The sequence below is a fragment of the Macadamia integrifolia genome, chromosome 8 (genome assembly GCF_013358625.1).
Source record: "Macadamia integrifolia cultivar HAES 741 chromosome 8, SCU_Mint_v3, whole genome shotgun sequence".
In the NCBI taxonomy this organism is placed as follows: Eukaryota; Viridiplantae; Streptophyta; class Magnoliopsida; order Proteales; family Proteaceae; genus Macadamia; species Macadamia integrifolia.
The window spans coordinates 5,359,672-5,413,856 of NC_056564.1; the positions used below are offsets into that span (position 1 = coordinate 5,359,672).

Sequence of the window (54,185 nt, forward strand, 5' to 3'; positions counted from 1 at the left end):
AAAAAAAAAAAAAAAAAAGAAGACAAAAAACAAAACAAAACAAATACCAAAGGAATTGATATAAAAAACAAAACTCAATCCTGTACCTTGAGAAAGACGAAAACATAAAAGGCACTATTCTCGCCTAGTCTGCCTTGCTAACTATAATTCTTATTTTTGACAATGACAAGATACTTAGCAAAACTCATTTCCCACACATCTCGCGTTTTCTCCCTTAAAAAACCATTCGATTTGAATGATTGGATCTTGGATGTGTTGTGTGCTAACAAATTTATGTCTTGCTCTGGAATTTTATATTGATAAACAGAATTATACTTATTGATTAGTAGTTTTTTATTCAACCCTTGATTGATATTAGGTATTAACTAACTCAATTTCTCGTATTAATTAATTCCACATTAAAAGACAAGAAGAATGGTTTGGTCCAGGCTGGTTCTCTTTTTTGTAATGGACCGGCTGGTTCTCAAGTCCAATTGCAAAAAAAACGAGTCACTCGATCGTACGATGCGCACACCATTAAATCGCCCAAGTCTGAGACTTCCAGCGGCCGCAGAGAGATGTAGGAATAGGTAATTGCCTCCTCTTAGGAATGGTGGTTTAGGGTTTGCAGGGAAGAAAAAAGGTAGGATTCCTTCCTTTGTTCTTCGTTACCTTTCATTTCTCTTTTACATGGTCACCTCTGCCCATCTGCCTGCGTAAATGGTGCTTTTAACAGATTTGATTTTGTGTTTTTTTGTTTATGTTTGAAGCTTAAGTTGTGTTATTGTTTTTCCCATCTTCTTTATTAATAAAGTGGTGGGATGGGGTGGGGTGGGGTGAGGTGATTTTAGCAATTGCTGTTTAGGAGAAAACTTCAATAGTTCTGCACATACTCAGAAATCAAAACTATCCATGCCCCTGCATCTTGCTGCATCCTTAAATTGATTCTTTACATCTACATGTCTAGGAACTCTTTTTGTCGGAAAAATAACCACAACATTGTTTAAAAGCTCAGAATGAACTAAGTTCTTGGATCTGCTGCTTTCTTACCAGAACTCATCTTATATGTATTTTTTCTCCTGATAATTGACCTCTTATATGTGACTTACTGTATCAATTTTGTTTAATTATCAATTGCATTGAATAATATGTAATTACTTCATAAGATCCCCGTAATATTTTTTCTTCTGATTAAATGAGTAATAGCTCCCTATTTATCTTTTTCTTTTATTCAATACTTCATTGGTTACTACTCTGAGACTGATTCTGCTCGCATTGTTGGCTTTGAGGTTGCTCCAATCCAATGCTGTACTTCTGTTTGGTGAGACTTCAGGTTCAAGTAGTCCCAAATTATTTTTCTCTTTATCTTTTTCTATAGAATTATTGATGTTCAAAATAGTTATCTGGTCAGAATTTTAATCATCATCTTCCTTGACTAATTTCACTTTGGAAAATTGTGATGAATACTTTCAATGTTGATTTGGGTAGAAGTCTTACAGCTGAAATGTGCTTAGAATTTGGTTTTGGGGTGTAAATACTTTTGAGAAATGAAACAGAAGTTGCAGAGTCTACCCAGTCATTTATTCATTTGTCAAATTACTGGTCCTTTTCTTTTCTCACAGGAAACATATTCTTTTAGTTCATGACATTAGATACCCCATAGGGATGGGAACCGAGGCAAGAATACATGGCAGGAATCCATGGGGTTGATAAAGCCCTCGGTTTTTTTCAAGCACCAACCTGATCTTAAACTAATAAGGGTGACCTTGAACAAGTAAGTTAATACCATACCCTTATGATTAGGGATAGTTGAACAAGTAAGTTCATACCATACCCTTATGATTAGGGATAGGAGGCTATGCATTGGTTTGACCCATTCAATTGCTAGAACTGCATATCCCTTCCTGTCATTGCTGATGCAGTTTCTTTTGTGGTGGTGATGTGGGGAGGAACCTCTGTATGTATAATTTTATGCTTAATGAAGAAGCATATTTTTTTTTTCCTTATTTGGTTTCTCTATAATTCTAATGATGGAAAGCATACCGAATATATTAAAAAGGTGTGGTACCGGTGCTTGCTTCAAGTGTAAGTTTGATCTTTGGTACTGCCTGACATATATATACATACACAAGTGGATCTACTTTTCTCAAGAGATGTCAATAAATTTTACCGAATGCAAATTTTCCATTCAACTTAAATCCTATCTATGTTCAATGATGTCATATAAAAGAAAGGAGATATTCTTGTGGTTCTATTTGTTTATTGAATGTCTTGTTTGCTTTGACATTAACGTACACCAATTTTCTGATTTGTTTACCTTTTGAAGAGGGACCTTATTAATAGAGTTAAATTCATATGTTTTAGTGAACATGTTGTTTAACAGTTTGACGTCTTAAATCTTCATTGCATTGCATGCCATAGTTCTCATGTGTTGACGTCGGCTCCCTCTTATCATTGTTGATGTCGTTGAAAAATGCACAGTTAAGAAAGACGAGAAGCAGAGGAAAAGAGGAGTTAACTGACCCAAGTTAAGATTGTTTTGGAGACACAAGAGACTGCTTAAGTGGTGATATGCCAATTAGTTGTAACATTGTTCAAAACTGAAGGTCTCCTAGATTACTGCAGCTTTTTTTTTTTTTTGGTACATTTTTGTAGAAATATTACTGCAGCTTCAATTGCTTGAATAGTAGGACAGTATGACATAATTGTTAACCTATTAATATAAAAGTTTGTGTGCAGAAACGCCTACAGTTATAGACCAAAATTAATTTTTTGTAATATTCTAAGAGGTCACTAGATTTGGAGATTCAATTAGAAACCTTATGATTTGTGAGTGAGGAACACGGGATTGGCCAAGTTAAAATGGGTTCAAATGTATTAAATGTGGGAACCATAAGACAGTGGTGGGTTAGGTTCACACCCCTTGTAGATACTGGTTGGAATATTCATTAAACCGACAGCTTGATAAGTGGGTTCGAGTAAATGGAGATGGATCTAGTTGGTTACAACTTAAAAGTTAGTAAAGTGGATTGGATTACAGATCTTAAAATTTCACATCATTTTACATCCAATTAAATAACTCTACTAAATTAATTTCACTTCACTTGCCTCCAACTAAACAACTCAAAAGTTACACATGCATGAATGGGCAACAGAGGATAAGGATTACACACTAATACTATGTTACACAGTTAATACATGAAGAATACTCCCAACAAGACAACCATCAAGCAAAGAAAAACTTTACCCCAAAAAAAAAAAATAAAGGAAGTTCTGAAGTTGACTAGTCCCAAATCATGACAACTGCTATAACTCCCACCCCAAGAAGAACAGCAAAAAATTTGAAGAAAGGGGTGTCAAAGGAGCTGGGCTTCTCTGGTTTGAACCCTTTGGCGATAAGGTGGTTGATGGCAACATAGACGAAAACACCAGTAGCGATACCCATGGAGATAGCATAGATCCAGTCTGCCACTGCTCCTTGTGATGTGGCATCAATGGCGATGCCAATTCCAACTCCAATAGGGCTTGAAATGGCGAAGGCGAAAGAATAAGCAGCAGTAGCTACAAATGGCCTCTTTGGCATCATACGCAGCAATGCGATTCCCATGGCAATGGCTGCAAATATTTTGTGCAACGATATTGTCCACAAGTTTCTCCATGCATCTGCTTTGGTGTCTGCAATAGTAATGTTCGACCCAAGTCCCATCAGAACGTTCAAAGTTCAGAATAGCCTCTTAACAGATGAAAGACCAGGAACTAACTACAGTGTAGGTTCAATTTGAAATATAATTTAGTAGAAATTATGGAAACCCAGAAGAACCCAATTTGATTCCAGGAAGCAACCAAGCAGAGTCTTAAGGAACTGCCAAAATCCTGAATAGAATATAATAGAATAAATTTAGAAGAAAAACAAGGGAATTCGAAAGCTTACCTGCAACTCCAACGGCTATGCCTTCAAAAACAGAGTGAAAACAAAGGGCGAGGATGAGCAACAAGGTATCCCCAAATGAAGAAGTCTTGACAAAAACCGGGTTGATGTCCACGGCGGCTCTCTCATTTGCTGCAACTCCTCCACGTCCTTCTTCCACCTCTACGACCTCCACTTTATCCATTCTTGCAGCAGCTCCGTTGACGACGAAGGTTATAACGCAGTCACCAAACATGGTGAGGAGATAACCGGCGGCAGCCAGCATAAAGGCAAAAGGGTATGTCTTGGTGGTAAGATCTCCGAAAGTTGAGCTGGAATCGCTCAAGAAATGCATAAGCGAGGTCCCCAAGAAAACACCGCCGGCGAACTGAGTGCCCATCAGAAGAAAACTTTCATTCCATCGGAAGAAGTAAGGGGAGACTCCACCGGCAAAAGTGCTCACCAATAGAATTATGAGACACCATATTTTGGTTAGAATCAGAGCTTTAGAGTGCAGATCTATGCTTGGGCTATCGCCGCCACCATCGTCACTGCCTCCATGGGCCTTGATTAGGGAGAAATGCAGAGATAAGAGAAGAAATAGGCACAGCGCAGTCGTTGACTTGAGAGATTTCATGGAGGAAGCCATGCCCATTGCCCAATTTCCCAGGGAATGAATCAATGAATGAGCTCTGTCTTCTCTAGTTTGTCCTTTCTGCTTTCTGTTCTGTAATTTGTACTTCCTCTTACGTAGGATTAGTAGAAATAAAATATCAAGTCGGGTCTATGATTATATGGCAATGATACTGAAATAATATGTATAAAAATGTTGAGGAAGAATTGTACTACACCAAACACTGTTTCATTCCATCGAACATCCAACACGGTTTTGTTAATACATAGTGAATGAGGAAGCGATCAAAGGTTTAATGACCATTTGTTTCTCTTTTTTCGTAGTACAATCTTGACTTTAGGAGGATTGTACTACACAAAAAATCGCATTCTTGTTAATAAGAGTTAGTTTTTCCCCCTTATTTATTTATGGGTAAAGTGTGGATGCGTGGATGGGTATGGGTGAAAAATTCAATAGAGCGCACAAGAAGAATCTGTTCACTTTTGGGGTCCACTTTTTGTTTGGTAAGGGAAAAAAATATCAGTGTCGTTGTATGAGAAGACTTGAAAAGAAACCACACTTTGGCGTTATGCGTATCTAAGTTTGGGATGATTTTTTTTCTATTTGGGAGTATTGGCATTCATTAAAGGGTTCAACATTTTGTCTGAGAAGAGAAAAAATATCACGCTATGTTTGGAAGCAAAAAAAAAATTTCAGAAAAATTTTGAATATGAGAAAAGATTTACATTCATAAAAAAAAATTTATTGTGTAATTATTATTTTCTGTCTTATTTGTTTTTTTTTTTTCTTGATTACCGAACAAATCCAGTTTCATTATCAGAGAAGATTTGTAAAGGAAACCACATTCTAGCATCATGGATATTTTTTTCCCTTTACTATTGTCTGCATTTGAGGGTAATTAAAATTTGGGACGATGTCCTATTCGGGAGAGTTAGCTTATGGGAATTCTCCCTGGGTATTGGGATAGAAGAATACTAAGGTAAGCATACTTCCAAATAGAAAATATTTTCCCTTAAAATATTTAAATTTTATTTTTAAAAATAGGTTGGGTGATGAATTATTTCGGTGGTGGATGTAATGCATGTAGAATGTTTTGGCTTCACCAATCTATATGGTACATCAGGTAACCGATTCCTTATTATAGTTTGCATTATAAGTCTGTGGCTGATTTATAATGATGCGTCAGGTTATCAACCGACAGTTATTATAATTAATCATAACCTGTCAATCTTTTGGCATAGATCCTCCCACTTGTTCTTGTTTGAAATCTTCGCATAGGTGACTCCATTAGGTTAGGATAAGGTTTTGAATATTATTGTATGGTGTGGTACAATTTTTGTGTACATATTTCATAACAAAATAAACAAATGGTAAAAAAGGAACAAAAGAAAAGGAAATTTTATCTTTAGAAAGGAAGACGAGGGAAGCCCAAAGGCGGTGAAAAATGGAACATAATCCTCTCTCTTGAGAAAGAAATAATCATGTACAACAGATACCAATACAAACTTCTTTTTTCTTTTTTTTTTTATACAAGACACAACCCTAGTAAGGATCAGGCAAAGCCATGGCACGTATGTGCAACTGACTGCATTTACATCCCAAGTAGTAAGGGTAAGTCAAAGAGAAGTGTTGAGTTGGAAACCCATGGCCTCCTGACAGCATCTAGTTAGATGATTGCTGAAATCTTCTCATCAGAACTTCCAAGGTCACAACTTTTTTCGGATCAAAATCCTCTGTTTTTCCCATCCATGTTTTTCCTTGTTTTGCTACCTGTAGAACGAGACGCATGGACAATAAGGAGACCAACGGTTAAGATTGGGTGAGGATTATTACATCCGGTGCGTTGGTCTTAAAGTTGTCCACGTGTCGCGTTCTGTAGGTAGCAAAACAAGGAAAAACAGGGATGAGAAAAACAGAGGATTATTTTCCACTTTTTTCTGGGTCTGTAGTATGGTATCCCATCATTTTCTTCATGTCTTTTAGATCACGCCATTTCTAGAGAAATACACATTAAATATAACAGTGTGTGAGTCCTTCAAACCATGTAGGAAGCATCTATTCCACTCTCACCACCTTCCTGCCATCCAGACCCTGCTCTAAACTTACACACTGGGCATGTGCCTTGCTGCCGCAGCCATGGGTTGATGCAGTTCGCATGAAACTGCAAAATAAAAAAGTAACATATTTGGACCAAATAACAGAAAACCAACGACACCAACTTATTCAATAAAAAATTGTCAAGTTAAATGTTTAAGTGAATAAGATGAATCACAAAGAAAACAGAATAGGAAAAATTAATTTTAATAAAAAAAAAAAAAAAGGGAACCTGATGCAGGCATGGTCAGCTGCGGTGATTTCTCCAGCATTAACTTGTTCCAGGCAAACACTGCATGTCAGTTCATCTTCTGGAGCTTTAATGTTTCCATCTGCCTTGCAAGAGTCTGCCTTTTTCTGCAGACTAACAGTTAATTTACCTCATTACAAGTGCTAGATTGTTATAGAAAAAATATATTTTCCATAACCATTGTATTTTGAGCCTTTACTAGCTTGGGTGGGCCCATAGTGACCCCAACCTTACGGTTTTGACCCAGGGATCGCACCAGTTTGTCTACAACAAATGTTTCCTTGGTAAAATATAGTCCAAAAGAGAAGGATAAAAATACCACGGCTGAGGCTGAAGATGATATAACATTCATGGCAAATCATTTCAGAAGTTACAGAATCCTTAGATCTTCTACCAAGTATATATGACATTTTAGGGTCTAGGCAACTTTTGCCTTAGTGCAAGGTGCTTAATTTGAAGCCTGACTCAAAATGGTATATAATTAAGTTTGGCATTTATTTACGTCAAACATTATTTAAGTATATTCTCTTCATTTACTTAAGATGTCATTCATAAATAAACATCCACTCCCTAAATGAATCAAATAGAAATAGTAAAAAATTCAAATTTCAAAAACATAAAAAGTCAACTCCCCAGTTCAAGGATAAAAAATTGAATTTTGGCCGCATTAGTAATTTTTAACATTCAAATGTCAGGTTTTTTCTCAAATCTAAAAATTTCATAAATCTTAAAGTGATAGAACATTACTAAAAGCCAAAGAGTGGCAAATTGTTTTGATGTCTAAAAATTTGTTTCCATTCAAGGCGATTTTATACAGCATTCGAGCACACTAAATAAGGTTAGACCGGAACATAACTCTAATATAGATTAAATTTAAGTAACCTTGGATTCATTGGAAATATGTTCTACCTAATGCAAAAAGTCTCATTTAAAAATAAAATCATTTGACTAGTCAAATTTATTAGAGAACAAGAACATATCTTTAAATGTTGATTTTTTATGACTTAATGTTAAATTTTTATGACTTGACTTGATGTGGCTTAGTATTGATTTTCAATGATATAAGGTATATACTGAAGCATAATAAATAATGTTAGAAAAGAGTGGAAATAAAAAATAACAACTAGTCGCCTAGGCGAGTACCTTGTCACCTAAGCACTTTAGCACCCCTCCATCATCTTGGATAGCCTTGACAACTATGCAATTTCTATACCAAATCAAAATGCAAACTAGTCTGCTGAGAAGTAAAAGTGAAATATCTAACTCTGTAATTTCTTTTACAGTTTTTAAGTATAAAACAGTGTCCCCAGCTAAATAACTTGGTCTTTTATGTTCACTTCCAAAGAGAGAAATTGTATGATTAAAAGTTTTATATTCTTATTTTACTTTCGCCCATTTATGTTGAAACAAGCATAGCCTTAAGGGCAGAAAAAACTTATTGTTTTTGTACAAGAAGGCAGTGAAGCATGTGGGTTTTATTTAAGTAAGCTTACCATGACAAGAATCACCCAACTAGAAGACAATGGAGAAAAAATTTCTAACTTGCCTTTGTGGACCAGTGACCTTGCATTTGTGAACAGGAAGTGCATTTATCTCATCCTCACTCATTGAAGTAGCTGCGGGAACATTTCCCTAGGAAAGAGTATCAGATAGTCCAGGTACAGATAGCCCGAGTCCCCACAAAATCCTCTAGATCCACATTAGCCTGCAAAAGTTGAATGAATAAAAATTCAGGCATCGCCTAAATCTAAGAAGGTAATGTTCACATACATACCTACTATCACGCATCAGCCAAAGACTAAGTCTTAAGGCTTAACAAGAAGGCAAGAGGTGCAAGGGTATCAGAGGTGGGCACCATTAACAACACTAATCAGGATGAACCATTGACAAGAATGTGAAGCAAGAGCACTTCTTTGGAACAGGCCAAACTTGTTTGAGATCCCAAACTGAGAACCAAGCCCGAATTAGGGTTTGGGTCTAGTAGGATAAGATTTATTATTTTGGTACGAAGTTGGATACGTTAAGAGTGGTAGTTTCCTAGTCTAATATTACTTCTACTATTATTTTAGATTTGTAGGAGTCTTGTCTTATTTATATGCTGCTTGTAAAGATTTTAAATTTGAATAAGATTGAGTTTGCGTGGTGTGCACCTATGTGGCTTGGCAGCCACTGCTTGCAAGTACTAGGCCAATGGAAATTTGAAGGAGAACATCCCAAAAAAGAACTTAAATAAGATGTGATTAATAGATAGAAGAAGAGAAACAGTAATTTTACCAAGAGAATAGCAGAAAAAAGAACAAGCAAAATCCAAACCACTAATGGAAGGCACTAGGCCGCTCCCTGGGAGTATGGAAACAAAGAAGAAGAAAACCACCATAGTTGTCAGTTGTCGCCATTCCAACTATTGAAGTGATGATGATACTGTATGAATGTAATTGTCCACGAAACCTTTCACCTATATATTATAAAAGGAATTTTATTGGATATTTCAACCTGGAGTTAGGAAATTATTAATGTATGAGGGAAATCTAATATAGGTGAATCCGGATGTTTCTCTATTCCTTTTTATGTTAGGTTTGTTCTACTCACATTTTTGAAACCCGGATGGTTGAACCAGCCCGACGACCATCAAATAGTTCTAACTCATGATCTTAATCATATTTCTTAGGGAATCAATACGGAATAAAAATGCAAGAGAGAAATCGTTCAAAGAATTATTGGAACTTGAATTATCGTGAACCCTTCAGATATGTAAAACATCATTGAAAGCCAGAATGCACAATAGATTCCCCAAATATTATCTACCCTTATAGCGGATTATGGGGTGATTTTCATAGGCCCCACAAGCACCTACTTCGCTCTCCATAATGAATATTGTAAATCTAAACCAATCTCTTATGTCTTGATGATTCAACATCTGTTAAAAATAAAAAATAAAAAATAAAAAAGAATTTAATATCATATTTTTCAAATGTCATCACACGTGAAGGATGTAAATTTTGGTGACAAGACAGCATTGAAATCTTTACTCAAGTTTGGAAAACACAATTAAAATGTTAATCAATCTTTGCCCTAATCACACTTGAGATTATACCATAAAATTTGAATAAATACTTATCATTTTGTCACATCATAAGGAAAGGAATATAAAAAAAAACAACAACAACAAACAAAAGAAGATATCTTAGAATTTTAAAAGCAAGAAATGAGTTGACCAAACGAACTAATAAAAAAACAAAAACTCAATCCTCTCCCTTGAGAAAGACAAAAACATAAAAGGCATAATCCTATAATTTTAAAAGCAAGTAGTGGGTTGACCAAAGGAGCTGATAAAAAAAAACCAAAAACTCAATCCTCTCCCTTGAGAAAGACAAAAACATAAAAGGCATTATCCTCGCCTAGTTCCTTGTTCTAACTTAGTAAAACCCATTTCCCACATCTCGCATTTTTTCCCTTCAAAAATCATTCGATTTGAATGATTGGATTTTGCTTACCAAAAAAAAAAAAAAAAAATGCTTAGTGCCAACAAGTTTATTTCTTGCTTTGAAATTTTATTTTGATAAACAGAATTATAATTATTGATTAGTAGTTTTTTATTCAATTTCTCGTATTAATTAATTCCACATTAAAAGACAAGGAGAATGGTTTGGTCCAGGTTGGTTCTCTTTTTTGTAATGGACCGGCTGGTTCTCAAGTCCAATTGCCAAAAAAGCGAATCACTCGATCGTACGATGCGCTCACCATGAAATCGCCCAAGTCTGAGACTTCCAGCGGCCGCTGAGAGATGTAGGAATAGGTAATTGCCTCCTCTTAGGAATGTTGGTTTAGGGTTTGCAGGGAAGGAAAAAGGTAGGATTCCTTCCTTTGTTCTTCGTTACCTTTCATTTCTCTTTTACATGGTCACCTCTGCCCATCTGCCTGCGTAAATGGTGCTTTTAACAGATTTGATTTTGTGTTTATTTGTTTATGTTTGAAGCTTAAGTTGTGTTATTGTTTTTCCCATCTTCTTTATTAATAAAGTGGTGGGGTGGGGTGGGGTGAGGTGATTTTAGCAATTGCTGTTTAGGAGAAAACTTCAATAGTTCTGCACATACTCAGAAATCAAAACTATCCATTCCCCTGCATCTTGCTGCATCCTTAAATTGATTCTTTACATCTACATGTCTAGGAACTCCTTCGATTTTGGGTAGAAGTCTTACAGCTGAAATGTGCTCAGAATTTGGTTTTGGGGTTTAAGTCTGGATTCCTTCGATGATGCCATTATAATTCCATTATAATATTTTGGGTAGAAGTCTTACAGCTGAAATGTGCTCAGAATTTGGTTTTGGGGTGTAAATACTTTTGAGAAATGAGGCAGAAGCTGCAGAGTCTACCCAGTCATTTATTCATTTGTCAAATTACTGGTCGTTTTCTTTTCTCACTGGAAACATATTCTTTTGGTTTAAGGCATTAGATATCCAATAGGGATGGGAACCGAGGCAAGAATACATGGCAGGAATCCACGGGGTTGGTAAAGCCCTCAGTTTTTTCCAAGCACCAACCTGATCTTAAACTAATAAGGGTGACCTTAAACAGGTAAGTTCATACCATACCCTTATGATTAGGGATAGGAGGCTATGCATTGGTTTGATCCATTCTATTGCTAGAACTGCATTGTTGATGCAGTTTCTTTTGTGGTGGTGATGTGGGGATGAACCTCTGTATGTATAATTTTTGCTTGATGAAGAAGCATATTTTTTTTTTTTTGGTCTTCTTTGGTTTCTCTATGCTTCTAATGATGGAAAGCATACCTAATGTATTAAAAAGGTTTGTTACCGGTGTTTGCTTCTAGTGTAAGTTTGATCTTTGGTGCTGCCGGACATATATATGCATACAAAAGTGGATCCACTTTTGTTAGAGATTTCAATAAATTTAACCAAATGCAAATTTTCCCTTCCAACTTAAATCCTTTCTATGGTCAATGATGTCATATGAAAGAAAGGGGATGTTCTTGTGGTTTTATTTGTTTATTGAATGTCTTGTTTGCTTTGACATTAACATACACCAATCGTCTGATTTGTTTACCTTTGGAAGAGGACCTTACTAGTAGAGTTAAATTCAAATGTTTTAGTGAACATGTTGTTTAACTGTATGATTGTTTAAATCTTCATTTCATTGCATGCCATAGTTGTCATGAGTTGACGTCGGCTCCCTCCTATCATTGTTGATGGAGTTGAAAAATGCAGTTAAAAAAGGCGAGAATCAGAGGAAATGAGTTTACTGTCCTAAGTTAAGATTGTTTTGGAGACACAAGAGACTGCATAAGTGATGATATGCCAATTAGTTGTGACATGGTTCAAAACTGAAGGTCTCTTAGATTACCGTAGCTTTTTTTGGGTACATTTTGTAGAAATATTACTGCAGCTTCAAGTGCTTGAATAGTTGGACAGTAGGACATTATTGTTAACATACTCGTATACATTATTGTTAACATTGCTCATGTACTTTTGATGCTTTGTTTATTGTTTTGGCTTTTACTATTTATTGCTTGGTTACTTTCTTTCCCCTTCACCATGGACGGGTGCTTCAAATTGTTACACTGGAATGTGCGAGGGTTACATAGTAATATGACAAAAAATTGTCTTCTCTCCCTTTGTAATCACCCGAAACCTGATATCATATTTTTATGTGAAACAAAAATCAAGGATCATTCCAATTTCAGACTTCCGGGCTTTTTAAACTCTCTTGATTCTTCTACCCATTGTAATAGCCAGGGTACGAGAGGTTGTAACAGTGGTTTGTGGCTTCTCATCTCTAGAAAATTACACTTCTTTACTCTGCTTGTGGACAATGATTTCATTGCACACGTGGGGAATGGATTCTTATTTCTGTTTACGCACCCCACCTTCCTATTTGCTGTGCAAGGACTGCCGGAATAGGCTTACCACTTTTCTCTTGTCGATGCCCCTTCCTTTTTTTGATCATTGGTGGTTTCAATGAAATTTTGCCCCCTTCAAATAAATTTGGGGGCTCTCCTTTTAACCATTCTAAAACCACTATAGCCTTGGATGATCTGATTCATTCCGTTCATCTGGATGACATAAAGATCTCGGGCAATTCCTTTACCTGGTCCAATCGACAAAAACCACCTAACCTTATTAAGGAAGCCCTTGACAAATGCTTTGCAAACATGGATTGGTGTGCATTGTTTCCCTCCACCTCACTCTCTAAACTTGCATTTACTAGTTCGGACCACAATCTAATATTCCTTTCGGAAGTTAAACCATTACCCAGCTTTCGAAAACTCATTCACTTTCAAGATGCCTGGTCTGCTCATCCTGAATTCAGTGCTTTCTGTGAATCTAATTGGTCTGCCTTAACTGATATGGACCTATCTGCGAAGCTTGCATGCTTCAGTAGCCTGCTAGCCTGTTGGAACTACCATTTTTGACAACATCCACAATCTCAAAAATTCTCTCTCTACCAATTACCTATCTGCAGAGGACTTGAACTCTCCATCCACGGAGTACCTTCATATTCTTAATTTACAGCTTGCATGGGTTCTTGATGCAGAGGAAAGATTCTGACTCCAAAAATCTAGACCCTCATACCTCTCTGATGGCGACAGAAACGCTAGACACTTTCATACTGTGGCTAAGTCTAATTTCCATAGACGGAAAATCACTAAGAGTATATCTTGTGATGGTCAGATCCTTTGTGAACCAGTTGATATTGCTTTGGCCTTCTCAGATTTCTTCAAAATATTTTTACTACCTCAAATCCCAAGGATCCAACCCCCTTTATGTGTCTGTTTCCATCCATATTGTCCCTGAATGATCTTCCCTCCCTGGTGGACTTCCCTTCCATGGATGAAATCAAATTTGTTGTTTTCTCCATTGGAGCTTTCAAAGCACCGGGACCTGATGGTTACCAGGCCACTTTTTTCCACAGATTTTGGTACCCTATCCAATGGGATGTATTTCAATTTGTCACCTCTTTCTTTCAATCCTTAACTTTACGCCTGGTACTAATCACATTCTTCTTTGTCTTATCCCAAAGAAAGAGATCTCTATTGGGATTGGGGATTTTTGACCTATTAGTCTGTGCAATGTGACCTACAAGTTTATCTCAAAACTACTTGCTTGCCGTTAGAAGCCATTCCTTGAAAAGATTATTTCACCCTTCCAGGCTGCTTTTGTCCCTAGCCGTCAGATTTCCGATAATATCATTTTGGCACAGGAGATTTTCCACTACCTTAAGACCTCCAAAGGTAAGCAAGGGTGGGTTGTACTCACACTCAATATGGCTAAAGCCTATGGCAAGCTTGAGTGGGGCTTCTTAAGAGGTATCTTTGACTCCCTTGGTTTTGGAAATAAATGGAGGGACATGATCAATTACATCATTGGTTCGATCTCTTTCTCTATTAAGTTGAATGGGACGGCTTTCAATTTTTTTGAACCCTCTAGAGGCCTCTGGCAAGGTTGTCCCCTTAGCCCTTTCTTCTTTATTATTGTTATGGGAGGTCTCTCGCACCTACTTCTTGGTTATCGCCAACTTAATTTCTTTAAAGGCATTAAGGTATCTAAGAGGGCGCCAGAGATCTCCCATTTACTGTTTGCAGATGATACCTTTATCTTCTGCAGGGCTAATGTGACTGATGTGACCAATATTAAGGGCATTCTAGGAATATTTTCTTATTTATCCGTCCTTACTATTAATCTGGATAAAAGCTCCCTTGCTTTTAGCTCGAATGTGTCATCTGCTGATAGGGCCCACATTTGCAATATTTTGGGTATTAAAGCTATGGACTCCTCAGCAATTTATTTGGGCACTAATCTTTTTCACCCTAGAGCTAGAAGTAAGACTTTCAAGCATGTTCTTTACAAGGTACAAGGTAAGTTAATTGCATGGAAAGCTAACTCCTTGTCTTTTGCAGGATGGACGGTTCTTCTACAATCTGTTTTGGCCTCCATACCTTCTTGTTTAATGTCTTCATTCCTTATTCCCAAATGCATCACAAATAAACTAGACTCTATTCACTTACGTTTTTGGAATGGTGACTCTGCGGTAAAGCACAAATTACACCTTATTGGCCGGCACAAAGTTTGCACACCCAAACCTTTGGGAGGGTTCGGTATTAGGAAGGCGAAAATACAAAATTGTGCCCTTCTTTTAAAACTTGGATGGAGACTGTTGACTGAACCCCAATCACTTTGGGCCAAAGTACTTTAGTCCAAGTATTTTCCCAATCGATCTATCTTCCTTCCATCAACTTTTAAAAAACGAAGGGTTCGTTCTCGTGGAACAGTATTGCGTAGCTATTACCTACCCTCTCAAAAATGGTTTTCAAAAAAATAGGTAATGACAACCAAACGGACTTTTGGTGGGACCATGGATTCCATCCTTAAAAAGCCCTTTAGCCTCGAATTTTAATTCTGAAATCCATCAAAGACAAATGGTTTCAGAATTTTTATATGGACAAAGATGGGATGAATCTCTATTATTATCTACTCTACCTTTGTCTCTCACATCTTCAATTTTGCATATTTCTACTTCAAATCACTGTGACCGCTGGAGGTGCCATGTATCCAAATCTAGTATCCTCACTATTAAGGTAGCAGCAAAATTTTTAAATTCTATTACACCAACTAATTTGAATGGAATATCAAACAGGTTTACTTACTCCTCACCATGCTCACACTGGTGGCAATTCTTATGGAAACTCAACATCCATCCCAAGTTTAAGTTTTTCTTTTGGAGACTAATGCACGAGGGGCTCCCGACAAGGGATGTGATTGGATGGTGGACTACTGTGGACACATCTTGTGCATTATGCGAGAATCATCGTGAATCTATATGGCATCTTTTCCTCTCTTACGAGATTTCTAAATGTATTTGGGCTGCAAGCCCATTTGGACTGCATACTTCTTCCCTCTCTGCATCTTCCTTTCAGTCTTTGGTAATGTACTTTTTTAAGACCCTGCATCGCTCGGGGGATGACCTTAAACTATTTTTCTCTACCTTTATTATTTTTTCATATTTTATTTGGTATTATAGAAATAGGATAATATTCAAAGGACACAAACTCAATCCATACCAAATTGCAAACCATGCTTCCTAGTGGGTTTCGCAGTATAATCTTCCTATTCACTTCGATGAAGTGGATAATTCAATGACCCCACCAATACAAAATCAAATAGGTAAAATTCCCCTTCTCAAAACATCTTTAATGACCTGTGCTATTGCAAACACACAAAAGATGACTAGGTGGGTTGTTTGCTTTATCTCTCATGGTAAATGTCCATTACTAATGGCTGACTATATAATGATAGGAGTCATTTATGAGGAATGCACGAGGGTTTTACTATCAGGACTCAAGGAGGCCTCATAAAGGAAGTGAAATGTAGTAGAAGTATGGAATAACAACCATTTTTTGACAAACCTAACTTTTGGCTTTTCCTCAACATTGTGGCATTTTAAGTGTGGCCCCTATTTTTTTGGATGTTTACAAACATTGGCAGCACTTAGTTTTTTGCTTTAAATCATCTCATGACATAGTTATTTTGTTAAATCAATGGGCTAACCAAGCACTGACTAAGAAGGATGTATATAAATGGATCGGATGTATGGAACTTCCTTTTTCTTTAAGAAAAAAGTTTCTTTCTTCTAAAAAAAAAAAGAAAGAAGGGTGGATTGAATTATAATTTTAAAATTTTACATCCAATTGAACAACTCTACTAAATTAATTCACTTCAGTTTCCTTGCAACCAAACAACTCAAAAGACGAAAAATAATCTCCATTGATTTCCCTTCAGTCTTCTCCCCTTTCACTACCAAAGTCAATGCATGAATAGGCAGCAAAGGATAAGGATTACACACTAATACTATGTTACACAGCTATTTCGTGAAAAGTACTCCCAATCATCAAGCAAAGAAAAATTTTACCAAAAGAAAAATACTATGGAAGTTCTAAAGTTGACTAGTCCCAAATCATGACAACTGCTATTACTCCCATCCCAAGAAGAACAGCAAAAAATTTGAAGAAAGGGGTGTCAAAGTAGCTGGGCTTTTCTGGTTTGAACCCTTTGGCGATAAGGATGTTTATGGCAACATAGATGAAAACACCAGTGGCGATACCCATGGAGATAGCATAAATCCAGTCTGCCACTGCTCCTTGTGTTGTGGCATCAATGGCGATGCCAATTCCAACTCCAATAGGGCTTGAAACGGCGAAGGCAAAAGAATAAGCAGCAGTAGTTACAAATGGCCTCTTTGGCATCATACGCAGCAATGCGATTCCCATGGCAATGGCTGCAAATATTTTGTGCAACGATATTGTCCACAAGTTTCTCCATGCATCTGCTTTGGTGCCTGCAATAATAGAAATTATGGAAAACCAGAAGAACCCAATTTGATTCCAGGAAGCAACCAAGGCGCAGTCTTATGGACCTCCCAAAATCCTGAATAGAATAGAAGAAATTTAGAAGAAAAACAAGGGAATTCAAAAGCTTACCTGCAACTCCAATGGCTATGCCTTCAAAAACAGAGTGAAAACAAAGGGCGAGGATGAGCAACAAGGTATCACCAAATGAAGATGTCTTGACAAAAACCGGGCTGATGTCCACGGCAGCTTTCTCTTTTCCTGCAACTCCTCCACGTCCTTCTTCCACCTCTACGACCTCCACTTTATCCATTTTTGCAGCAGCAGCTCCGTTGACGACGAAGGTTATAACGCAGTCACCAAACATGGTGAGGAGATAACCGGCGGCAGCCAGCATAAAGGCAAAAGGGTATGTCTTGGTGGTAAGATCTCCGAAAGTGGAGCTGGAATCGCTCAAGAAATGCATAAGCGAGGTCCCCAAGAAAACACCGCCGGCGAACTGAGTGCCAATTAGAAGGAAGCTTTCATTCCATCGGAAGAAGTAAGGGGAGACTCCACCGGCAAAAGTACTCACCAATACAATTATGAGACACCATATTTTGGTTAGAATCAGAGCTTTAGAGTGCAGATCTATGCTTGGGCTATTGCCGTCACCATCGTCACTGCCTCCATGGGCCTTGATTGGGGAGAAATGCAGAGATAAGAGAAGAAATAGGCACAGTGCAGTCGTTGTTGACTTGAGAGATTTCATGGAGGAAGCCATGCCCATTGCCCAATTTCCCAGGGAATCAATCAATGAATGAGCTTTGTGTTCTCTAGTTTGCCCTTCTGCTTTCTGTTGTGTAATTTGTACTTCCTCTTACGTAGGAGTACTAGAAATAAAATATCAAGTCGGCTCTATGATTATATTGCAACGATACTGTAACGATATATATATATATATATATATATATGTCGAAGAAGAATTACACGTTAATAAGAGTTAGTTTTTCTCCCTCATTTATGGGCAGAGTGTGATGCCTGGATGGGTATGGGTGGAAAATTCAGAGGGTTAGTTTTTCTGTGAATGGATTAGGTTCACGTACGAGAATGTTCTCGTACACTCGTGATCTGTGGATATAAAATCTATTAAATGAAGAGAGAAAATTGATTCTATATCCATGGACCAAGAATGTTCTCATACATTCTCGTACGTGTACTTGATCTGCTCTCAGTTTTTCTCCCTTATTTATTGATAGAGTGTGATGCCTGGATGGGTATGGGTGGAAAATTCAACATAAGGCAGAAGAAGAATTCGTTCAGTAAGGGATCCACATTTTGTTTGGTAGGGGAAAAAAATATTAGTGCCGTTGTATGAGAAGACTTGGAAAAGGAACCACACTCTGGCATTATGTGTATCTAAGTTTGTGATGATTTTTTTTTCTATTTGGGAGTATTGGCATTCATTAAAGGGTTCAACATTTTGTCTGAGAAGAGAAAAAATATCAGGCTATGTTTGGAAGCAAGAGAAAAGAAGGAAAAAAATAAAGACAAAAAATCGGACTAAATTCCCCTATGGCGTAATAGGGCGTCTAGCGTGCATCCAACGGCCAAAAAAGTTTAGATACAGAGCCCAAAGTGGTCACACGCAGCTTAAGGCGTTCTTGAGCATTAAATGCGCACCAAACGCCCTGTTGTGCCACAAATGATCCAAGTTCAAATCGAACCGAATTCCTCTATGTAATCATGCTTTTCTTTCTTATGTTATGTCTTTTGTATTTTTGCTCTTTTCTTTTCTTGGTTATCAAACATAGCCAGTGTCATTATGTGAGAAGATTTGTAAAGGAAACCACACTCGAGCCTCATGAATATTTGTTTCCTTTTACCAATGTCTGCATTTGAGGGTAATTAAGTTTGGGATGATGTCTTGTTCGGGAGAGTTAACCTCCGTCAGTTCTTTTTTGGGGCTCTCTCTCCTCCCTTAATAAGGGGTAGAGATGTTATTTCATAAAAGGAGAGATTGGGACAAAAGAAAACTAAGGTAGGCCACCCTCTCAAACAAAAAACTTTTTCTCTTAAAAATTTTAGACTTCTTTTTTAAGAAAAAAGTTGGGTATGCCACTAGCATACCATAAGATAGCACCTGTCTTGCCCTTTTTAAAATGACCCCATACTTCATGTGTTTTACCCCCATTGATGTTATCCTCTAGCTTACGTTGGCCCATACCTAATTACAATATAAACAAAGGGTAAAAAGAAAGAAACAAACAAAAGGAAATCTTACCTTTAAGAAGAAAGACGTGGGAATCCCAAATGCGGTGAAAAATAGAAGCCAATCCTCCCTTGAGAAAGAAACAATCATGTACAACAGAGACCAATACAAACTTTTGGATGTTGAGAAAAGCCGGAGGCATGAAAAGGATTGAAGGTGTAACTTATAAAAAGATCAAAAGGTAAAAAGAATGAAAATGGTTAAAGATGTACATGACCCAAAGACGAAGTTTTTTACATTAAGTTCAATTGCAGAACTTGGACAACCCTATTCTCTTCTTTTTTTTTTTTTATACAGTACAAAACCCTAGTAAGGATAAGGCAAAGCCATGGCACCGTATGTGCAACTGCATTAACATCCCAAGTAGTAAGGGCAAGTCAAAGAGAAGTGTTGAGTCGGAAACCCATGGCCTCCTGACAGCATCTAGTTACATGAATGCTGAAATCTTTCTCATCAGAACTTCCAAGGTCACAACTTTTTTCTGGGTCTGTAGTATAGTATCCCATCATTTTCTTCATGTCTTTTATAGATCACGCCATTTCTAGAGAATTACATACTAAATATAACAGTGTGAGAGTGCTTCAAACCATGAAGGAAGCATCTATTTCACTCTCACCACCTTCCTGCCATCCAGACCCTGCTCTAAACTTGCACACTGGGCATGTGCCTTGCTGCCGCAGCCATGGGTCGATGCAGTTTGCATGAAACTGCAAAATAAAAAAGTAACATATTTGGACCAAATAACAGAAAACCAAGGACACCAACTTATTCAATAAAAATTTGTCAAGGTAAATGTTAAAGTGAATAAGATGAATCACAAAGAAAACAGAAGAGGAAAAATTAATTGTAAAAAAAAAAAAAAAGAGGGAACCTGATGCAGGCATGGTAAGCTGCGGATGATTTCTCCAGCATTAACTTGTTCTAGGCAAACACTGCATGTCAGTTCATCTTCTGGAGCTTTAATGTTTCCATCTGCCTTGCAAGAGTCTGACTTTTTCTGCTTGAGGAAATAATGACATCAAATTTGATCACTCATTCTTAAATGCAAGAATAATTGTAAGTAGAGAAACATTTGTCGCTGAGCTGAACTGATAACGCAAGAACTATAGTGCAAGTTAGTGGTGGGGATTGTATTGCCGTTGTAGTGTAAGTTCAGAGCTGTATAAAGCTATCTTCAGTTTGCTAAAATAGAAAGCCAAGTAACCATTTCCAGTCACTCTGAACATCAAAGAGGAGAGACAACCTAGGAGAAGATATAATTTATGAGAGATGATTAGGGAGAGGAAGGGGAAACTCTACCCTAAAGTAGCAGGCCGAACAGGGAGAGAAAAAGAATGAGTTGAGTGTGAAGGGAGAAATCAGGGTCAGAGAAAGAACATGAACAGAAGGCCAAAAGGGCAACCAATAATGCAGCTTGTGTAATTACAATAGTTCCATGAAAGGATTGGAAATTTTCAAGTCAAGTAGTGAACTAAAAACTGACGTACTAGAACAAAGTGTGGAGAAAAACAGAATGCAGATATAAGAAATGGGTAAACAAAACAACAGTAATAAAAATGGAAAAACAAGAAGAAGAAATCACCAAATTATTTACTGTTAATTTGGCGTGTCGGTCTCTGTTTTCCAACAGCAATTTTATCACCTCATCTCACAATACAGTAGTGCGCGAGTTTGGATAAGTAATGGGAGGGCACACTAATGATACGTAATGCTTTTATTATTCTTTTACTAACAGTTTTAGAGTTCCCAAAATTACAGCATTGCCACTAATAGTTAATTTACCTCATTAAAAGTGCTAGATTGTTATAAAAAAAATATATTTTCCATTACCTTTGTATTTTGAGCCTTTACTAGCTTGGGTGGGCCCTTAGTGACCCCAACCTTAGGGTTTTGACCAGTTTATTTACAACAAATGTTTCCTTGGTAAAATATAGTCCAAAAGAGAGAGATAAAAATACCTCGGCTGAGGCTGAAGATGATGCCTGCCGCATTGATGAGCCATCACTGTTAAAAAAATCACATTCATGTCAAATCATTTCAGAAGTTACAGAATCCTTAGGTCTTCTACCAAGTATATATGACATTTTGGGGTCTAGGCAACCGTTGCCTTAGTGCAAGGTGTTGTTAATTTGAAGCCTGGCTCAAAATGGTATAGAACCAAGTTTGGCACTGATTTACACCAAACATCATTTAAGTATATTCTCTCCGTTTACTTAAGATGTCATTCATAAATAAACACCCACTCCCCAAATGAATCTAATAGAAATAGTTAAAAATTCAAATTTCAAAAGCATAAGAAGTCAACTCCCCAATTCAAGAACAAAAAATTGAATTTTGGTTGCATTAGTAATTTTTAACATTCAAATGTCAGGTTTTTTCTCAAATCATAAAATTTCATAAATCTTATAGTGATAGAACATTACTAAAAACCAAAAGAGTTGCAAACTGTTTTGATGTCTAAAAGTTTGTTTTCATTCAGGGCGATTTTAAACATCATTCGAGCACACTTAACAAGGTTTGACCAGAACATAACTCCAATAAAGATCAAATTTAAGCAATCTTGGATTTGTTGGAAATATGCTCTACCTAATACAAAAAGCTTCATGTAAAAATAAAATCATTTGACCAGTCAAACTTATCAAAGAACAAGAATATATCTCTAAATGTTGATTTTTATGACTTGATATGACTTAATGTTAATTTTTTATGACTTGACTTGATGTGGCTTAGTGTTGATTTTCAATGATATAAGGTATATATTGAAGCATACTAAATAATGTTAGAAAGGAGGGGAAATAAAAAATAACAGCTGGTCGCCTAGGCGGGCGCCTTGTCACCTAAGCACTTTGGCACCCCTCCACCACCTTGGGTCCCCTTGACAACTATGCAATTTCCTATGCCAAATCAAATAACAAACTAGCATTCCTCTGATTTGTCATAGATAGAACTCACAATTTAAAAAGCATTAAAGCTCATAGATATTAATGCATATTTCACCAGGAAAATTTCTTAGGCTCTACGAAATATGCTGAGAAGTAAAAGTGAAATATCTAACTCTGTTATTTCTTTTACAGTTTTTTAAGTGTAACATAGTGGCCCCAGCTAAATAACTTGGTCTTTTATGTTCACTTCCAAAGAGATAAATTGTATGATTAAAAGTTTTACATTCTTATTTTACTTTCGCCCATTTTATGTTGAAACACGCATAGCCTTAAGGGCAGAAAAAACTTATTGTTTTGGCACAAGAAGGCAGTGAAGCAAGCGGGATTTATTTAAGTAAGCTTACCATGACAAGCATCACCCAACTAGAAGACAATGGGGACAAAATTTTCTAACTTGCCTTTGTGGACCAGTGACCTTGTATTTGTGAACAGGAAGAGCATTTATCTCATCCTCACTCATTGAAGTAGCTGCGGAAACATTGTCAGAATCCAATGCTCTCAAGGTTTCATAATCTACAAAATATAGAAGATATGTCAGTCCCATGAAATTGTAGCCTCTCCCGATCAAAATGGATAAATAAATGCATCCGAGAACCATGTATTCTTTCAGTAAATTCATAGCTGCCATATTTTGGTTTTAGAAAATGATTATAAAAAAAATGAAAAAAAAAAAATTAATATCTATTTGGAAAACAGTATAGCATACCTAAGTCATCAAATTCCCGGTCAAGAAGAGCAAGCTGGAGCCTGAGGCCTTGTAGACGCCCTCTTGTTGCTAAGGCTATAGATGGTGGCATATGCAACCTCAGTTCAGTATGACCAAGCAGACCACTGGCTACAGCAGCATGAGCCTGTGCCTGAGCCTGAAGTTGTTGACAAGTTGCATACATCCTAAGGCTCGTGGCCATTAGGAAGACACCCAGAAAAAGCCAAAGCTGAAAAATAAGAAATTACGAAATACTTCTTGATTTATCCATACAATAATTAGGATCCAACAAATAATAATCAGAAACGAGGATACTCCCAGAGAACACCGGAAAGTACCAGAAAGTTAGGTGACATTTGGTGTGAATTTAGTATCATGAACAGCAAAAGAACTGTTGGAACAAACAAGAAGAGTATTGATTAGACATCAGTCATAATAAAAACAGAAACAAAAACTAAAGTTAGTGCCAGGAACAGGGAAATTATTTATTTAAAAGATAAAACCCACCCGTGACAAGAAAAGCCAATGAATTCGTATTAACTGGCCGAGCTGCATGAACACGCTTAGAAAGAGAAAGAGGTTTCAGTACTTACATAATAAATATACAGGTTGATACTCTACAATCAAATAAACTGCCAAATAACCTTCAATACCAGAGCATGTATTGGGTCAAGTATGACATAAAACGTACCACTGAACGCCGTTCAGGAATAAATCCTGGAAATCCGGTTTCTATATCTGCTCTAGTTCCTCTGAAAACAAAACTCATGGTTGAAGTAACTAAAAAAATTCCCTAGGTAAAAGTATCAGATAGTCCAGGTACAGATAGCCTGAGTCCCCACAAAATCCTCTAGATCCACAATAGCCTGCAAAATTTAAATGAATAAAAATTCAGGCATCGCCTAAATCTAAGAAGGTAATGTTCACATACATACCTACTATCACACATCAGCCAAAGACAAGTCTTACCAAAAATATCATGTTTCTACAGACTCAAGATAGACCCAAAACAGAATAGGTAGCAGTGGCATTACAACAACAACAACAACAACAACAAAGCCTTATCCCAACTAGGTAGCAGTGACATTCAAAAATTCAAATACCCTCGCTGTCAAATTTAGAAGACCAATAAATAGGCCAACTAAAAATATGTTTGCATCAAGGAAGGCCAAGTGAGATCTGATGCAAAACAAAAGAATCCATGTCCACATGGAAAGACAAACAAGAAGGCAAGGAATGCATGGGTATCAGAGGTAGGCACCATTAACAACACTCATCAGGATGAACCACTGAAAAGAATGTGATGCAAGAGCACTTCCTTGGACCAGGTCATACTTGTTTGAGATCCCAAACTGAGCACCAAGCTCAAATTGGTATTTGGGTCTTATAGGATAAGATTTATTATTTTGTAGGAAGTTGGATACGTTAAGAGTCGTAGTTTCCTAGTCTAAAATTAATTCTCTTACTATTTTAGATTTGTAGGAGCCTTTTCTTATTTATATGCTGCTTGTATCTACCAAAGATTTTAAATTTGAATAAGATTGAGTTAGCGTGATGTGCACCCATGTGGCTTGGCAGCCGGTGCCTGCAAGTACTAGGCCAATGGAAACTTAAAGGAGAACACCCAAAAAAGAACTTAAATAAAATGTGATTAACAGATAGAAGAAGAGAAACAGTAACTTTACCAAGAGAATAGCAAAAAAAAGATCAAACAAAATCCAAACCACTAATGGCACTAGGCCGCTACCCCAGGAGTATGGAAACAAAGAAGAAGAAACCCATCATAGTTGTCACAGAGTCCAGGAGACCCAAAGCGTTGGAGGGGGCCTGAACCAGAGGCAACACCAACAAGGTACCTAAGTGACTTCTTGACAACTATGTTACCCAACAATTCTTACTTCAACCAATACCAACACCCTAAACCTAAATTTCATTAACTCAACACACCATATAATGTTGTTAGAGGCCTATATAGACTACTCATCGGTTTGACTTTAAGACAAAATCATAAAACAACTAGAAAAATAGCTTTCTTTAATAATAAAAACTGTCAATATGAATTTGAGTACACTATAACAACTCCTGTGAGTATGCAATCCCTTTCCTAACTAAATACTAATTAAAGAGATAGAGTTGAGACAAATTCTAGTCTAATTAGACTTCTTAAGTTAGAATCCCATCACTGATCAACAACTCATCAGTAAATTGGTCATAACTCTTTTGATACAAGTTGGATGTAAGGCCTAACTCTTGTTGGATAAGTGACTCAATAACCTTTCAAACGAAACCCATATCATGCAAAATAGAGAAGTTTTGATCATTCAACAGTAAGCCTAAAAAAAAAATAAAAAAAAAAAAAAGAGAAAAACAAAACCCGGAAGAAAGCTAATTTTGTAGTGTGATGTTACCACTCACCAAAAACTAATCCAATACTAAGTAAAGCATATCCAGACATCTCATGAAGAGGATTCTACATTAGTTCTGCTTGCACCACAGAATTCCTTTTGAACCGGGGGTATAGGGTATTATTACCAAACCATCTCAGTGTGTACATTATGACCCTTAGCAGACTCCCCAGTGGCAGGAGCCTCGTGCACTGGGTATGCCCTTACATACAGGACTATCATGAATTGAGAACAATAAGCAACGTGGTTGTTTTCAATCAGCACCATAAAAATATCCAGTTCAAAGCAACCAACCCCCCCAAAAAAAAAGGCATCATTATAAATGAATTAAAAAGGAAGGGAACGTTAATTATGGGAAGCGATAATCGAAACACCCCCCTCCCCGTTCTCAACTTTCTTCTTGATAGAACTGCAAGTTTCAAAACGGAATTTAAAACCTCAATTGCGCAATTCTCGCACAAAATAGATCCAGCAAAACCCTAGTCCACTATCTCATCCATGAAAAACCTCGATCAACAGAACACCATAATCTAGTTTCCAAAACGGAAAAAGTTTAACCTATCGAAAACGGATAAAATAGATAAATCTCCAACTGTCAAGTTTCTCCGTCATCAAACATACAAATATGGAAAAATAAAACAGGTATAGAGAATAAAAACTTACGGGATCAAAAAATGCGAGCAGTCAAAGGAAGGATCGACACTAGTGGCGCGTCGATTTTCCGAAACCCTAAATTATCGATACTCTGTTGCCCTCGATTTTCCGGTGACAAGAGAGTTCCCTTCTTCCTTCCGGCGTTGCAAAATGCTGTCCCAACTCCAACTACCCAACTGTGTTGTCAATTGGCTTACTAATTACTGCGGAGAAAGTATTCCCTTCAACAATGAGAATTACAAATTAATATTCTGATATTTTGGGCAGAGGTTTGCTGGCCAATGCGAGAGCGCGCATGAGCATCCACACACGTACACGCGGTAGAACGGTCTTTTCACATGACTATGTGTCTGAGCTAGGGGCGTGATCGGGCAGCGTTTTATATCTTTTTTTTTTTTTTTTAATATATTAGGAGCCGCATCCAATGCATCGGAATTAAAACGGTCGAATCCATCGAGTTGAATCTGAATCAACATTGACCAAATCCCAATTTTTTATGTTATGCTTCAGACTGTTTTTAAGGTTATAACTGGATCAGATAAGGACCTACAAAGGGCCAGACAATAGAGTATAGACCCATTCATGGTTTTAAGTATCTCCGATATCGATACGATACCTTTCAATACGTATCTTAAATTTAGTCAATCGATACGATATACATCGATACGATACATGGAATTTTTAAAATCCTTTCGTATTGATATATATATATATATATATATCCTACAATACATACCGATATGCATCAATACACAATCAATACACATCGATACGATACGATACGATATGTCTCGATACGACTCTATGGAAAATATAAAATTGAGGTAAAATGTACGTTTTGGTATGTATTGGTACGTATCGGTGTATCGATCGGTATGTATCGGTATATATCGGCACGTATCGGTGAGTATCGATATATATATATATCGGTATGTACCAATACAGTGCGTTACGATCATATAATGACCAAGATGGGTAATTTTTCAGAAAAACACGATTTTTTGAAGGGTTTTTGTTCCAAAGTTGTTGTCAGCCATATTTCTCTCTAACTAAAGTGAAAATCAATGTTGAAAACAAGGATTTTACATTTATGGGACAACTACAAACCTTGAATTCTTAGTACGATACCCTCAATTTAGTGTTTATGCATAATACATGTTATCAATAGCTTTTTTTAACAAATTCTTTATGCAAAAGTGTTTAAAAAAAATGTTTCCTATCTATTTATGTGTGTATCTTTAGCGTATCTTAGTGTATCTCTGATACGATACGATATCCTCCGATACGTATCTTAATTTTGGTTGATCGATACGACGACCGATACCGATACTTTAATCCTTGGACCCATTATTATTATTATTTAACTATTAACCAATATATTATTAACGAACACTAGGATAGCCTAGTGGTGATGATAGCCTAACGGTGATAGCTTCGATTTGTAGAGACTTTTAGTTGAGCCAACTATTGGATGTTTGAGAGAAACACATAGATTGGGCACAAGTCAATTTGGTTTGACATCAATCAAATGTTAAAACTTTTTTTTTTTAATGTAGAGAGGGAAAATAAATAACAAGTAGGAGGTTTGAACATTAGACCTCTTAATGAATATAGACTTTTTGCATACTTTATGAGACCTCCATTTCAATTGGACTTCTTGTTAGAAGGTTAGAAATAATCTCAAATCATTGTTATAACTAGCAAACTAATTAGGATTTGTCCCGTTTAATAGAAGGACAATTCCCAGTTCTTTAGAGGTTCTAGGCATTTAAAATCTCAAATATTCAAATATAAGTGTTTATTTATAATTCGTTATAATTCTGGAATGGTTATGCGCCTTCAAAATCTCAAAAACTTAAATATAAGTGCTTCTTAGATATGATCCTTAGTTTTCATTGTAACCCTTATATAAAGTATAACTAATAAGTTGTAACCAACCTCTTCACCAAAAATAAATAAATAAATAAAAGAAAAATAGTAATTAATCCTAAATAAGTAAATATGCATATCAAACAAGTCTTAATGGTTTCGGTTTCAGCTGGTTCTTTATTTGTTTTCAATTCAGGACCCATTGGGAAAACTTATCCTAGAATCATCCTGTCCAATTACTAATCGATCCTAGAACCAACTCTTAAAATCCTCTCATTTAACAATATGATGGATAAATTATGGTTTTAACAGTCGGTGCAGGTCCGAAATTAATAGATCTTGAACTGATTTTTTTTTTTCTTAAAAAAAATCCTTGAACTAAATCAACCCTTTAAAATTATTATGGGAAAATTAAGACATGGCAACCACATAAGGATGAGAAAATGAACACCCCACCCCACACCACACCACACCACACCACACCACCCCCACCCCACCCAGCCCTTGCACTGATGCATGCCCCACGCAACCCAGTAAGGATTTGGCTCCTCTATGGCGCGAGACAATGTCCAACGCACATCCAATGCCTTGCAACTCCTTCGACTGCTTGTGACCGTCTTGGGCTCTGTGCCAAGGCATTTCTGTTTGTTGGATGTGCACCGGATATTGTATTGCGCCACAAAGGAGCTCAATCCGTAGGGGTGTAAAAAGTGAACCCGAACCGATAAGATCGACCAAAACCGATCGAAAAAATTCAGACCGAGCCAAACTGAGGGCTTATTGGATTGGTTTTGGATCAAGGGTATTAGAAGTTATCGGTTTCGGTTTGGTTCGTGTTAACCCAATGGGACCGACCGATCAACCCGATAATTGGTTGAAAATTAAAACCCTATTTGACACCTATAGTCCTATACTATATATCCTTCTCTTTGGAGTTGCAGCTGCTTGTCACTCAATAATTAATGAATTAATATATTTCATCCTCCAAGACAAAACCAAGAGTCCAAGTCTACTTTAGCGGCTGAAAATTTTGGAATTGTGCAGATGTGCTTCTTCTTTCTTCTTCTTCTTCTTCTTTCTTCTTTTTCTATGTAATTTGTTTTTCTGCCACTTTCTTTGAAAAGAAGGGGAGCATTTCTAAAGCTCTCATCAATTAATGTCAATATGTGGGCCTTTTGTGTCTTTTTTTTTTTTTAATGTTTGTTTGGATCATCATATCCGATCATGGATGAATGCATTTGGTTTATTTTTATTTTGTGAGTTTGTGAAAAGAGTTACACCAAAACCAAACCATTGGTAACCTGATACTAAAAAATTTAATTAAACTGAAACCAAACCAAACCAAAACTGAAACCGATCGAAAACCAAAATTTTTTAACGGTTTGATTTTGGACTCATACATTCTTGAACCAAAACCGATTCAAACCGACCGAAACCGCCCAATTGACATCCCTATCAATCCGCCAGGTAACTATTCCGATTCCAGTGTACTAGATCGATTGCGCTCCTAGCTAGGGAAACCATTCTAACAAACAGAATTTTTTATTTTATTATTATTTTTCTTTTTTTAACCCAGCTCGAGCTAAATGGGCCTTCCAGTTCGACTCTTTTGGAACATGAACTACTGCCCATTACACCATAATGATATGTGGCAAATGACTGTTACCGAAAAAAAAAGAAAAAAGATATGTAACAAATTACGAATGTGGAACAAGATAGGGAACATAAAATAACAAGAAAAAAAAGAAAGGAAACATAACTAATACAAAGGGTGTCAAAATCAAATTGACATCATTTATTGAAATTGAATTGAATGATTTACAACGAAACCATGAAACAGTTTTATAAATGATTTTGTTTAGTTTAATTAAACATTGTAAACAAAACTGAACCATTAAACCTACAACAAACCATTTAAAGTTAATGCAATTGGATAGATGACAGAAAAAATGTAATGTTTATTTCAATTTCAATATTACATTTATTTTTACATTAATATATATATAGGGAAAAGGGTAGGTATGCTAGCACATTACCTAGGAATAAGGTGTTGCAGGAGCAGTTGAACTTGCCGGTAGCAGTGATGCTTCGAGCACAATGGTTAGCGGAGGGGTCGTGGTTGGGGAAGTAGTAACTGAAGCAGTGACATGTGAGGGCAAAGGAATAGCTGGGTAGAAGAAGACCGTGGAGAGGCGGTACTGGGTAGGTTTTGTTAGACAACGATTATGAACGGTTGAGATTTTTTATGTTTCAACTAACGGTTAAAATCCCGTTAGCATACCTTATTCCTAAGTAATGCGCTAGCATACCTATCCCTCTCCCATATATATAACAATAAACAACTCAAAATATATTTTTATGGCATGATCCATGGCTTCCGTCACACATTGAACTCAGCGAAACCAAGGATAGGTAGGAGTAATGCCCAAAAGGTAAGTAGCCTAATCTCAAATGATTCCTGGAATAGGGAGTTGGTAAGTAATACCTTTTCTACCATTATACTCAATAAGATTTTGCAAATCAATCCCACACCCCAAGATGACACATGGTTGTGCATATTACAGCCTAATAGGAAATTTGCCAGAAGAGCGGGAGCCAAATTTCTTGGCTCCATCAATAGGCCCCATGATTCTACAACTTCCCTAAATGGGAAATGGTGGAAACTAATATGGAAATTGAAATCTCACCCCAAATTCAAAATATTTTTATGGAGAATCTTATATAAGGGCATTCCTATCCGATCAATTCTAAAGAAATGGTTGGATATTTACACAACATGTGTCTTCTGTAATCAAGAGGAAGAAATTATATCCCACCTGTTTTTCTCTTGTGATTTTGCATCACATATCTGGGCAGCAGGACCTCTAGGATTTCGACCTCATCTCCTAAATCTACCCTCCCATGAACAAATCTTTAACCACATTATAAATGATAGGAACTTCTCCCAATCCCAAAAAATGTGGGTAATTAGCATACTCTCCATTACTTTATACTTTATATGGAAATACATAAATGACATCATTGCTTCCACCACTTGCCCCCAACCCATATTCTGTTTTGCACAATATAAATAATTGGATTGCTCATCTTCGATTATCTAAGTATGTTGATGCTTTGCATTTCCCTAATACAGATGATCCAGCAAGCCTAATTACAGGATGCCAAAACCCTTTTTTGTCGAACCGGTTTTGATTTGTACTGGTGCTACTAGTATTTTGACATTAGCCTCAAGATGGGCCTATGGAATTCTATTCCAAGGTGAGCTTAGGTTCATTAGCTCAGATTCTCCTACAGCATCTCAAAAGGAAGAGGTTGAAGCATAAGCAATCTTAGCAGGCATGCAAATGGCAGTAAAAAACAAATGGAAGCTGAAAGAAGTCTGATTCTCAAATAAGAAACTCTTACATCTTCTTCCAAAACCGGATGGTGAAGTATGGCCGCTCTTCAATCTGGCAATTTTTTGGGAAATCCACAAACTATCGGATGGGATAACCTTTCATTGTAAAAATGTTAATAGTAACCCAGCTGTGACTTATCTACTATCCCTAGCCATTGATGGCTATACAACCTCAAACTTATATACTAACAACATATTTAATATCTCCTAATGTTATCTTTCATTTTCTTATGATAAAATTAATAAATAAATAAATAAACAACTCAATTCAAAGTTAAGCTTGCATCTATTTTATAAATTTTTTGAAAGGACAACAACCTCTTTAACTAAAATAAAAAATAAAAAATCTAACAAAATCATTTATAGATAATTTCAATTTCACTATCTTTCAATTTTGGTTTTACCTAAAAAAATCTCGCAAATCAAATTGTATAATACCCTTATGTAGCTAGTACCCATGGGAGGGGATTACTACCAAGTTAAGTGGCCTCTATCCACCAACACAAGGGGCAATAAGAGGCATGGGATATCCAACATGATGAGGAATTTTATTTCAAAAAAAATAATATGATCATTGCACCCTTCCTATATCTAGGCGTTGGTGCCATCACGGCATTCTTTTTCCCATAATATATATTGATTGATCATTATTTATTTATTTATTTATTTATTTATTTTGATATAATATATTGATGACCAACTGTGACATAAACACAGGCTTAAATATTACACCGAGTGGGGGAGACTCGAGAGTCGAGGTTTAAATATCTTGTATTTCAACTATCATGAATGATATCAATGATATAGGCCCCACTGCAGTTATGTGACACGTACTATGTAGCGGAAAATCTAATCTTATTATCTTACAAATGTAAGATAGATTGGTATAGATAGATACGTACAAACTACTAAGGTGAAGAGTGAATGAACCTTTTTCTTTTTTAAGGCTAGAAAAGGAAGAGTGAAGGAACAGTAACGATTTCCCCATCGTTTTCACCATGCATCGTGAATCATGACTCGCGATTCGTGATTGAAGCTATGAACAGACGTGGCCCATGATGAAGGCGATGGACCCCTTTGTCACCATGTAGAGATTCTGTGCATAAGTGCATATGAGTTATGACCACACATGTCATTCAAAGTGGTTAAAATCTTAACACCACCCTGGGCCCACACACAAGCACAAGCTAAAGTTATCCTTCAGATAAAATGCCTTTCATTTTTTTGTTGTCATTTATCCAATTGCATTGACGGTGAATAATGAAGGAATTCCTTTTAAACCGTGTTGCCTAAGAAAAATTCAGATCACCCAACCCTTGACAAATTCTTACTTTTTAGAATTCAAAGCAATTATTATTATTATTATTTTTTTTCAGAGGGATCGGATGCAGATAAAGGAGGATTAAAAAAAAAAAAAAAAAAAAAACAAGAGGTTCAAACTTGAAACCTCTTGAAAGCATGAGCTTTACTACATAAAGCTCCAACCAATTACCCTAGTGGTTATTCTCAAACAATGTGATCTCTATTCGAGATCTATAGCAACATGGTGGACCTTAGATATATTTCTATCGGGAATGACTAATTGGAACTGTCTTATAGCAAGTGGTGCAAAATGGATGGTTCAAAGGGCACAGAACAATAAGCAGAAAATTGAGTCTAGCTACTGTTATATATCACTAAGGAAAAAAATTTCACAATACTAGAATGCAATTTTCATCTCATTTGAATTTTTTTTTTTATTATTCAAAACCACCATTAGTGTGGCGTGAAGATTCTTCCCCACAATGGCACTGTGGGGAAGTTTCTGTATCAAGTGGCTAATCTAATTTATTTATCATCGTATTTTGATGAAAATGAATAAATAAGAGAATGATGTACATACTATATAGTATCGATGGTACATGCCCCCTCACGGTTTTGATGCATTCACTCTTTCCTTAATGACCATGTGAGCTCCTATATATGCATTGTAAGGCTCTCCCTCTTCTCTCTGATGTGCCTATCGACTTGACATGCGACATGTCAATTCTCACGGTTTTGATGCATTCACTCTTTTCTTAACGACCATGTGGATTCCTATATATGCATTGTAATTCTCTCCCTCCTCTCTCATGTACCTATTGACTTGACATGCGACATGACAATACATGTAAGCAATGCATAAATCCCTCTCCCCATTGAATAAAAAATAAACAGAAAGGAGAAAGCACAAAAAAATCTGACCCCTTAGATACCCTTACTCAATCTTTGACCAGCGAGTGCACAACTAACAGGGGCCAACCCGACCCTTGAATTTTGTAGATCGAATTCCATCCACAGATTTTGTTGATGATAATGGCCAATGATGTACGCCTCCACACCCATCAGATCCGAATTCCCAAAGGTGAAGCAATACACCTGATCCCCACCTCGCACTTCCCCTGCAACCTTGTACAACAGCCATTCTCCAGGTACCCTCATCTCGGCCCCACGAAACACCAGACTCACCGTCGGTAGAACAGGCAGGGTCGACCGATTCAGGGATACCCGGAAACACAAGTCCATGGTCCCCTGGAAGACGAAGTTGGAATCCTCCAGAACCGTCAAGATTCCTCGCGTCTGCTCCATGAACTCGTTCCTGAGGGCACTGTAGGCCGAGCCCAGTAGGAAGGTGAACTGAGTCCCTGAGTCAACCATCGTCTGACCCGCTCCGGTGTGGTCCGGTACGAAAACCGATTTGGGCAGCGGGAGCAGCTTGTCGGACACCTTAATCCCTTCCAGCTGAACCGTGTAGGCGGCTCGGTCGAAGTAAGGCAATGGAGTCGAGATTTGAATCAGTGGCGTATAGTTTAAGGGTTGGAGCCAGGAGAAGTTGCTGCCGCTGCCGCCGCCGCCGAGTAGTAAAACTCCCCAGGAATCGCGGTCGGAGATGCAATAGGAGAATCTCTGGAAACCCATTTGAGAAACAAATGAGAGAGCCCCTCGATTCATGCCCATTAACCCTGTCGTCTTGGAATCTTCTTCGGTGGTCGAACTGAATCCCGAGTCCATGCAGCCGAAGATCGTTCCCGGAGAGGCGGAGCTTCCGATACGGAACGTGTCGAACGCGAGGTTGCCTTCGCTGGAGGAGGCATCAGCGTAGGACAGCGTGACATGGCAGAGCTTCCTGGAGTCGCACGAAGCTGGTATGGGGAGGTCTCTGGTTCTTTTCGTACATGTGGGGGAGGAGCAGGGGATAACAGAGTAGGAAGAAGAGCGGAGCCGGTCGAAGGTGGAGAGCAGATTTGGGGTTTTGTTGCAGTGAAGCCAAGACAGCTCGCTTCCGGTGTCAATGACCACAGAAACGTTCTGAGGCGGATTCCCAACAGTGAGAGAGGCTGTTAAGCTCACATTATGGTGGAAAGAGACTTTGTTCGGTGGCTTAGGGATGGAACTGGATGGGATCATCTGGGTTTTCAAGGGTAGGACAACTGCTGCTCTGGATTGTTTGGAACAGGTGGAGAAGCAAGATTGAGACAGAATAAAGAAGACGACGAAGAAGAACAGATGAGCAGTAAGCAGAGTTGCCATGTTGCAGAGAGAGAGATCCTTAGAATCCTTAGAAATGAGGGAGATATCCAGCAAGCAATGTTTCAATTCTCTCGGTTTCTGGGTTTTGTAGCTGTCCGTAGCCAAACTGGGTAAGTTACTTTCTTGTCTGAGTGGTTTGAGAATAAAATCTGTACCATTCCTCACCAATGTCTCTGTTAGATGCTAAATTGATTTACAAAATGCTTCCTTTCTTTTTCTAATTACAACTGTTCATTCCCCATTGGCGAAGTAATTTTGGAATCTGTAACTCTGCTTGAGAAGCAAACTTGGTTGGGTTAATCAGAATGTTTGATTTTGATATGTACCTCGAAAATTGTAAGTGAAAGACAACCTTTGGAAAGCTACCTTCTTGTCTTCCCTGTTTGCTTACCAGAGTAGTAATAGTACAGTAAAAGGAAAAACTAAAATGACAGCGTTAAACCCCTAGCTTAAAACATGGAGAAAGCTCAGTGGACACTGGTATTAAGAAGAAAAGGACAATTATAATTGAAAACGGAGTACTTGGAAGACTAATGCATGGAGAATGGAGATTTGGAGATGCAATCTAATGGAGGAATTGAAATATTTGAAAATAGTGGTTGGAGATAGCAAAAAGCCATCGATAAATTTAATGGATGACTGCGTGTCATCAAGGTCTCACTCTGCGACAAGAAGCCGTGTAATTGTAATTAAATAAGGGCTTAGACTTTTCATGGAGACAGTAAAGGGCAGAGAAGACTCTGGTATAGGGAGAAGAACGACCTTCCCCTCCCCCATATAGATGAGGCCCTACTTTACATCATCTTTGTATCTCAATCATTCAAAAAGAGAAATTTTCTTTTGGTACCATCACTTTTTCCTTTTTTTTCTGCTTCTACAACATTATCTTATCTTTTTCCTTAAATTTGACTGGTGGATTCTAATGGAGCTCCTGAGACTTGAGAGGAGAAAAAACTCTTGATTTAAATTAAGAGAAGGGAAATAAGATCTTAACCACTCCAAGATTGATACATCCTACCTAACCCAACTTCAATCTTTTGGGAAATCAAGACTACTGATTCAAGTTGAAGTTTGAGTTTGAAGCAATGGTTTTTGCTTGTTGGAGCCAGTCTGTATGAACTGGCTGGCTCAGTTTGTGGAACAAAGCGATTCAGAATGTTGGTGTCTCTGAGTATCAGGTAAACCAGTTTGAATTCAAGGAAGGGAGTCATGTCTGGTCTTTAAAGAATTACCTCTTTGATTGGAGTAATTTGACGATGTAACCACTCACCAACCAGATTCCAGTCTTCCTATCTAAATAAAACATCATAGAACATTTTCGGGGTTCCTTTGCTGCCAACCTTTTTGCCTGCCATCAAGCCTTTGTCGGATGACTTAGGCCCGCAGCCCTCATCCCAACCCTTGTGTCCCAACACACACATGTACACACACCCCCCAAGTGTTTGTATATTTGAATTTTTACTAATTTACAAAGAGACACTAAGAAGTATTTATTTAGTCCAGAAATGAGAGGATGACTTAGGCATCAGAGAGTTCTTCGTCAGGTCAGTTCGATTCTCCCTTATTTTCTCTTCTGTACAGATCGACTGGAGCATCAAGAGCTACAAAGAAGATCGACTGGTTAATTTTTATTACATCAGGGCCATTTAGAATTATCATTTTTGACACTCTTCCCATTTAATGAGGAACATTTTGGTATTTACTTGTCTGGCACGAGGACTCTACCTACTTGCATGTCTTTATACCCAGAGACATGACCTATGTACCTAGGTGTGGAAAATGCAAGCTGACAGGATTCTTTTTTCCTTAGTTTTGTCTAAGGAATCAGAATCGAAATCGAATATCGGTTATTTGCATCAGGGGAGGGTCAATCATATCGGTAATATTGGAAAAAGGAGGGTAAAGTGGTTAAAAAGCTTACGTATCAGTTTTTTGAAGGGCAATCCGACCCAGCCTGAGACGGCCAATTGTATCGGTATTGGTATTGGAGAACTTATTCGGTGGAGATCGACCTGATAATTTTGCGTCGTTGAACCTGGGGGTTGTACATGTCAACATGTGAATGGTTTGGCCGATGAAACGTCTCATATATCCGTCTATCAACGTGAGAGCCCATCAATGGAATGTGCGTAGACGAGGTTGTTCCGTCGTCCCTGACTCCCTGTCAAACTCAAAAACAAAACCTAAAAAGACGAATCACCATTGTCACCCTCTGTAACAAGTATGCTTTCGCTGTTAAAAATGGGTTTGGCCAGGAAGGTACGAAGGCAGCTTAGCCTCTGTATTCACGGTTCAAGGTATCGGAATTAACTGTATCGGTTGTTAAAGTTGGGTTTGGCCATTGCGGCCCCTCAATGGCCAACCTTCCTCCCGGGTAGCAAGCTCCTTGGTGACTGATGTCATCCACTTTCGGTCTCAGTTTATTTCTGTATTATTTAGGTTTATAAAAAGATCACAGAATTCCTGTGCTGACTCTCACCTCGGGTGCATCCAGGCTTCATATCTCTCGTGTTGTGGTGGTTCCGTCCACCTCTTTCATTGCAAATCCGCACTTCACTGTCAGGAAATTCTCCGTGGCTGCTTTCAATGAATGAAAATTTTATTTTTTAACATAAAAATTAAAAAATTAAAAAATTAAAAAAAAAACAGTAAAAAACGACCAGAAAACAATTTATGGTCTAACCCAAATTGGTTGCCTGGTTCATTCCGAATTTCAAGACCGAAATGTGGGCACATGCCACCTGTCTTACATATTTATTTTGGGGCTTTGTTTTCTTTTCACAACCTAAAGGAAAAGGAGGGGGGGGGGGGATTTCTTGTATGGCCCTAATAACGGTGAGACTCAAATGTGGACAAGTAGAGCTACGTACGTGTGTATCTAATTTTACTCTTATGGAGTTGGCCTTTTTCTTTGGAGGATAAATATCAAGTTGGCCGGATAAAGCTTTTAAAACCTTCAAAGAAAATGACCTGTTGTATCAAGTTCCAAATTTACCTAGAGAGGGATTGGGGATTGAAATATAATGTATCTTTCGGACGAGATAACGTTGTTCGATAGCACGAACGACTAATGGGAGGACAAGCACAAGCATCTTTAGTGTGAGGTTATGCGGTTTTTTTCACATCCACTGAGTCTTGGTGTAAGTACACCCTATTGGGTAGTGTTGTTTCTCTCATATCTTTTATATTTAAAAATTATAAATTTCAATAAAAGGAAAATAAAAATACAAGAAAAAATGATAATGGGCATCACAACTAGGGGTGAGAAAATAATATTTATTTAAAGTAGAGCGGAAACTCTTCAAATTTGGCATAGGAATGCTTAAACACAACTGGGCATGAAAATACCCAATTATGGTGGGGCTGTTGGGTCTTTTCATATCCAGTTGTATCTAGGCATTTCCTACGGCAAACCAACATGGTTCTTTTTTTCTTGTTTAAAATTAGGAAAATGGTTGTGCTCACAGTCGGAGTTAACTGTGTATCTCGGTGTATTTTTTCTTAAAGAAAAATTTCCCTCGTATTATTGAATGCATTAGAATTTTTTACCAACCGTTAACCCCAAAAGATGACCCCTCTTTTGCGAAGCGAGCGAGCCTCATCATCAGACCAAGGTTTTAGGTATTGAGATTACATTGAATTGAATGATGTAAGATCAGGGGTATTAGAATAGAGGAAAGCAAAATGGTCCAAAAGAACAGAATATCAATATTTTGAGGGGTAAATTAGTCCAATCATGTCTGATATAGCTGATCCTTGGATCATATTGATATCAATTTCAAGTATCAATCACCAATACCAATGTTGATGTTATGCATTAAAATCCACACTTAGACCCAGTTATTAAAGAAATTTAGCTACTACCCAAATTGTAATTACTGTAAATTTTAATATTTTTTAAAGGGAAAATGACATGCATGCTAAGCAGAATACCCATGTATTAGGTATGCTAGCAAGCCTTGACCGTTGGATTAGAAGTGTCAAATCTACCTCGTTAGTACTTGTTGTCTTACCTAATCTACTCAGCCCCGACACTCTACCTTCACTCTTCTTCTCCTTTACTATCTCCATCTCCGTCACTGTCACCGTCTTCGTCACCGGCGAGATCGACAGCCTCATGATCAAAGCAGTGACAGAGATATGGGTTTCATTGTCGTGATCAGAGAAGAAAAGGAACTAATCTATTGCCAAAGAAAAAGAGAGAGAGCAGTGGCTCCACCTGAAGGGGCTCAGTTGAGGAAGTGAAATGGGGTAGAGTAGAAGACATCACTTTGCTCTCCCGTGGTGGCCTTGGTCAGCATGAGGAGACCATTGGATGTGATCTCTGCTACGAGTCTAGCTCAATGCCATTACTTGCGCCTTCGAATCCATTATAGGTGAAACCAACAATCTCTCATTGCGAGGCTCCCCTAATTCTCACGAGAAGGAACAAAACCGTATACTTGAAAATAGAAACCATGGCATCCAGATTTTGGAACACTAGAGTCTAAACCACCGCACCTCAAAGTTCTCTATCGCTCTTTCACATTTTGTCTTCGTGATCCATAGCAGTAAACCAGCGAGGGCAGAGAAATGGCTGGCCAGCCATGGCGATCAATCCCACTTCAAATTGATATAATTGAATTATGGAGATGATCGGTATACAGTAATGTCGTAGTATTATGGATCTTCCATCATTGCCCATGGGATTCTGGCTACGTTTCTCCCATTACCCTGATTTGTGCGGTCATAGGACCCCTAACCCTAACATCCTCATATTTTTTTTTCCATCTCTCTCTGAAACTGTTATGGTAAACTTTTTTTTTTTTATTTGCAACAGATCAGTTGCAGCACCGTGCGGGAAGAGGGGAAGAAGAGTGAACGCCCCGACCATGAGGCTGTCGATCTCGAAGATGACAGTGACGGAGACAGAGATGGAGATAAATTTTTTTTTTCTGCAATAGATCAGTTGCAGAGCCGTGCGGGAAGAGGGGAAGAAGAGTGAACGCCCCGACCATGATGCCGTTGATGTCGACGATGACAATAATGGAGACAGAGACGGAGATAAACTTTTTTTTTCTGCAATAGATCAGTTGCAGAGCCGTGCGGGAAGAGGGGAGAGAAAGAGGGGAAGAAGAGTGAACGCCAGGACCATGAGGCTGTCGATCTCGTTGGTGACAGAGACAGTGATGGTGACAGAGAAGGAGATAGTGAGGGAGAAGAAGAGTGACAGTAGAGCGTCGGGGCTAGGTAGGTTAGGTAAGATAACAAGTATCCAACAGTGTAATTTAACTCTTCTAGTCTAACGATCAAGGCTTGTTTACATACTTGATACCTGGGTATCTTGTTAGCATACCTACCCCTCTCCCTTTTTTAAAATATCTTTTAAGATTTTATTTCTTAAAAAAGAATAGCTAAATTTCATTCCCAGCTACCCAGACGGAGAGAGCACATAACAGTCACCGTATGAACGTGCCCAACAACCTATGTTGACCCTACAACAAAGGAGTCCCACAACGGGCCACCCTCGCCTGCTACGGTTGACCGAGACATTCCCAAAGTCTTTAACTCTAAACTACTCCGCTCTCGATTATATTTCGTTGGAAGCTTTCACCTTCCAATGGTTATGCGTCACAATCTCTATTCTGTTTTCGTCTTTTTTGGTATGCTCCATTGTGAGTTCAATCATCCATTGGTGTTGCGTTGACATGACAAGGATTGTATGGTCTTTTCCTCTGCTTTCATTTGCTTGGTTGCATATGCTGTCATATGTCTCTTAACTTTAACATGCTTAATATGATTTTTATTTCCTGAAAAAAGGCTGACAGGCTGCTGGGTGCCCTGACTGCGTTACTGTCTTTCTTTCTTCCTATTCTTTGGGAATAATTTATATGTACATTGCATCTTATCTCCTCATTGATTGGTATGAAAATTGTTTGTAGTCATTGTCCTGGTGGTGCGGTGAGAGAAAAAAATCCTCCGCCGCACGTTGGAGTGGAGTGATGGAGTGGTGAGGATTCGATAGCCGGCACAGCATAGAAGCATGTGCCAATGTCATCTTGGCCATCAAATCCTCGCCACACCACCACACTCGCAGTAGAGGATCATCGCCCTGCAGTGAGGAGGATCCAGATTCCCTCCATAGAGCTTATGGATCATAGAGTGATCTCACAGCTGGGAGGATTCAGGTACATATCTCAAGGTCACCCCATTGTGAGATCACTCTATGGTCCATGGGCTTTATGGAGAGGAATCTTATCCAAGCATGGGGGTGGTTGAGAGCTCCTTGGGGAATATACTCAGATGCTTTCAATCATCTGGTGCTCACCGCACCTCACCATTTGCTGCAAAAGATGTGGACTCCATTGATTGAGCTATTAGATCCCCAAAAGCTAACAACGTGTTTTTTTAATGAAATTCGTTTTGTCATGGGTGAAGAGAAAATCTCTTTCATCTAAAGTGATTTAAAATTCTTAGAATAATGAAAGTTTGACCCTGACAGTCCGAACTTGCCTTGAATTGCCCTGAGCCTGAATAAGGCTTGGACTAAGATTTCTAACCCTGGTTCAAGATTGGATTGGGTATGGGTTGAGACCTAGGCTGGGGCCAAGCCATCCTTGATTCTAACCTTGATTTATATAATTTAATTTAGGATTATCATCTTATCCTCTTAGTTAGAATAATGAAATCTAGGTCATTGATTATTATGGTCAAATATCCTGAAATTCATAATTTTATTTATTGATACTCTTTTTTTTAATGCATAGAATGCAAATGTCAAAAAACAAGATGAATTAGGGTTAGCCTGACTTTGATAAATATTAGGACCAATTAAAGCCAACCACCAGCCCAAATCATCCCAATCAATATCAATTAGGGTTGGGTTGGGTTGGCATGAACCTGTCAGGCTTGGGCCTAAACATGAGCCCGACAGGATTGGATTGGGCATGGGTTGAGTTTTGAAGATTAAGCTCAGATTTTAAGAAACCCGACCCCACACTCTTACTTCACCCCTAGTCAAAACTATCCAAAGGTCCTAGAATTTTATTTATTTATTTTTAGAGGGATCTTACATATTGCCCCTTTTATATTGGCATCTTATACAATTAGGAAAATAAAAGAATTAAAAAAAAAAAAAAAAAAAAAAAAAAAAGAGAGAGTTTTAATTGCTGTGAATATACGTAAAGAGCACACGTCATTTAATGAGGATATAAAGCTTGTGAAAGGGCATGTACACGGCTGCATGCCCAACTTTTTTTTTTTTAATCTTGTTATGTGGTCTTTATCGGGAAAATATAGAGGATTAAAAGAAGATGGTTAAGGGAATAGTTAAATCCCAAGACTTGACCTTACGGCCAAACCACTGGGGCAAGTGACACCTTCGATTGGCAAATGTCATATAACCTTTTTTTTTTTTTGTTGATAAAACCAATGTCATATAACTCCATTGGCAGTTTTTCTATTTTGCCTCCAATCGGGTTGGTTGGAATTGCATTTATGTCAACACCATGTGAGGGTGGAGTCTCAATCAAATTATAATACAAGAGGAACCACCCTTTTTGCCCTTCACTAGTAGAGAAAAAAGTTTCATCATTCCCATCCATATGTAATTGATAGATGAACAGTCAGTGATTGGCATGTTTTTCATGCTCCCAATTTCTGTGACAAATTTTGTTAAACTAAATCTCCAGTTTTGTGTTAAATGAAGTCATGCATAGTCCCAACAACAAGGGAAAAAAATTATTAGTAAACCCAAATCAGATCTCTCATTTTTAAGACTGATTAATTCCCATTCATAAATCCTAAGAGGGTTTTCCTAGTTACCATCAAAATTTTCATATAAATCCTATTGAAAGGTCAAAGTTAAAAGCTATGGGAAAAGTTTCAAAAGTATATGTAGGCACTAAGGACTCACTGAACAAATCAATGTGGGATTATATCTCTATATTTTTTAATATCTTATCATAGTCCAAATTAATTGATGAATGTCACATTAAGTAATTTAAAATTTGTTAATTATTATTATTATTATTTTCCCTCATTAGTCAAATTGATTTTGAACCAAATTGAATTTGAAGTTTGCCCATTACAACAAAGAAGGCTTATAACTGCGATTTTTTTCAGACTAAAATGTCTACAAATCTACTGTGAATTAACTGTGATTTTCTGTCCACAATTACATGTACCATCACTAAGTTTGTACAATTTGATATAAACATGTCCATACACAGTTTATGAGACCTCATTAATTAAATGACATAGTAACTGGATGGATCTTAAATTGGTGGAGGCCTATTATCCCCAACCAAGGCAAAAAAGGTTGACACCACGTAACCAATGTAGCCTTCCATGGTGTGAGTATATGATTCAACTGTTTACCAAAAAAAAAAACAGTATATGATTCAACTCAACTCAAACTTAGGGCCCGTTTGATTTTGTTTTTAGAAATGGTTTTTCTGTTTTTCTGTGCCTAGAAACAGAAAAACATCATTTTCTCTGTTTGATTTTTTTGTTCTGTTTCACCTATTTATGAAATAAAAATTAAAATTTATATCTATTTTTGTTCCCAGAAACAGGAATGGAGAAATACCTATTAGTTACTTTTTTGTTTCTTGAAACAAAGTGAGAGGTAAAAATCGTGAAACCCCGAGTCCTGACGCCCTACCTTCTCCTATCTCCCTGCAACTCTCCACAAGCTGCAACTCTCCACAAAGTTTGGCGACCGTCTCTACTCTTTCGCGAAGCTCCAACGACCGTCTCTGCTCTCTCTCGAAGATTAGCATTCTCTGCTCTCGTGCGAAGGTTGACGTTCTCTGCTCTCTCTCTCTCTCTGTCTCTCGTCAAGCAACGAAGAGTCGCAGCGACAAGTACGATCGTCAAACTCAGGTATCATTTCAAGCACTAATTCACATATCTGATTTAATCTCTGTAACATGGGGATTTGGGGGTTATCCTGTTGATATCTGATGGGTAATCTCTGGCCCTAATTTCTGATTCGTTCTAATTTGTGTGGATTTGAGGGTTGTCTTGTTGATCTCTGATGGATTCAACTCAACTCAAACTTTGTCTTATACCAACAACTATATGGGGTTGGCAAGTTGGCTAGCCTGCTATATTATATGAGTGATAATGATAAATCTCACTTTGTTTGGTTGTACCAGCGAGTCCATAGGAAGGAGCCATTTGTGGATCCTCTGCTAATTGGGCTTAACTTCGTGGTAATTCTGTAGCCCATATTCTGAGTAACCTATAAACTTGCTAATTGGGCTAGAATTTTACTACAAAATCATTTTGCAAATGATAACCAATATGGCAGATCTTATTCCGCTTCTCTATTTTGGGCCTGAACAGAGATTTCCTGTCCTTTACTCAGCAAGGAAGACACAATTTAGAGAGAGTTTGAAGGGTTCTCCTGCTCTCCCTTTGTTTTTGACTCTGCAGGAACGTTTGCCTAATGGATAAGGGCATAAGAGATTAAGAGGCGTTCAGGGGGTCCTACCTGGGCTGGGGCCTGCACTAATGCAATTCAGGCGGACTAGGCTGGGTCTTTATAAACCTAGACCCAGAAAGGCCAACCTCAGTTGGAGAATCTAGCTCAAAACAAATAATGGACTCTCATGAAAATGTGGTCAATGGATTATGTTTTGGACATATATAGAGATGACAGAACCGGAGAGAGCCCACTCTGATACCATATAAATTTTTATCTCAAAAGATCGATTTGATGAAAGGAGGTGTTCACAAGTATATAAAAGGAAAGGAAATGTCCCACTCAGAATCAATGTATCACTAAACACTTTAACATCGGGAGTAAGGGCAGGGGCATTGACGTTGGGCCTGCTTGGTATCGAAGGGGATAGGAATTTTCTTGGACTGATCTTGAAGCTGAGCTGAGAGCTCCATAGGATTCCTTGGTTGATCAATCGGAACGTGCCTCAATCACTGCAAGAATTACCAATCTCCTCCTGTTTAAGTTGTAGGAGATCAATACGGTAGAGAAGATCCATGTCAACAGTTATTTGTGGGCAGGACCGCTCATCTTATCCTGCCCAACATGTTTTCTCTCCTATTCCGTTCTGTTTCACTGGAGATGTCTATGACAAGTGAGAGGCGAGCTGTGTGACTGTATAGGAATGATGCCTCCAGAGTCTCAATTCCGATAATTTTTTTTCCTCAACAGAGTGAGAGAGAGAGAGACCACGGCTATGGCAGTGGTGGTGCCAGTTTACGAATGACCAATGGGTCTGAGACGGAAGTGCTTGATTCACTTGAAGAAAGTTGCACAATCAATAGAAAGGTAATATAAGAATTTTAAAACACTAGGAGAGAGGCAGGTCGGAAGTTCACATTTATAGGAGAATCATAAAATAAGTTGAGTAGGAAAATTCGAGTACTTGTAAGACAAATATAAGGGATTGATAGAGCCCATCTCAACAATACAGCAACCATTGACATATTATCCTAGTTTTTGTTTTTTGGGTGCAAGTCCTATTGGGTTTTCAAGAGGGAGGGTTGAAATCGTCTGCAATTCCGATCTCGTACAATTCCGTGCAATACCACCTTCGTGACATGTGTATTGATACCAATACAATGGCTCAGATCTGGTACAATTAATAAAACATTAAATCAGTGAAGAGACATTTAAATCAGATCTGGGCCATTGTATTGGTATCAATACACGTGTCACCACCTGAAGGTGGTATTGCACGAAATTGTACGAGATCAGAATTGCAGACGATTTTTTTCCCTGAAATAAACATGGAACCTTTGGAAAAAAATCGTCTGCAATTCCGATCTCGTACAATTTCGTGCAATACCATCTTCAAGGGGTGACACGTGTATTGATACCAATGCAATGGTCAAGATCTGATTTAAATGTCTCTTCACCGATTTAATGTTTTATTAGTTGTACCAGATCTGGACCATTGTATTGGTATCAATACACGTGTCACCGCCTGAAGGTGGTATTATATAAAATTGTACGAGATCGGAATTGCAGACGATTTCAACCCTGGTACCTTTACCCCACACCCCTACCCCCCAAAAAAAAAAAAAAAAAAATGCACGTGATACCAACTAAAAATGTCACTAGCGAAAAAATTATATTGATATAAAAATAGACCCATAATTAAATGATAATATTGATAAAATGTCGAGAAAAAAATGAACATAGGCCTCATTAAATACTGTCACGTGGTTTTAAAGTTAAAAACTTATAGTTGGAATGCACTAAGAGAAATTAAAATGGGAAAAGTTTAAGGGATCACCCATGTGGCTATGCTTTCGAGATGGCACAAAAAAACAAATGCCCTATTAAATACTGTCATTTGGTGAAAGTCTATATTGATTATGTGCCAAATATCAATCTCAAATTCCATCCTATAGCTTATGTAACGATATATCCCCCATCATATATGGCAATGGCCCGTCCTAGTCTGTAACTTCTTTGTAGACAGGGAATCTTGAATTCAACTTAATAATACACAAATTTGGGCCCATTGGAACTGCCAAGTGGCAAAAAAATTATGCAAGGGACAATCCCTCCAATCACCCAAGTGGGTATCCCACAAGAAGGCTGAAAACTCCATGAACAGAAGATACGTTTTCAGAAACGATGTTCATGGAGCTCAGTTTGCTCTAACAGTTATCAGGTAAGAGCTAGCACCTGGCAAGAGAAATCTTGCCCACTTCCTTATTGTGGGACAAAAGTCACAAAACAGGAATCTATAAATAGTCCATGGGAGTTCAATTCATAAAACGACAATCTGCAAGTCGGCTAATCATTGTGACACCCGGAAAGGATTCCTGTTCGTTGTGTTCCACTTCATGAGTGAGTGCATCAGACCAAGTTTTCAATTTTAGGAACCGATCGAATCAAATCAAATCAAATCTAATCTTTCTACCCCCAACACTCCAAAGCACAATTCTGAACAGAGAAACAAAGTTCATGAATTCATCCAAGAATGCCTCATAAGAATACAATTCCAAAGGGATTATGCATAGATGAGCTGAAGATACATACACTGAGCTGAAGAAATTGACGACTTCCAGGAAAGAAACAAAAAATATAGCTATGTATAGAATCATACAGAAGGCAACGAAGTCGAAAACAGTGAGATTGAAGCCACTTCTTTGGCTTCGGGACCTGGAAACAGCATAATTCCCTACTCCTCTTTCCTTCCCCACCTCCACCACATTGCTTCAATAAACAAATTTTCTTAATTACCGGACATTCTTCTCTTCTTTCTCAATCTTTGATATGTACAGTGATAAAAGAGCTGCCTTCTACAGTTCTCTCCTTCCTCAATGATACTAGAACTACAATTTGATCAAAGGATTGGTCAGAGAACACAGTTAGCTGAAGAAGCAAAAAAACAAAAGGAGGGGCGGCGGGGGGTGGGAGGGGGACCTTTTCCTTGAGTGGCCTCCAGCCTTTTCCCCACCCAATACTCAAGTCCAACCAAATCACCATCTCGGAATCCCACCGTTGTCTTCCACCGTCCAAGCGCTGCTGTTGTTGCGCCTTCGCGAAGTTCTACTGAAAACCGAACTAGGTTGACTTCTGCGGGTAGCCCCAGATTCTGGGATTGAATGAGAAGACGAAGATCTAAATCTCCCAAAGAAAGAGAAGAAATTTCGGAAAACCCGCCCCAATCCCCCACTCTCCCTCGTTCTGCTTCCCCTGGAGGTCCATGAAATCCTCCTTGGAGCCCCTCCAGTGTTGAAACCGCCGTCCATTTCCGTATAAACAACGGGAAGCTCACGTTCAGCAGCACGTCTACCCCCAGAAAACCTCCCAACTGCAAATCCACCACCAGGGAGCCTCCATATGGTCAACCCCACAGTGTCTTCGTCCGCCACAGCAGGAGATTGCTCTTCCTGGCTTCCATCGGACGCGCCTGAGTTTCTGCCACGGACATCCGAAGGCAATTCGTGGCGGCAAACGGGGCAAGAATTCCGTAGAGAAAGCCAAGGGAGAATGCAATCGGAATGGTAGATGTGCTTACATGGCATCTCACGGGCCTCTGAACCAAGCTCAAACGGTTCCTTACAGACCGCACAGTGGGATTCAGTGACGACATGGCTGGCAACGATCTCGATTGTGGGCATGGACTCAACCGCAGCCTTGGAAGCCGGGGGATGCTCGCAGCGGCCAACCCCGTTGACCTCGATCTGGGCCAGTTGATCCAGCAGGCGGTCAAAGCCTGATCCCATCAAGAAATCTGACATGCTAGCAGGCAGCGGGCGGAGGCCTGAACCAGCACCGTCATCGTAGTACAGCTCAAAGCTTCCCCTCTCGCCGCCGCCACCACCACCCCCATCAACACCACCTTCAGCGCCACCGCCATCAGCAGGCCCTCTGAGTACAATAACAGGATTGAAAGGTGAACGGTCACCACCATTCCTTCGGCTACGGCGTGAACCTAGATGCCTGTTCTGATCAGAAGGGGGCCGATTCCCGAGCATGTACATGGCAGCCGCAGGAAATCTTCGGCGTCGATCCTCCGCATGTGAAACCCGGGGAGAGTTTTCGACCTCTTCAACAAATCCTCCATCACAATCTGGGCAGACGACGGGATCTCGGCCCCAAACCCTAACAAACCGACTGCATCTGTAGCACCAGTAAGAAGATCCAGCCGAAGACATCTGTGAGTTCCGTATACAAACCCTAGCAATGCCCTTCGGTGTTTACAAACCTCAGACAAAAAAAAAAAGCGTTCTTTCGTTTCAGAAACAACCTCAACCAATCGGAACAATAGTCAAACACAAGAACTACTTCTTTCAAATACCCGAATTCCTAACTCCCAACAGACCTTTAACAGATCTGAGAAAAGAGATTAAGAGTCCCTAACTTTCCTCAACAACCTCAGCCACCAAAGAAAGAAATCAGACCAAGAACTCCAGGTCAATATCCCAAAATCAGGGTCTCACGTACAGGATAACAAACAAAAACCCTAAATTTCGCTTCTTTTTTTCTCACCGATCTACTGGAAATTCAATCCCCAAATCTTCAAGAAATCCTAATAAACGTCACTCAGACTCCTTAGGAGAGGAAGTAAAGAAAAAGAAAAAGAACAGCTCAGTACCTGCAGATTTCCAGATCCAGAAGTAGAGAAACTAAAGGAAGGAAGATCAGAGAAGAGACAGACAGAAAGGGAGAGGAAACAGGAGAGAGAGGTCCCGTTATGGAGAGAAATTAGATGCAAGACGGGGAGAGGATTTTAAGGGTCGCGTGTGTGAGGGTTCCTCTACAGCGAAGACGCGTGCTTTTACTTTAGCGTGTTAAGGACGCATTCACGCTTAACACGCGCGAGATGAAAAAAGTACTCTAACGACAGGAGACACGTGGTAAACTATTACTAGATGGATAGTTAACGGAGTTCGTGGGATGTGTGGTGACTGTTGAGAGCGTAGACGTAGATGGGTCAATCTTCCGTCAAAACGAAGTTGCGAGGAAGTGAGGAGTGAGGAGAGGACCGGAGAAAGACGCGCCGATGGGATGCCCCATTATATCATAAGCTGGCGAAATAGACTAGAAAATTCATTTAAGAGACATAACGTCAAAGTCTTTTATGAATCGCCGAGTACTTATCCAACCACGATAATCGCCGAGTCATCAGTGCTCTACCATTCATCGGCGCATGGCAAATTTAAGAATTTTCCAATATTAGTAATATATAATTACAAATTAATTAATCGAATATAAGACGGTTTTTCCCTTGCTGTAATGGGACCCACAGTAATACTCCGATGATGGATCCCACGCTAGACCTTTTGTAGAAATGCCTTAGACCGAGCTGGGATATTGTAGTCCGGGGTTCAGCCAAAATTTAATTTGACTTGATTAATCATGATTGGATTGGGTTGGGTTGAGATACTTTCCATTGATCCTAATTTTTTTCTTTTAAAATCGAGATGGCCCTAATTGACCTTGTTTACCCTTGTATTTTTGCCATTAATGTTCCTATATACACTAAAAAATAAGGGAGAAAAATAGAAGGTCTTTAGGGTGGCTTGGCTTATTCTTTTCTAATAAAAAGAAAATCTGAAAAAAATAATAAATTTATGAAAGGACGACAGTGGTGTATATATTACTTTTAATATAACTATCTATTTATAATCAATTTATTTCCTGGGAAAAAAAATTTAAAAGACAACGTGACCCCTATGTCCAAATATAAGAGGGTGAAATGATCACCTCACCCTTTATGAAATGTGGAAATCTCACCGATATTGATACTTCCACATGTATTCCATTGACCCGCGCTGACGTTGAAGCCACGATACCTTTCAGAAACCTCTCATTTATTTATGTACATACTCTTTACCCAAAAATAAAATAAAAAAGGACACATACTGAGTTGGGTTGGGTTAAGCAAAGCCAGGCTTATCAAGGGCCTAAAAATCCCAAACCAAGCCTGCCTTATGGTTGAAAGATCAACCCGAGAGCTGTTCAGGCTCTGATTGAAGATGGAATGGTTTTGGTGGTCAAGAGTACATTTCCAAATTTGGACTCCCGTGAGACCAAGTTGCTATCCCCATTCCATTTATGTTTGATTTCAACAATCTTCTTACATTTTTTTCTTCTTTTTTTTATTGTCATTTATTTTGTTTCTTTAAAAAGAAAAGAAGAAAGAAAAAAATCAACCAAATTTATTGGATCAAAATTTTCTTTATCACGGTGAGAACTGAGAAGAAATCCCTGAACGATGGCCATAATTTTTATGCATATGATGATTGAGAATAGTAATGGGTATTTCAGCCTTTTAACATATAGAAAAATGTAATGATGACCTTTGATTTGTTGGTGAACCTTTTATCTTGGTAAAAGAAAACTTTTTTCTTAAATTTTTTTTTTTGGGTGAATTTTTCTCAAATTTATCTCTTGCAATAAAATCTATAAATAAATAAAATTCTATAAATATTTTGGAGAGGGAGAATTCTCTGATCATGAGCGTGGCTTTTGCATCAGTGTCAAGATCAATGAGAGTATATTTAAAAGTATCAATAGGTATTCATATTTCTAATTTTCATGGGGTAGAATGATCATTTTATCTTTCCTTTTGTGTCTGAGAGCAGCATCTATAATCCCAACATAGAATCTTTTTTTTTTTTTTTTTAAATCAAAACTTGAAAAAATGAGAGGGATTGAGGTGGCAATACCAATGAAGTTGCAAAACAAGGCATCATATAGGAGGGCAAGGGGTCATTTCAAAAGGGAAAAGGCAAAAATAGATATAATGTATGCATCTAGGCAGCATGGGAACCAAATCCTCTATAGTCGTTGGGACACCTAGCATTCATCAAACGATTGGGAGGATATTGGGATGCACATCTTATGTTGGGAAGTGTACCCAAATCCTCTCAGTTGTTGGATGTTGCGCTAAGCATCCCATTGGCTAAAGAGGATCTAGATACGATAATATAGGGTATTATGTTAACTTTTTCTCTAAAAAAAAAAAAGACTGGGTTTGTCGCCCCGTATACCCATATCTTTGTCTATCTCTTTTCTCCCCTCAGAAAAATCTCTCATGCCACTCTCATTGATTGAGTTGCTAGCTTTAAAAAAGTCGACAATATACATAGATTTGTAGAATATTCTTTCGAGCATGTAATTTCCATGCAAAGTTGTGGTAGAGGCATCAGGCAGCTAGTCTCAATAGTGCATGGATTTAACAGTATTGGTATCGATATCTGTTCGATATTAATCCTATACCAATGTGGATAGGATTGAATCAATGCATGTTAGTCGGTTTTATCTTTACTTTTAAAAAATATATATAAATTATTTTTAATTATTTTATCCTTGAAATATATAAATAATCAATCCAGATTGGTCAAGTATCAAGGATTAGACTTGATCAATATTAATATAATACTACCAACATAATTGATACGATACCGATACTTGAACCAAGTAGTTGAGTGGTGGAGTAACTCCTATGAAGATCGGTTGTTCAACTCAACCCTCCTATGAAGCTGCAACTGCAATCGAACAATTGGAGAAGATGGTGACTTTTTGCTAACCGAGGGTGTGAGCAAGAAGCAAACCATCTCGAATGGTTTCCACCTGGGTCCCAAATGATAGACCCGTGGCCCCCTAAATGGCCATCCCTCGTCTCTAGACTAGGCGGCAAGTGCGCTGGTCACAGATGTCACCCAGCTTCGCTCTCTTTTTAAATCTGTTTTATTTTGTTTTGTTAGCAGATCTCACAACTTAGCAGCTGATTTTCTTGTTTCTGGTGCATATAGACTTTTGTCTCGTGTGTGGTTAAGTCCACCACATTTCATTGTAAATCCAAACCTTATGTCTTCCAGGAATTTCACCCTTGATGCTTTTATTGAATGAATACATTTCTGTAAAAAAAAAAATTTATTTTTCTAACAACCCAGGGACCCCATTGGTCAGTGGCCACTAGGCCCACTACTAGTTCTGGTTTAGAATGATTTAAAAAGGGAAAGCATGTTTTGATGAATATCAAAGACGATGTATAAAGTAAAGTATTAATCCATCAAAGCGCTCAACTTTCCATGTCATGCCCCAAAAGCTTCCACATAAGCATACTATGAATCTTCCACACGAAGTGGAAATAGCGATACTTTTGGCCTTTTGTTGCCCTTAGAGGTATACATATTTACCCCTCAAATGTGCTAGGCTTTGGTGCGTAAAAACTACATTGCCCCCACTTAAAGTGTTGAAGATGTCTCCGTGTGACTTCCTATTAACCTGTGTAATACTTCAATAGATGGGTAAGCGAGTAGTATTCTTTTGCCTTATTTTTTTTGTTAAAAAATTACTATCTAATCTCATGGTTTCTACATCAACATAGGGATCAATATTGAGATAATATCAGTGTATCACCAAGACTATGTTCTTATACTAAAATTGTTAAACCACCACAACCCACTTGGTCTTTGATTATGCATTTCTTTATAGGCACTCATATTTTTTTCTAAAAGATATCCAGTCAATTAATAAATAGGAAATTTCTGTTCTAGTGGCCTACTGGCCTCCACGAATGGCACAACAAATACCTTGATATTGAATCTGACTTGCATATCTCATTAAACAAACAAATTAATTTATGTTTTGGAGATCACCAATTACCTCAGGACTGCAACTAGAGAAAACCTCAAAGCTGTAGGCATGCAGCTCACCATCTAGAGGCCAAGAATTGAAATTGCTTTTTAACTTTTTATTCTAAAATTATGGAGTAAACAACATAGTTTTTTTGTTTTGTGGTTTACACAAAGAATAAAAGCCAACTCTCATAGAAGAAATTGCATATTTTAATATTAATTGCATTTTTTAATATAAAAAATATTCATGAGCAAGACTAACTTAAAAAAATAAAACACTTAGGATTGGTCTATGTCTCAAAGGATGACATATCTATCTCATAGGTCAAGTTTTATTTTAATACAAACAAGTAATAAGGGTCAAATTAATATTTTCAAAGTAAGTTGTATATATTGATTTTTTTGGTCTACCTATTAAAGAGTGCTCCATGGGACTTTATAATATCCTGAGAGCCTGCACTTTATTAATAAGGCACTAATAAATTGTGCAAGGAATTGTCGTCTTCTCAAAATTACATAAAATTATAACAATGACACTAACCTATGGTATGTAAAGCTAGATGTTTTTTACATCTTTGTAGTTGTCCATAATTTTTTATACACTTTGTATGATCCATATATTATTTTTTTATTCGAATTGAAATTTGAACAATAAGATGAATATGAGGTCCTTTTACCATATGAGTATTTCCCAAATCTGAAACATGACATTTAAGCTAAGTTTGGTTGTCAAGAAATTGATAGAAAAAAAAAAATTGAAATTGAGGAAAGAGATGGACACATAAAGGAATCAATTGCAACACCATGATTTTTTTTATCATCATGATATAAGATTGATTTATGTGTCTACCTTTCAAATTCGATATTTCTTTTCTTTTCTATCCATTTCATGACAACCAAACATAACCTTTGTGAAAAACCATATATGAGTATGACCAAACTTCATATGGGTGGTCCCTAGAATGACTTTGACCATATGCTGAGTGATCTTGATGATTTATTTATTTATTTTATCATTCCCTAAACCCTAAATCTTAAATTTTAAATGGCTCATAAACCACTAGAATGATACCCTATGAGGGTGGCCAAGAGATCAAAAGGCTTTTTTTTTTTTTTTAAGAAAAGAAA

At 38.0% G+C, this 54,185-nt stretch overlaps 5 protein-coding genes across 6 annotated transcripts; all 5 read right to left on the reverse strand.

The window, feature by feature from the left end:
* Positions 1-3,122: 3,122 nt before the first annotated feature.
* LOC122087562 (zinc transporter 1-like) lies at positions 3,123-4,762 on the reverse strand. Its single transcript, XM_042656731.1, has 2 exons — positions 3,911-4,762; positions 3,123-3,654 (listed from the first exon to the last, which is right to left on the reverse strand). Exons 1-2 carry the CDS (start codon positions 4,539-4,541, stop codon positions 3,263-3,265), a joined length of 1,023 nt encoding a protein of 340 aa, XP_042512665.1. The 5' UTR covers positions 4,542-4,762; the 3' UTR covers positions 3,123-3,262.
* A 1,781-nt stretch (positions 4,763-6,543) lies between these two features.
* LOC122087563 (E3 ubiquitin-protein ligase SDIR1-like) lies at positions 6,544-26,407 on the reverse strand. 2 transcript variants are annotated; one of them, XM_042656733.1, is made up of 9 exons: positions 26,192-26,407; positions 23,815-23,989; positions 23,631-23,685; positions 23,462-23,514; positions 23,124-23,352; positions 22,816-22,930; positions 21,434-21,479; positions 6,847-6,971; positions 6,544-6,681 (listed from the first exon to the last, which is right to left on the reverse strand). In XM_042656733.1, exons 2-9 carry the CDS (start codon positions 23,890-23,892, stop codon positions 6,576-6,578), a joined length of 807 nt encoding a protein of 268 aa, XP_042512667.1. In that variant the 5' UTR covers positions 23,893-23,989; positions 26,192-26,407; the 3' UTR covers positions 6,544-6,575. The 2 variants fall into 2 exon arrangements, with proteins under 2 accessions (XP_042512667.1, XP_042512666.1); XM_042656732.1 differs by lacking the exons at positions 6,544-6,681; positions 6,847-6,971 and adding exons at positions 19,518-20,182; positions 20,347-20,472 and having other exon boundaries at positions 26,192-26,403.
* On the reverse strand, positions 16,623-18,144 carry LOC122087561 (zinc transporter 1-like). Its single transcript, XM_042656729.1, has 2 exons — positions 17,357-18,144; positions 16,623-17,214 (listed from the first exon to the last, which is right to left on the reverse strand). The coding sequence occupies exons 1-2, from the start codon at positions 17,991-17,993 to the stop codon at positions 16,823-16,825; spliced, it is 1,029 nt and encodes a 342-aa protein (XP_042512663.1). The 5' UTR covers positions 17,994-18,144; the 3' UTR covers positions 16,623-16,822.
* A 6,867-nt stretch (positions 26,408-33,274) lies between the features above and the next one.
* On the reverse strand, positions 33,275-35,243 carry LOC122085975 (aspartic proteinase PCS1). The gene has a single exon (XM_042654601.1). The coding sequence runs from the start codon at positions 34,995-34,997 to the stop codon at positions 33,675-33,677; it is 1,323 nt and encodes a 440-aa protein (XP_042510535.1). The 5' UTR covers positions 34,998-35,243; the 3' UTR covers positions 33,275-33,674.
* An 11,660-nt stretch (positions 35,244-46,903) lies between these two features.
* On the reverse strand, positions 46,904-49,198 carry LOC122085588 (E3 ubiquitin-protein ligase RDUF1-like). Its single transcript, XM_042654065.1, has one exon. It carries the CDS (start codon positions 48,621-48,623, stop codon positions 47,442-47,444), a length of 1,182 nt encoding a protein of 393 aa, XP_042509999.1. The 5' UTR covers positions 48,624-49,198; the 3' UTR covers positions 46,904-47,441.
* Positions 49,199-54,185: the final 4,987 nt, after the last annotated feature.

Excerpts from the sequence above, each read along its gene's own strand:
- LOC122087562 (XM_042656731.1), bottom strand. The coding sequence starts at position 4,541 with ATGGGCATGGCTTCCTCCATGAAATCTCTCAAGTCAACGACTGCGCTG. Across the intron at positions 3,655-3,910 it reads CATAGCCGTTGGAGTTGCAG|ACACCAAAGCAGATGCATGG; the intron begins GTAAGCTTTCGA and ends TTACTATTGCAG.
- LOC122087561 (XM_042656729.1), bottom strand. The coding sequence starts at position 17,993 with ATGGGCATGGCTTCCTCCATGAAATCTCTCAAGTCAACAACGACTGCA. Across the intron at positions 17,215-17,356 it reads CATAGCCATTGGAGTTGCAG|GCACCAAAGCAGATGCATGG; the intron begins GTAAGCTTTTGA and ends CTATTATTGCAG.
- LOC122087563 (XM_042656732.1), bottom strand. The coding sequence starts at position 23,892 with ATGAGTTTTGTTTTCAGAGGAACTAGAGCAGATATAGAAACCGGATTT. Across the intron at positions 23,686-23,814 it reads TTCCTGAACGGCGTTCAGTG|CGTGTTCATGCAGCTCGGCC; the intron begins GTACGTTTTATG and ends TCTCTTTCTAAG. Across the intron at positions 22,931-23,123 it reads CCGGGAATTTGATGACTTAG|ATTATGAAACCTTGAGAGCA; the intron begins GTATGCTATACT and ends TATATTTTGTAG.
- LOC122085975 (XM_042654601.1), bottom strand. The coding sequence starts at position 34,997 with ATGGCAACTCTGCTTACTGCTCATCTGTTCTTCTTCGTCGTCTTCTTT.
- LOC122085588 (XM_042654065.1), bottom strand. The coding sequence starts at position 48,623 with ATGTCTTCGGCTGGATCTTCTTACTGGTGCTACAGATGCAGTCGGTTT.